At 29.8% G+C, this 72,089-nt stretch overlaps 1 protein-coding gene across 1 annotated transcript; it reads left to right on the top strand.

The window, feature by feature from the left end:
• The first annotated feature begins 20,165 nt into the window (after nucleotides 1-20,165).
• On the top strand, nucleotides 20,166-47,677 carry LOC107455534 (uncharacterized). Its single transcript, XM_016073143.5, has 2 exons — nucleotides 20,166-20,444; nucleotides 47,097-47,677. The coding sequence occupies exons 1-2, from the start codon at nucleotides 20,252-20,254 to the stop codon at nucleotides 47,309-47,311; spliced, it is 408 nt and encodes a 135-aa protein (XP_015928629.1). The 5' UTR covers nucleotides 20,166-20,251; the 3' UTR covers nucleotides 47,312-47,677.
• The last annotated feature ends 24,412 nt before the right edge of the window (nucleotides 47,678-72,089 follow it).

Below are 72,089 nucleotides of genomic sequence, written 5' to 3'. Positions count from 1 at the left end.
ATAAATTGGTGCTGCTACCTGTTGATCAATATATTTGCTAAATTATTTATAATTATAAGAATTGTAGCTAAAAGAATTTTTGTTGTGACAAAACAATTTGTTTATGAAAAAAATTGTTTATTCGGTGTGAACATCAGAATATATTATTTTAAAAAAAAAAAATCTTAAGAAGTTTAAAGTTTAAGTAAATTTAGAAATAAGGATTACATTTTAAAAAATCACATTTAAAAATTACCTAAAAGTTAGATATTATTTTTAAAGCAACATTTAATAAAAAAATTGGAGGAGGTGGATTTTTTTTCATATAAAAACTGAATTCTTTTAAAAATTGAATTAATTTTTAAAAAGCAAAATAAATATTAATAATAGTTTGTATGTTTTTTTTTTAAATAAAAGAAATTAAACTGGAGTTGTGGCAGTTGGCGAATTAGTCCAAGCAAGGCGAAGATAATTCCAATTCACGAAAAATTTATATCAAATGAATTATACTCAACATACAACAACATAACAACAAATTTCTGAATCTTTTGTATTTTCAAATAATTCAACAAGTAGCTGAGTGACGAATTTAATAATAGCATATAAATTTAAATGAAAATTATAAGTATTATATAAAACTATAATTAATAAATAAAATACTACTCGCTAATGGGATAACATGATTTGGATAACATGAAACATGATTTGGGTATTTTACTTATTACTATTACTTATTAAACATAAAAGATGATAATTACAATAATGTTCAGAGACATATTACTTTAGTATATCATAATTAAAAAACGATAAAAATAATACCTAAACATAGTGCTTTAGAAAAAGCATGATTTAACAAATAACGAATAATATAGCAGAGAGCTAAATTGAATATTAGTAAATATAATAAAATAGTTATCAGAGTCAATGCAATCATGTAGTCTTTGCACTTAAAGTCAAAAACTGCTTCTTTATCTTTGAAATAATTAGCAAGGAAGTTGTAAGAATCTTTAAGAAAGTGACACAAAAGTAAGAAATGGTGGCAAAATTTTCTGATTAAAATTATTATCTATATTAAAATTCTTATTTCATTATATATTATCCAAAATATAGTTTCTTGTCAATGGCAAAAAGAAATGTCCCACAGGAAAGTTCATAATAATTTTTTTTCATCAAATTAAAAAAAAATTAAAAAATGATACGATAGGCTCCATACTTGAACCTGGGACCTTTATCACCACAATCATTACTTACAATCGTTCTGGTTAGGAATGAAAATAGAAATCTTTATCAAACTTATTTTTTTCGAAAATTTAAAAAAAAAAGCGTCAAATACCTTTTGGTAAGTGACAAAATGTTAAACGTCCTCCTGATTAGTCATTGATAATTTCAAACCTTAGTTTGGTATATCCTGATTAGTCATCTATTATTTGAAACCTTAGTCAGGTATATCCTGATTAGTCACCGATAATTTCAAACCATAGTTTGGTATATTTTGATTAGTCATCTGTAATTTGAAACGTTAGTCTGGTATATCCTGATTAATCACCAATAATTTCAAACCTTAGTTTGATAAATCTTGATTAGTCATCAATAATTTTAAACCTTAGTTTGGTGTATCTTGAAGTGAATACTATAACAAAATTAAAAAATTTAAAATATACATTTAGGATCAATACACGATAAAAGTATGAAAATGTGTAAATAAATAATCTGAAAATATGAAAATAAACTTTTTTCAAAATTGTTTTCCTGAAAAAATATTTGTTAAAAAATACAACTTTTAGAATCACAAGTCGGGTATATGTCCAATTAATTACGGTCACTTATTTATTTAAGATATTTTTTTCTCTACTTTAAGTAAAATGAATAATTGACTTAGATTAAAATTTTCTATTCTAAAATAATAAAGTTGTTTGGTAAGAAACAAAAATAAATCTCAAAAAGTTTTGTTTTATCTCGAATTGTAAGCGAGAGTGTAGGTTTCTTATCTGAATGGTTACATTTGTATTTAGCATCCATAATTTGATATTTTTCATTAATGTCTTCTCAAAAAAGATATTAGGGCATGTATTCCATAGACTAACATGCCCGGCTTGGCATGTTAAAATTTTAAGCTATTTCAAGTTCAACCATCAAATTGTTCAACAGAAGAAAAGAACATTAATATTTAGTAACATTCATAGGAAATATAATAAAAAAAATAAAAACAAAAAGAAAAACATTTTTGGTTCAAAATTCTCGAAGAGGTTGTTCACAAATGAAGTGCCATTTGGAGGGAAGGGTGGAGTTTCATATCAGTTTATGACAAGACTGTGGGAGGGGGTGACAAGAAATGTGGTACCGCACGTTTTGGTTAAAATAAAAACATTTAAAAATAGCAGATTAAATATTTTCATGTTACTTTTTTTTATATTTCTTCCTCTTTTTCATCAAAGAGGTGCACAAAATCAAAATAAGTGCACAAGTAAACATTCTTATTGTTATTCTCAAGAATTTGTTACTAAAAAATAAAATTTGATCTCTAACATGCATGTTTGTTTCTGAACTGCTAGTATATCTTTATAAAATGTAAAGATAAGTATTTAGGAATCAATTACCAACTGATTCTGGTACAACTGAACTATCAATTATAAAAACTTGACACTTTAAATATCATACACATTTATCAATCTTAATTAAGATCTTAAATACCAGTGACGATGAATCATTATTAAGAAGAAAATTTTATTACTTTTAGAATTTACATGCTTATCAGGAATTTTCGCTTAAAGTGCTGACAAAAAAAATCTTTTGTTGTAACTTAAAGCGAAAGTTGATTTAAATTGAATACAAAATTACAATTCTTTTTTCTTTTTTTTTTAAATAACATATAACGGGCTATGTCCACAATCTTAAACACGCATTTTGAGCTATGTCCATATTCTTAAACACGTATTTCGATCTATGTCCACATTCTTAAGCACACATTTTGAGTTGTGTCAAGAATAAAGAACTTACCAACGATATTCTACACCTAAATATGAATTCCATTTTTATAATTTATAGTATATTTATATAATTTATATAAATATACAGACTACAGGTTCAACTAATGAGTCAGTTTTACAATTACATTCAAACAGTCTTCCTATTTGAGCACTACTTCCAGTAAGCAAAGAGTGACAGTTCACTTTAATACCTTGGCCGTCTCCTGTGGTCTATAATTACAAAACTTGATACGGTATGTATTGCGACTATGCCAAATCTTTCGAAAAACCAAACCATTGTATTTTTATTTTATAACTGGCGTTGAATGGCAGACCCAATTTTGAATTTACGGCTATCAATGTTCCACTTCATAGTCTTGTAATTTTGTACTCAACCCATAAGATGAGGGAACTCCTGGATTAAGCACTGGGCCTAGCCTCCGTGGTTGAATTTTTGATGGAAATAACCAGCATATGTGGTTCATAAAGCGGAAAACCGCGAAAACTTCCCATGATTATCTCGAAGGCAAAGGGGTTCAAACCCATGATCTACCTACTGCCTAGGATATTTTACGCTAGCACTGTGATTGGTGCGAGCCAGGAGCAGAATTCATATCAACCAGCCAACGTTGGGATTCGAACCTCGTGCACCTCCTTGGTGAGGCAAACTCTCTCCCTCCACTGATCAACCACGGCTCAAATCAAAAAATTACTTTATTTTTATATTATTTATCATTTTTAAAAAATATACACACAGCTATCATAAAGGTGGGGAAAACGGCGCATTTGTCTAAGACCCCTTATTTTTAGGACACTTGAGGGTGGCTAGTTATATTCAAAACAATTTTAATAATTGTAAAAACTTTGATTATTCCTTAAATTTATTTTTAATTATTTTTAGTATTAAAAAATTCTAAATATATATTTAATTTTTTAAGAATTAATAGACAATAACTTAAGCATGGGTCATAAATGCAGTGGTCATTATATTTATAGGGGCCCTACACCACGAAAAACTATTCCTTTTACAGAAATAATACTAAAGAATTAGAAAATATTTAAAATTTGTTTTTATTGTAAGTTTAAACATTTTATTTGATTATTTAAGCGGGATCCTTAAACACAAAATCTTTTATAGATCCCACACCTAATAAATCATTAATAAAACAATAGTATAAATTTGAAAATAAAATAAAATTAAATAACAAAAAAAAATTTAACACGTTTTTTCTTAATGAAATTAATAAAATCTTAAATAAATAAATCACAAAACCTATTTCAATAATTTTGGCGAAATCATGACAGTAAATGATTGGCCCCTCATGAAGGAAAGACTCTAAGACACTGAAAATTGTTTAGCCCAGAGGTCCGTTTAGTCTAACGTCGGCTATATATCCACAATTATTTATTTTTGTTCATATTGTATTTTTATGTGCTTAAAATAAATTTTTTATTGATGTCTTTACATTAAAAATTATACTACTGTAAATCAGATCTCTGTATGGGGAGATGTAATTTTTAGGAGTTTACACGGAGAAAAATATCTGGTAAAACCGTACAGTGGCAATTCTATTAAAAGAACTCCATATCGCTGGCATAAAAAATCAAAATATAGGTATTCATGTGATAATTTTTCCTCCCATGTGGTATTGTTTTAGCGGAAATTCTGGTTTTCAAAATTATAGTTTTTATTATAGCACATTTAGTAAAAAATTTATAACTGAAAAGTAAATTTAACCAAAAAAATTGTTTTTAAGTAAGGTATCATGATAAATTTACCAAATGTTTGATACATGTAACAAACTTATCACAGATTTTAAAAACATATTTTATTGCTAATTGTATCAAAATCATTACTAAAACACTTTGATAAAAATTACCAAGCTATTCGGTGTTTCATAGAATCAGAAACACGATAAATGTTACCATATTTTGGTAGTTTTGACCATACTTTTTCTGAGTGTGATAAGCATTTATACGCTGTATAAAAAAATATTTAAAGTTGAGAAAAAATTATAATATAATTAAGAAAAAAATGTTTTACTATGTATATTGAATAAAATTCTAAAGTTTTCAGTTACATGTTTTGCTTGGAGAAGTCCATAGTTCTAAATTTTAAGATTGTTACTCAATTTACATCGCTGACATTTATTTCAGATGATTAGAAATAAAGTTTCTTAAGTGTGTGGAGATACATATTTTAAGAAAATTTTAATCGAATAGCGTTTTGAAATGCATAACTTCTGCTCATAATACCTTACTCTCTTAAAATGAAAGAGTTATTTCCCCTACTCAAAAAAGAGTTACATTTTTTTAACTCAACTTGAGTGAAATACATTCTTATTTGAGCGAAATTCTTGCTTTGCGTTTACTCAAACTTGAGTGGTATTTATTAAGCAATATTTGAGTGCTTTTAGATCAAACTTGAGTGATTTATTCATTATTCAATTGTGTGCGAGCTATAAGCTGGAATTTCTATCGTTTTATTTCAAAAAGCAAACGATAATAAATCTAATAAAATTTTTATGTTCTGTGATCTAAATAGATTATGTCTTCGTTTTTATTTTACGTTTAATTTTTTTTCTGGAGAATATGTCATTTAATATTTTGAATTAAGAAGAATTAAAACAATTTTAGTTCACAACGGTATTTCTGAAGAAGACGCTGTTTTACTTTTTAGTAAGTAGATATACCTTGTTGCTTTTATTTTGAAAATAATTTTATTTTGAATGTGTTATATACACATTCCATTTAAATTAGCTGTTTTTCAGCGTTTCTCAATAAAATATTATTCATTTAAATTATTTGTCAAAAATATTTATTAAAATTGAAAGTGTTAATTGTGGATGATTATGGAATATTAAAAAATCTGATTCCATGCTAGAATCTTTGTCAAAGCATGTGGGAATATATTATATCTGATAAGAGTTTTAGAATTTTTTCAGACTTCATATTAAAGTTTTAATATTTTATTTTAATATAATAAATTTATATCCCTGTTTTAGTTTTTTGATGTATAATTTTGGTACAAAACATTTCTGGATAATTAGTTTCATATCATTCCATACTTCTTTTATAAAAGATATTTACGAAATTATTGTTAATACAGTCTATAATTGCTGTTATTTAAACTGCTTTCTATTAATAAAGTTGACTGTCTTTAATTTATGAAAGTTCACCTTTCCAATATCCATTCATTCAAATCAGAATCTTCTGATGTTCAATGCATTTTATTATAAATATATCATTCAAATAAAAAGTGTAAAATATTATATTTAAAAAAATAATGCAGTATTTTGAATTTTTCTGCTTTTATCCTGCTTTTAGAGTTTATTTAATTGGAATTCAGAATTAATATTATCTTCGTATTTCATAAAGTATTTATCACATTATACAAACTATTTTTCCTTTGTTGCTAGCATAAAAGTTCTTACCCCTTTTCTTCAAGTTCAATTTTCGAGGCAAAATTGAAAATGCAGAATTAATATTTAATTAAAAATACAATGCTAATTAAAGTATTTGAAAATGCAAATAAATTAAAATTTTTCAATAGTTATAGATTAATAGTAAAAAAATAGGAGCAGAATTAGAAATAATATTATTATGAAATATAGTTCAATTTGAATTTATATACCTACATCCCAGATGAAAATAAACTGTAGTTTTTCTACAGAACTGAAGTAATTTCGTAGTTTTTCTAGAGTTAACTGCAAATTTTCTGTAGTGCAATCTTAACTGTAAAAACACTGCAGTTATTTTGCAGCTAATGAGAAGTAATTTCTCAGTAATTTATTTCGAAAAAACTTTTAGCTATTGTCTACAAAATTACTGTAGTTTAAGTGAGGTCACTTTAAAATCATAAATTTAGAAAAAACTGAAACTTTAAATCCGTGGTCATTCTGCAGTAAATTTGAAATAATTATGCAGTCATTGTTTCAGAAGTATACTTTCTGATGAATCTGCAGAAAAACTGCAGTTACTTGGCATTGTTGTAAAATTGAAGGAGTTTGATGTCTTCAATCTTGTTTTCCTGGCTGGTATATTAAATTTTTATAAAGTTTTTTCTTTTTGATTATATATTAATTTCTTACAATTAGGTAAAAATTCTAAACATATATATTGATGACGGAAATAACGTACACTATCTATATTCACAATAGTTAAAATTCATAAAATACATGCTTGATTTATTTGATGTAATTATTTATAATTCAGAAGCGATACAATTTAATTAGTTTAAAATATACCTAAAATTAGGTATTTAAATATTTCCGTATTTTAATAATTTTATTAAAAATGTCATTTTTATAAATTTTTGTTATTTATTTCTTTTTGACTTAAGAAAACTATGTTTGAGCAAAGTTTATGGTAAAAACAATATTAAAGTATAGTCAAGTAGTTAATGTTAAATAGTTATTTCTTTTATTCGAATTCATACTAAGCTAGGATTATTGCAGAACAAAAATTATACTTATTTTTTTCTAATCGAAACAAATATATAGTTTGGATTTTAAACAAATTTATATCAAAAGAGTTTGCAAAATTGAGTTTGAAAAAGGGTGTTTAATCCAGATTTTTTAGCTTCAAACGTCTTCCTCAAAAATTAATTAATTTCACTTAGTTTCAGAAATTTGTCTTAAAAAAATTTAGGCAATTTGAAACAATATTCCCAGGGGCCCCCATCAGGGGGGAAGGTGGGCGCACGATGCGCTCACTTAAAGCTTGGGGGGGAATTTTTACACTAAATAAAACGAATAGTTTGGGGGGGAATTTAGACGAGAGAATTTTTTTTTAAGTACATAAATAAAAGAAGCAACATAGCACTATTTCCAACAAGTTAACATGGAAGGGGAAAGTTAGCAAAAAAAATTTTTTTTGTGGGGGGGGGATGAATGCCCCCAAGTGCTTGGGGGGGCACTGAATATACCTTTTTTATTGCTTGAAAATAAAGCTTTATAAATTAAACGAATAAATTTGTTCGAAAAAAAATAACTCATAGTATTTTCAATTGAACCTAAATGAGCATAGTATTTATAAAACTGCTTACTTTAAAAATTCGTTTAGGGCTCCTTACTTTTAAAAATTAAACTTAAAAGAAAAATGACGAAACTTAAGGGAAGGAAAAAAAACTCAAATCTTCAGTGATAAGGAATGTTTCATAAAAAAAAAACTCGTAAGTAATAATGTATTTAATTGTTGTTTTACCGTACGCAATCAAAACAATTGGATAACCATAAAATGCTGCTATTCAAACTGTCAACTCTGAAAAAAAATTTTTAACTGTGTTTTCACCTCATTTGATTTAACAAATGAAAACTTTATCCTCGCCAACGAGACCCAGCTTATGAAAGTAATTAGTTCTTTGTAGCCGTCTTGACACAGGACTGTAGCCGAGAGGGTTAATCGGTCAATCTCACGACAGATGGGAAGCGAGTTCGAATCCTCAGTTTACACAGAGTCGATGCTCACAGCGAAAACTTTCAAAAGTACGATACTATCTAATTCGATATTCAAGTTCAACAATCGTTAAGATGAAAAGAAAATTCCTATATAAGGCTTTCATTCAAAAGGAATTTTTTTAAACAAAAACTATAGTATTTTCCATCGCTTACGATAGATGGCACTAAATACAAACATTTTGTATATTAACAATAAAAATTTTGACTGCAATTTACTGAAAATCGCTCAAATACGAGTTAAAATCACTTAAGTTTGAGTGAAAACGATCCACTCAGGTAATACTGAAAGTCACTCAAACTCGAGTGAAAATAACTCAAGTTTGAGGGAAATTTTTTTCACTCAAATTGAGCTATTTCCATATAACTCTATCACTTGAGTGATTTTAACTCAAGATGAGAAGGCCGGTTTTTTCTAGATGAAAGAATTAAATAGCACTCAAGTTGAGTTATTTTCACTCGTTCTTTTTAAGAGAGTACGCAAGATTACATTTCACAAAGCAATTGATGTGAAATAGGTGAAATCGTGAGAAATTAATTTTCCCCGGCAAAGAAAAGCAAAATCAGAAAAATAAATGATTCAGTCACTCTTTGAAAAATCATGAATCTTTGATTTATTTGAAAATCAAGGAAAGAAATTTCATCATTATTATTAGAGTTCATGAAGTACGATAACACGATATTCAACTCAAATCACTATATTATTCAACACCGTGAAAAAATGATTTTAATAGGAATCACCACCAAAACATTTTACATAATTCGACTGTATTCAACAGCATTGTTTTAAAAAGGATATTCTCCTGAGACCAAGTAATGGGAGAAAATGCTATGTTTCTTAGAAATATGTAACTAAGAAAAAATGTTTGCTTAAAAATGTGTTAAAAATATTTTTTAAATAAATTTGAATTAATCTTTTGCCAACGGAGCGTAATAGCTATTCTGCGCCATCAGTTGTGCAATGCGTAAGCAAAGGATTACTTATACTTAATTTGTATTTTCTATAATCATTGCATAAACAATTGATAAATTTTAGTTTTTCATATTTTTTCATATTGTAGGATACATTTATAGTGTATTTCCTTACCTTTTGATCATAAAGCAAAATTCATTCGATTCAAATGATGAAACATTCATTGAAAAAACTAACATGTTTTTGTCTCTATAGGATACCAAAGCGCTTGGGTAATGATTTTGCTTAAGTTAACAATAAAATATGGTTTTATAATATGAGATCAAAATCTGGTACATGTGATAAAATTTGGCAATTTTATCATGATACTTTAGAGCATGGCATAAAAACCATTTATTCGGTTAAATTTACTTTTTTTTTTGTATTTTTTCTAAATGTATGGTAATAAGCACTATAATTTAGAAAACCAGAATTTCCGGTAAACCGTTACCATTTGAATGGAAAAATTACCAAATGAATGATTTAAATACCGTATATTTTGGTTTTATTAACCAGAATCATGGTTTTTTACTACAAATGTTATTAATATAAAGCATGGTAATTTTACGAGAATTTTTTTCGGAGCATGAAAGTGTCGAAATTATTGTTTGAATCAAATTTATAGTTTTCTTTTTTCCTTGCAATTAAAAAGTCCGACAAACGAGAGTAAAAAATTCTACTTTTACGTATAAAATTCAATTTGTTAAGGCATACAAACAGAAAATGTAAATTATAAAATCATGCGATGTATAGGATGCGGGTTTTAAGAGGTTAAATATGTGTGGATTACATGAAAATTTCACGAAGATCTTGCATGGCACTTTAATAAGTGATACAGCTGATTTGATTAAAATCTTAACATTGTACATAGAGTGTTTTGTAATAACCTTCCATGTATTTTTAGAAAGTTTGACGGAAATGAAATGAAAAACGTACACTAGCACAGTGGGCCAGCATCCAAGGTTTCGTGGCCAAAATTAGCATTTCGATAAAATTTGTTTCAAAATTTGGGGGGTTTTATTTAGGGTTTTCATGTGCAGGTAAATTGGATTTATAGTTGAAAATTTGAAATACACTAAAAATACAAAAAAATAACAAGATGGCGGCTGAAATATGGCGAGCAACAAAATATATATATATATATATATATATACATAATTTTCGTAATTTTATATTAAAAATGAAAAGCAAATTATATTTCCGAAGTAATATTGCAAAATAGCGTGAATTAATAACAAAATAACGCGAAAACATGAAAAAAAACATAATTTTTGCTTTTCGGTATATTTATTCCACCTTTGCAATATGGGCAAAATGGGGCAGGTTTTTTCGAAAGAAGAAGCATCAAAGAAGACAACAAAAAAAAAACCTTTAGCTAATTACCTCGTGGAACTTTTTGGAGATAAGTTTCGAAAGTGATTCAAACATTGTAAAATGTCAAATGATAAGATATAAACTATAAGTTTGTCAAGAGTATTAACTAATCCAACAAATTGAAAAATTGTACTATAATTTCAGACTAATTACTCTTATAAAATTGTAACGGAAAGGTGAAATTCCTATATATATTTCTGAAATATAAATTTAAAAGTTACATTTAAAAAAAATTTTTAACATATTTTTCACTACATTGTACTCTCGTCAGTCCAAAAAGTAAATTAGAATGTTTGGAATGATTATGAATACTTACTTTGGGCGATATTAAAGCTGCCTAAACATATTTTAGTTGAAATTTAATTTTTGACTTTTGGCCAAAGATCATGCCCACAGTGATGAAGCGCTTTCGGCCCACTGTGACTAATCAGAAAAAAAAAACTGTTGATTTGACGTATAATAAATAAATAATCAAATTTGTCTTTTATTTCTGAAAGTAAATATAATGCAATTTATAGTTTTGTAGGCATAAAGTGGATGTACGGTAATGACGGTATGAATTTTTAGAAACCATACCGACACGTAATCTGCATTTGGGGTCACAGATTAGTTTTTAAGCCAGGAAAAAAAAAATCGCTATCAAAATATCACAGTTGAGTGCCTGTTTGAGGAAACAGAAAGACGTTTAAAGACGATAGCCCTTCACAAACAAACGGCTATTCCTTATTTGCAAATTGTCATGATTCAATAGTATTATTGTTGGTTTCCTCGCAACTCCCATTGGGTATACATTATTATTTTCACTTTTGCTAGATTTTTTTTTACAAATATACATAAAGGGCAAACTTTGAGAAACACCTTGAATACTACTAATGAAATTTCCATGCACGTAGGTTTCTTTTATTTATTGTGTGTATAAGTTTTTATGAATAAAATGATGAACTCAAACTTTTAAAGAATTTCCTCAGAATTTTTACGAGATAATGGTAACAAATTGACACAAATTATGATATCAAACAGTAACGTAGTGGATTGATCGTTAACATGCGGTTCCCAGCACTCCCCAGCATACGGTCCCCACTGAAGTCAAGCATCACAGGCTGTCGTCAGTGTGCGGATGGGTGAAAACTTGGTTCAGTCTACGAAGGGTCCGAGGTTGTGCGGTATTGGTCCTCGTTAAACTGTTCTACCTTAAAGTGCTCGACTTTTCACTCAAATTGTCGTGCTACAGAAGTGGGGTGCCAGTGGGAGGATCCTCCCTGTAGACTATCAAAATTGTGATGATAGGTCTTCGGATCATCCTCAGGGATGTTTCCCAGACCGTCGCCATAAGCCTACAGTGCAGCTCTAGTGTGACGTAAATGAACTACAACAATATCAAACAAAAAACATGTTATGCATTTTGAAGCACTAATTTCGAATGTGTAATATTATTATTACATCTAAAAATTATTATATCTTATTATTATTATATTATTATTATATTATTATTATATTTATATTATTATTACATCTATATTGTTATTATATCTTATTTATATCTAAAAAAATATATTTGCTGCAAAATAGAAAAATACGAGTAGAATTATTCATCTGAAACTATACTTTAGAACTAAGTGGTTCGAGTAAATGGTATCGAATTGCAAATAAGATTACAATACAAATTAAACCACAGAACCATGCGACTTAAAACACTAATTCTACAGCTGATTCGAATTGAAGTCAAAATTTTTGCTTGTATTATTCGTGCGAATCACAGATTTAGTTCAAATTCTAATACGGAGACTATTAAACAGATCATGTGAGTTAGAATCGATATATTGGAACATTTCTGATTAACTCTCGAAGGAGAGACGTGGTAATTCAGGGGATAGAGCGCTCGCCTCCAAATGAGGAGCCCAGGTTTGAATCCCAGCAGTGGCTCGGTGATATAATTTCTGCTCCCACTTGCACCACCCGCAGTGCTGACTTAACGTATCCTCAGTGGCAGACAGATCATGGGTTAAAATCTCCGTTCCGTCGATCTGACCATTGGACGTTTTCGAGGATTTTCTCTCCATGTAACACAAAAGAGGGTTGGTTCTATTAAAAAGCCTTCCACAAAGAAAAATTTCGCCCATTATTTGATCCAGGAGTTCCCTTGTCTTCTGGATTGTGCTCAAAATTACAAGGCTATGAAGTTTAACATTAGTCGTCGTAAACTCAAAATTGGGTAGGGTGTTCAACGACAGTAATAAAATTATAAAAAATAATAAAAAGGAATTTTTAAGGCCCGTGGTGGCTCAGGGGATAGAGCACTCCTCATCTAATGAGGTGAAGTGGATGCAAATCCCATCGATGGTTGGTCAATATGGAGTCTACACCCGACTCGCACTGACCACAGTGCTGACATAAAAATATCCTCCGTGGTAGAGGGATCATGGCTTAAAATCCCCTTACCAGCGGGCTAACCGTGAAAGACTTTCGTGGTTTTCCAGTCCATGTAATGCTAATGTGTATTAGTTCCACCAGAAAGTCCTCCACGAAAGTAAATTTCTCCCGATCCCAGATTTTATTTATCTTCTGGATTAGATTGAAAATTACAAGGCTACGGATTTGAACTTTAGTAGTCGCAAATTCAAAATTGGGTCAGCTGTTCAACGACGGTCATAAAAAATACTGTCCTGGGCACTTTTAATTTGAGCTTCTGTCGCTTTCGTTTCTTTCTTTAAATCTATAAATTCTGGATTGATCTGTTTTTGATTTTACCTATGTCAAGTGTTACTCTCACTATGCAATAAATAGTTTGTCTTGTCAAACTTCAGGAAACTGATAGGATAATACTGTCAATTCAGGATAAATACTGTCAATTACTCTATAACATAAGAAAAGAATTTAAGCCATAGCTTTTTCACAAATCTTTCCTGATTGTGTAAAATCTGTGCATACATTTAATTGAATAAATCTAGCATGTAATAAATACACAAAGCTAGACGTTTCCCTCAACAACAAAAAATTATTTTTTGAGGGACATGTTTTTTCATTTCAACTTAACTATTTAATAAATTTTTTTTTTAAAAATAGCCAATTTTTTCATAATTAATAAAAATGTACGAGTTAATTTTAGGGAAACAAAACATCGCAATTTTGCAAGGTATGAGCAAGGGAGAGCTTTATTGGTGAAGGCAATTTAGTGGTTATGCTCTCATCGCGAAGGATCGAAGTTCTGGCCTTGAAAGGCTTCAAGCCCAACCTGCTTAAGATTGTTAGATACCAGCTAACTGGGAGGTAATAGCGATCTGTGCAAAATGTAGACCGCATTGTCACCTGTATGCCGCGTGTTTCAAAACTGTAGAACCTTAATCATCATGAACACCTCGGCTAACAAACTAGCTGTCGAGGGAGTGCATTAATCTTTTTATGAACAAGATATTTATATTGCGCTTACCGCACACGACTCGAACAAACCACAGTGCTGACGCAAAATATCCTCAGTGGTAGACGGATCACGGGCTAGAGTCCTTATGCAGTCAGTTTAATCATGTGAGGTTTTCGTGGTTTTCCTCTCGATGTAACGCAAATACGGGTTAGTTGCATCAAAAAGTCCTCCACGCAGGCAAATTTCTCCCAATACTCGATTCAAGAGTTTCCTTGTCTTGTGGATTGAGTTCAAAATTAGAAGGCTACGGAGTTGAACAATTTTAGACCCAAAATTGGATCTGCTGTTCAACCACGGTTATAAAATAAAATAAAATAAATCTTCAAAGGGCCTGGAATAGCTTGGTAGCTAGGGTGTTGGACTCGTGTTTGTGAAAACGGGAGCTCGAATCCAGCCTGCCAAAGAACCCTCATGTATTAAATGGTGACTGGTGCATGTTATATCTGTTGGGGTCACAAAGTCCTAGTAGCTCAAGGGATAGAGCGATCGGCTTTTAATTAGGTGAACCCGGTTTGAATCCCAGCTAAGGCTGGTCGAAACTACACTCATGTCCATAAATTAAGGATAATTCAGAATCACACAGAAATCAAACTCTAAAATTAAAATTTCACCTGTAGAATTATCACACACATCCTGAAGAAGAATATGCAAATTACAGGAAACCACTAGATGACGCTGGTAGTACGTCACAATGACGAGAGTGTAAGAGAGGGGTATATAAGGAATGGTGGCAACGAAGTAAAATTGTTCACAAGCGCTTTAAAAGTCTTTCAGTGCAATAACCGCATAGTTATGGCACAAAGGAAGCATTTGGATGATTTTTTACGTTGCAGAATCATCGGACGACTTGAATGTGGACGTACAAAGCTGGAAGTATCCGAGGAACTTGGAATCACCCAGAGTGTCATCTCCAGGCTTTGGCAACGATTCCAAGATGATGGTAATGTGAGTAGACGTTACAGCACAGGTCGCCCCCGAGTTACAACGCCGAATGAAGACCGGTATTTGGCAGTTACTGCCAAAAGAAACTGACGGAACACAGCATCAGACCTGTCTCGTCAGCTCTCCTCAGCTACCAGTACGACAGTTTCAAGGCAGACCGTGTACAGACGCTTAGGGCACTTTGGTCTATATGCTCGTAGGCCTGTCAGATGTGTTCCACTTACCGCAACTCACTGTCACCTGCGATTAGCTTGGAGTAGAGAGCATGCATTGTGGACACCGCAACAGTGGTCTTGTGTGATGTTTTTCGACGAGTTCAGGTTTAGTTTGCAGTCTGATTCTCGCCGGACTTTCATATGGAGAGCGCAAGGTACCCGTTACCACCAAGACAACACCATTGATCGACACCGTTACGGTGGTGCAGGATGGCTCGTTTGGGGAGGAATTATTCTTGGTTCCAGAATTGACCTGCATGTTCAGAGTGTAACAATGACAGGCCACATCTATAGGGATGTCATTCTGGAACAACATGTACGTTTGTTTCGGGGCGCCATGGGTGCTGAATTTCTGTTTATGGACGACAACGCCCGTCCTCACCGTGCAAACATTGTAGACGAATGCCTTCAATCGGAGGATATCACCCGTATGGATTGGTCAGCATACTCACCGAACTTGAATCCAATAGAGCATGTGTGGGATATGCTTGGCGGATGAATTGCAGCCCGTCAACCCCCTCCCACTTGTCTACCGGACTTTTGGAGGGCATTGCTTGATGAGTGGTGTAATATTCCCCAAGATCAGATTGATAATTTGATACTCAGCATGCCTAGACGTTGTACGGCCTGTATTGCATCGTCCGGGAGACATACTCCGTATTAACCATCATACTAACCATGTTATACTGTTTTTTGTAAATAGGTTCTTTTTCGAAATTTGCTCCAGGGAGTAAAAATCGCAATTTTTATTAATTGCGTCAAACATATAGCATCTTTTTTGCTCTTTACCTTTTGTTTAATACATAGACTTTACAAATAAGTCAAATTTGTTTGGCTTCTGTCTCTTTCTGTGCCTGAACTTCATTATCCTTAATTTATGGACATGAGTGTAATTCAGAACCCTGCTTGCACCGACCAAAATGCTGACGTGAAAACATCTTCAGTTGTAGACGGATCATTGGTCCCCTTGCTCTCAAGCTTACCGTGGTATAATTTCGTGGTTTTCCTCCTTGTTTAACGCCAATGCGAGTTAGCTCCATTAAAAAGTCCTCCATGAAGGCACATTTCACCCCAAAATTGATCCAGGAGTCTTTGCTTTGGAATGGGTTCAAAATCGCATTAGTAGCTGTAAACTCAAAATTTGTGTCGGCCGTTCATGGACGGTTATAAAAAAAAACAAAATGAATTTTTAAACAATAATAAATCTATATCAAACAACGCCATCATAAAATAAGATACACTAAAAATTAAATGAGATAAATATGTAAAGGGTGCATGCACAAATGGTTTAGGACAGGAAATATCTCATGAATTCTTATAAGTTATTTGATTTTCCCTCAATGTATTTAAAATACTTCTATAATTTTTTGAAAACTCTTCTAAGTCCTATCACTTTCTATCGTTATCATATCAGATGAATCAGCGAGACAAAATCCAACACCAAGTGTATCAAAGTGCCTCTGTTAATTACGTTGCTTTAAAGTAATGAAAGCAAAATTATAAAACCACTGTTGCTTTAAATACCAACAATGCATCAATGCTTAACTTATGCTCTGATTCCCGAGAAACGGAACCAGTTATTCACTTACTTTCTTAATTTATTTATTCATTTTTAGTTTCATTTTGACTTTACCGTATGTACTTTTGTTAAAAATAGCTTATATATATATATATATATATATATATATATATATATATATATATATATATATATATATATATATATATATATATATATATATATATATATATATATATATATATATATATATATATATATAATAAATAAATACAAGAAAACACGAAGAAAGTTAAGATTATTTAATTATTTTAAGATAAGTTAGGATTATTTAAAATTATTTACTAAAAATTCCTTTACTAAATAATTTCCTTTGTTAATCTATACAATTTTTTCATGTGCGAATCCATTTCGGGCAAATCCGTGGGTAAAATTGTTTGCTAAAAATTTCTTTATTAATTTATACAATTTTTCCATGTGCAAATCCATTTCGGGAAAATCCGTGGCTAAAATTATCTACTAAAATTTCTTTCTTTGTTAATTTTTCCATGTGCAAATCCATTTCGGGCAAATCCGTGTTAAAATTATCTATTAAAATTTTTTTCTTTGATAATTTATATAATTTTTTCATGTGCTAAACCATTCCGTGCAAATCCGTGGCTAAAATTATTTGCAAAACAGGCAATTTATGTTTCTCTTTTCTATTTTATATTTTTTCTTAAATAAACATCTATTTTCTAAAAATATGTATGGTCAATCAATTTTTAAAATTATCCAGTATAATATTACCTTGCGCACATCCATTTCGGGCCCATCCTTGGTAACTAACAAATCAATGCATAGAATAACAAATCACTTCACCAGTGCAGTAAGAACGGCACTTTAAAACCCTCTTGTTACACTCAATTTGCCCTTTTGTTTTCATATTTTGTAATCTGGCAATCTTTCTGCGAAAACATTTTGAATCATTCTTGAAAAATTTCCCGACCTTGTAAGTTGATCTGATTTCGCTACTCGCTATATAGTCCATTTTTATACTGTTTTTTCTTTTTCTTTTATTTTATTTTCTGTTTTTACATGTTATTTTTACTTTTTGTGTTCTATTTTATTTGTTGTAATTTTTATAAAAAAAATTTTTTTGAGTGCTCCTCACACTATTGTATTAATATATTTTGCTTTGGCTTTATTGATACAATATCAGAAATCACTCTGTTTTGCGAATATAGTCGTGTGGGCTGATGAAAAGATTATATCTTTTTTTCCGGTTTTTTAAATAAAATTTCATCCTTTTCTTTTTTCTTTTTTTTTAAAAAAACTGTTTGTTATTTTTTTACTTATTATTCCCCCCCCCCTTTTTTTTCACTTATCTATGATTTCTCTTTGTTTTATTCTTCATTGAACTTCTTCATTTTGAGCTGATTTAGTATGTTTTTTTCGAAAAAAAAGTTAAAAGCAAAGTCAATAAAGAAATTTAAAATATGGTTATTTTTATGTCCCTAATCTCTGATGGGTCTTGAGATGTCACCATTTTACACAGCTTATATCCCATTTTTATTTTTGTTGGTTACCGTTCATCGGTGAAGCAAAATGCTTAAGCCAATGAGTGGAATTTGGTTAATTTCTTCTGGAGAATCCGAATCTGCAATTAGAAATTGGGGATCATATTTAATATTTCAAAGTTGACCCTCACCTCCAGGGTAGGGTAGTAGGAACCATTGAATAGCTTTAAAAACATAATAAATGTATTACTCGAGGTATTTCACAGTTTCCGTACATTGCGAAATATTTTAAATCATTTTTGCAATACTTGTAAGTAGGTGGCATTTTTCTCCCTTCTCGCTTTCTTCCTATTTGTGTTTTATTTTGAATTTTTTTCTTCAATTTTTGTGATATTTTTACTTGATAAAATTATGTTTACGGTTTGTTTTCTTCTTTTAATGGGGGGCTGCTTTTGTATTACTATATTGATATATTTTGCATTTGGCTACATAAATACATTATTCAAAGGAGCAATTTTTTCAGATTTAATCGTGTGACCTAATGTCGGTATTATATTTCTTCCTTGTTAGTTTTTCCTAATTTTAATTATATATAATTTTAAAAATTATTTATAATTATATTATAAGCAAATTATATATATTATAAGCATTATTTATATTATAAGCAAAAATTATTTATAATTTTAATTATAAATAATTTTTGCTTTTCTTTTTTTTTTACTTAAAACCATTTTTTTTTTTTTTTCATTTTTCTGTTTCTTTTCTTGTTTTCTTTCTGTTTTTATCTTAATAAATCTCTGAATTTTTACTATAATAATCTCTGCTTGACTGCTTTAAGGCCAAGGACAAACTTGGGTTTATAAAAAGAGTGCTGCTGATTCATTCCTTAAATTCTACTACCGAATATATATATATATATATATATATATATATATATATATATATATATATATATATATATATATATATATATATATATATATATATATATATATATATATATATATATATATATATATATATATATATATATATATATATATATATATATATATATAATTTTTTCTCATTGAAAAATTTTGGAAATAACTTCTTAAAACTCTAGAGAGAAGAAAAAGAAAATTTTGTTTAGAAATAAATTGCTAGAATTATTCATTCCTAAAGAAGTAGACGTGTGTATATACAAGATGTGCGTATATACAAGAACATTCTGCCCATAAAATAGGAAAGAAATTGCCAATTCAATGAATTCAGAAGAAAATAATACTTATTAGGAAGTAATCAACTATGTGACAAAAAATTTTCAGTAAGAGATGATTAGTATGAATCAGAAATGTTAAAAAGGACAACTGGAGCTGGATCCGAAAAAGTAGGATGGCGAAGCAGAAAAACTTTAGATAAAGTTTAGAAACTTTTGATATTGTTTGAAGTAAATAAATTTTATACAACTTTTAAAATGTGTGTACAGTTACTAGATTCTATTGAGCTTGTTTCTGTCAGTTCTGTCAATTATTCTTTAACGATGACAAATTTAAACTAAGAACACCATGAAACCAGCAAAAAGTTAGTTTTTATTTACAATGCCAATTTTAAAAATTTGAATGCTTTAAGAACTTCCAGTTATTGTAAATTGATAAAATGTACCTTATCAAATAATTGAGAGAATATCATCCCTTTACAATAATCTCATGAATGTCATTAAAGGTGAATACACTCGTTTTAATGTAAAATAAACACCTTTATAAAACATAACTGTGCGTAACATCAATGGAAGGACAAATAAGAAAGGTACGGGTGAACAGGTATGAAGGACGAAATATTAATGGACAAGTAAAGTAGGTTGCTCGGGCGAGAAAAGTATTTAAGTTAAGCTTTCACCTTTACGCAGGTTTTTGCACTAATCTCCGCATTTCAATTATAGTAATCCAGCAATGAAGATCATCTTCATCCTCTGCTTCCTTGTTGGGCAAGCAATAGCACAGAGTAAACCTTTCCCCTTTGGTCCCCGAAAACGAGTATTACCGGGTCAAAGGTCATCCGGTTGTTCCGATTGTGCTTCTGAATTGAAGCAGTGTGTGTTATCCTGTGTTGAAAAATTTGATTGCTCCGAGATGAATGTAAAAGGTAAGTTTTCTTTTAATGAAAAAGGAAGTGAATAATCTATTGTATACGTGCGTAACTAAAACAATATTCGCAAGATACTTTTAATTACTTTGAGTACTTTCTACCAATAAGTGGAATTAAAAATAAATTAAATTAAAAAATAAATTAAATTATAAAACAAATAATTAAAAATTATAAACAACTTTTAAACGTCTTCTTTTATTATTTTATTTTTAATCAGAATTATTTCATGTTGTTTACAAATATTAGAAAAATATCGATGTTTTAAATGTACCAAGAAAAAGAGCAATGAAAAGTGAAAACAAGTAAAAGTGACAAAGCAATGGATTTTTTTAAACCATGTTTAACTTAAAGAACCTATGCAAGATACTACGAATTACTCTAAATATTATCTAATAGGTGCACCTAAAAGTTAAATTAATTACGAAGGCAAAAATTAAATAATAAACAACTTTTAAACATCTTATTTTATACTTTTAATTTTAATCAAAATTATTTCATGCTGCTAGCAAATTTGAAAAATATTGATGCTTTAAGATACTTCTTTAATACGCCTTCTTTAATATGCTGAAAAAGCACAATAAAAAGTGAAAGCAAGTATTATAATCTCTCTGAAAGCGGTAAAACAATTCTCAATACATTTTCATTTTATATCATGTTAATTGCAAACATAAGAAAAATATTGATGCTTTAAATATACATTGAAAAAAGCGCAATAAAAAGTGAAAGCAAGCGTTGTGATTGAATTTCGGCTGAACAATTCTCGACGCATTTTCTTAATTTACACAACGTGTGCAAGATACTTTGAATCAATCAAATATTTTCAAATGGACTTAATTAATAAATTAATCATGGTGACAAGTAATTAAAAAATAAACAATTTTTAAACATCTTATTTCATAATTTTATTTTTTACCAAATTCATATCACATTACTTGCAAATAATAGAAACATATTGAGGCTTTAAATATACATTGAAAAAGCGCAATGAAACGTTAAAGCAGGTATTGTGAATGAATTGTGACTGAAAGCGGTAAAACAATTCTCAATGCATTTTCATAAACCATATGCTTAACTTGCGCAACGTACGCAAGATACTTTTAATTACTCTAAATATTTTCAAGTAAGTGTTCTTAAAAAATAAAATAATGATGAGGGCAAGTAAGTTAAAAATGAACAAGTTTTATAACAAAATTATTTCAAGTTACCAGCAAAAAGTAGAAAACTTTTGATGCTTTAAATGAACATTAAAAAAGCGTAATGTATCTAGAAAGCAAATATCGTTTTAACTTAACTCTAACAATGAAGGAAAGATACTTGTTACTTTAATTACCTAATTTAATTATTATTAAGGAAGACCTAGGAAATCAATTAATTATGGAGTCAAATAATAAAAAAATAAACCACTTTAAAAACTTTTTTTCAATTCTTTCTACTTAAAAACTCTGTTTAAATACGTTTATTTGTAATCAAAATTTTTTCATATTGCTTACAAATATTCAGAAAATATTGATGCTTTCACTGCACGTAAAAAAGTTCTATGTAAATTATGCTTTGCCAAATTGTTACTTGAAACAGTTCTAGAGTTTTTCAACTAAACAATTTTTTATGTTATATGGTTATTTATCTTCATTATATTTTTTTTTTTGCTGGCTTTATATTTTTATTAGTCAACTGTAAAGAACTATAATAAACATGAAATATTTTTGATTCCTATTTATTAGAAAGATTAACATTATTTTCTAACAAAGTGTGTTTGAAATGAACAAAAAAATATACAAAAATAGTTCAACAATCCACTTGAACATGTGCGTACTGCGTTTTGCTTCAAACTCTGTCATATATTTTTATTTTAAAAAAAAAGTAGCGTACTGACAAAAGCTTTTATGTGCGTAAAATTTACTTTTGTTTTTAAAGTATTTCTAGTTATGCTTCGGTTATTTCATAAATACTTACGTTTTGAGGAGTTTTCAAAAGAAGGGAACAATAATGCTAACTATTGCTAATTTTGAATTCTGTAGCTATGTTATATACATTAAATACTTTCTACTTACACGAAATACCTTTTGAATTAAAAAAATTAACACTATGCTAGCTTTTTTTGCTGAATTTTAGGAAATCATGTTGCATAAAACAATAAACGTAACGAAAAATCACGCGATTTGAACTGTTCACTATTACACATGGAAAAAATTCTGGTGAAATTACCGCAAGGTATGGTAATGAATTTCTGTTTTAAGAAAAAAAGCACAATTCTGGTTAAAAAAGAAACAAAAATATACGGTATTAAAACTATTTTTTTTTCAATGGCAGGCACTGAATTCGAATCTTTGCCTATACTATGCCAGAATTGTTGCTCATTTCGCGTTACCCAATGGGCACCTGTGAACCAAAGTCACGGAGGCGAGCAACATTGCCCACGCCACACTTCCACGAACCCGTTTTATAGGGTGGGCCACATTCACACATCATACACACAACGGAGGACAGCACAAAGAGAGAGAGAAACATCCATGCCCAGAGCGGGATTCGAACCCGCAGCCTATGACTTCGCAGTCAGGCACGCTCACCGCTCGGCCACCTGGCCGGCGGTATTAAAACTATTCATTTGGTTATTTTTCCGTTCATATGGAAACGGTTTAGCAAAAACTCAGGTTCTCACAATTATTATTCTTATTATCACACATTCAGTTAAAAATACAAAATTGAAGAGTATATTAAACCGTGAAAAGGACTTTTATATCATGCACATGTAGCATGTTAAAATTACCAAATTTAACTCATTTACCAGATTTTATAATGTAATAAAACAATATTTTGTTATTAATCTTACCAAAAGCAATACCAAAGCTCTTCGGTAAAAATTACCGATCTTTTTGGTGTTCCCATAGAACCAAAAACACGAGGAATTTTATCATATTCTGGAAGTTTTGACCATATTTTATTCTCAGAGTAGAAAATAGCATTTTTTTAGAAAAATATTTTATAAAAACAAAAGAAAATACTTTTTAATATTTGAAAAATTATTTTAATAATAGTTAAAGTACTTTATAAAACCTTCTTTACTTTATTTTCTGTTAAAATAATAGCGTTGTTTCGATTGCCGCATTTGAACATGCATCAGAACACTAAATTAATTTTTCAGAAAATATTTCACACAGGACAGTAAATAATCTAGTGTTGTCTTGTCGTTTATAAGGAATATAATCAAATAGTCTCTCTTATTGAACTTTTTTTTCTCTTATTTTTAATTGTAGACGCGTAGAAACTACTATAGAAAATTTGTTGGTATTACATAAGTTCAATTTTTCATACCGATGTCCAAAATTAATCCTTTTAGTGAGAGAAATATTTTTATGGCATTTATAAAAAAAAATTTCAGTTATTTAAGTTATTTCGCATTAAAATACTAAATTAGAAATTTACTCTAACAATGTTAGTGTAAAATAAATTTGAACTAGTCAGAGCTTAGATCTGCGTTATACTCCTACTTTCTAAGAACTGCCCTTTTTTCGAACAGCTGAAATTTGAATCATACTTTTAAGAAACAATGCACAAAAGAAAATTTACTCTAACAATGTTAGTGTAAAATAAATTTGAACTAGTCAGAGCTTAGTTCCGTGTTATACTCTTACTTTCTGAGAACTGCCCTTTTCTCGAACAGCTGAAATTTGAATCATACTTTTAAGAAACAATGCACAAAAGAAAATTTACTCTAACAATGTTAGTGTAAAATAAATTTGAACTAGTCAGAGCTTAGTTCCGCGTTATACTCCTACTTTCTGAGAACAGCCCTCTTTTCGAACAGCTGAAATTTGAATCATACTTTTAAGAAGCAATGCACAAAAGAAAATGAATATCATCGTTGAAAAAAAAATTAAATCAAGAACTATCGGTCGAAAAATCGGATTAAAGAATGGCTGTAATTCAAGGAAAGCATTTATTAGTCAAGTCCGGGATAAGCCTGGTTGGTAGAGCGTTGGGCCCATGCCAATGAGGTCGTGAGTTCGATCCCCACCACCTGAAATGATAACTAGAGCATTCTAAATCTGTCGGAGTCACAAAGTCTTCCAAGTTCCCATAACAAATCAACACCTCTGGAGTTGAGCTGTTATGGCTCAGGAGATAGAGCATTCGCCTTCCAATGAGGTGAACCGGGTTCGAATCTCACCAATGGCTGGTCGATACGAATCCGCATTCGGCTTGCACCGACCATAGTGCAGGACGTGAAATATCCTCAGTGCTAGATGGATCACGGGTTAGAGTCCCTTTGCCGTCAATCTAACCTTGTGAGGTTCTCGTGGTCTTCCCTCTATGTAACGCAAATGCGGGTTAGTTCCATCAAAAAGTTCTCCACAAAGGCAAAATTTCTCCCTATACTTGATCCAAGAGTTCCCTTGTCTTCTGGATTGTGTTCAAAATTACAAGACTCCCGAGTTGAACATTGGAAATCGTAAACCCAAAAATTGGTCGATTGTTCAACGATGGTTATAAAATATAAAATAAAATACCTCTGGGATCACTGGATCGGAGATTGATCGTGCTCTGGTTCAGGTCAAAATTATGATGTGCCAATGGACGGATAGTGTGTGAATGTGTCCTCCATGTAAAAAGGGCTGTGACGTATGTGCGTGGCAGAAGTCGAATTCTTGACCATAAATGAAGTCACTGGAAAACAAGAAAATCTTGAATTCCATCAAATCTTTTAATATTCAATTTCTTTAATGTTCCACAAAATCAGATATCATCAGTTTTTAAATCACATATTATTTCGTTGAAATGAAAACTAAAAAAAAAAAAAACTTTTGCTAATTGATTCCAATCTATATAAGCTGGCATGTTGTACTATATGTGTTCAGAATAAAATTATGTCTTTTCTATTTTGTTCAAAGTTAAGCATGCTTGAATTCTTTCAATATTCAACAAAATAAGATATCATCAGTTTTAAAATCAGATATCATTTTGCTGAAAGGGAAACAAAAAAAAATGTTTTGTTAGATGATTTCAACCTAAATTAATCGGTAAGTTTTTGGATATATATGGAACAGATTTAGTCCTTTTTTTTTAGTTCAAAGTTAAGATTCTTCTGCTCCTTCAATATTCTTAGAAATTTAAAAGATTAAAAAAAAAAAAAAATAGATGCTCTTCTTAAAAAGACAGAATTAACTTCACTCAAGGATATTAGTTTGAATAACAAACCTTGACGTATATTCGTGTCACCACACCCATTCGCCAAAAATTGATTTTGTTAACAAAAACTAAGGTGTGAAGCCAAAGTCGAAGAAAATTTTAGAGTAAATAGAATTTTGGAATCGGAAGAAAAGCTCTATTTCATTTTGGTTTGATATAGTCCTCTGAGTCAAAAGAAGAAAAAGAATTATGATCTAATGAAAATTTATTCGACAAATATTTATAATTATGCGAACAAAAATATTCTGCTATTGAATATTATGACAATTATTTGGATTACTATTTATCTTTATCACACACATAATTTATTACATTTAAACATTTTTGAGCTTATATTTGAAGCCGAAAAAAGACAGAAAATTATTAAAACTATTAAAAGAATTTAATTTAATAAATGAACTAATCAAGGGAACAAATTTTTTTGTGACATTTATACAAATATTTGATATTGCCTAGATCAGATGCAAGGGATTCAAATCTGAAATTTGCTTAGCTCTTAAAGCTACAGATTTTTTTAAATGACATTTTTTGTCGAAATTTACTAGCATAAAAATGTTATATATTAGATGGGGTGACGTAAATGTTATGACAAACTTCTAGGGGAGTTCAAGCACATCATTAGGATTAAAATTGCATAGGAACCCCTTCCCGGAAATGTCATCATGCGCAATTAGAGGTGCATCCCAATTGTGACCTGTTCAGAAGCACACGAGGGAAGCAGTTCCCAAAAGGTAAGCTCTCCTAGATGCGTATGACGACATTTTTGGGCATGAGCTGCTATATACTGTTAGAAATGTCTCAGAAAAAATGGTAAATAACAATTTATTTAATTGTTATTTTACCATATTCAAACAAAACAATCAAATGATCATAAATATTAGATGGTATTCAAACTGTGAGATAAACCGTTCAATAACTGCTTTCACCTGATGCAGTTAAACAACTAGAATTTTATCGTACCAACCGAACAAATCTAATGAAACCACTTAGCTCTTTGCAGATGGGTACATATTATTTGTACATGATCTGCCAATCTCATGGCCAGCAGAATGGGGTTCGAATCCTGGCGTTGACACCACAATATTTCCTTCATACCCTGCGACACATAAAGAGTGTCCTGAACCAATAGACCCCAATCTGTGATCCAGGGCTATTAGAATACCATACTCTCATTCACGCATAGATGGCAGCTAAACTTCTTTTTTACAGTCTTGAAACCAAGCTCGTTTTAAAGGGTTAAAAAAAACGTGTAGTTTCGTATTCATATTTAACCATACCAGTTGTAAAGAGTTTTAAAACCATAAATATTTGAAAAAAATGTTTTTTACTGGAAACTTTACGGTTAATTGGTTGGACAGACTGCTGCTGGTTTTTTTTTTTACAATTTTAAAATGAAAATTCTAACAGTTTTAATCTTGATGGTGCGCCCTAAATACTTTAGAAGTTCGTCGCAACATTTATGCTACTTTTTGTTATACATAAGGTTTTCGAACTTGCATATTTCATCATAAAATAGACTAAAAATGCCATTTAGAGAAACTAACTTGGAGAAAGAAGCTGATTGCAGATTTGAAATCAATGATATGAAAGTATCTAAGATTTGTTTTTAAAAAAAAGTCATGCAACGGAAGAAAAAAAAATTCGCAGTGTTATTAGTAAGTTATATTTCAATTCATGAATTTCGAAAACCAAATTTATTTAGCTAAATTGCATAATTAACTAGAAAAATATGCAAATGAATTTTTTATATTATTTAAAATTAATTTTTTTCAGTTCATGAAAATTTTCTAAAAAAGCTTCTTGGCAGAAAATGTTTGTATATGTGGAAATTTGCGTATGAGATATTGATATCTGGCTCTTTTTCTTTTCTATTACTAATAGTTTTGTGCAATTTAAATGCTTTCTACAACTTTTTTAAATATATTTTTTCAACTGTTAAGTTGTATAAAATATAATTTAAAAAATTGTACCCTTAATTCCAATCGTAGATAAAAAAAAAAGAAATATATAACTTAAAATTTAAATTTATCTCGTAATGATATCAATACTTTTCGCAATATCTCTTACCAATCAATAATATATTGGTATTTGATACTTTTTTAATAACAATTTAGTTCAACTCAAATATTTTCTACAACTTTTTTTAAAATTTATTTCTTCAACTGTTATGCTAAAATATGAAATATAATTTTAAATTATGTATATTTAATTCTAATCATACGTAAAATATGAAATATATAATTTAAAATTAACATTAATTTTGTAATTCTTTTAACACTTTTGGCAATATCTCTAAGCAATCAATGAGATATTGATATTTGGCTCTTTTCTAATAATAGTCTACTACATCTTAAATATTTTCTACAACTTTTTTAAATTTAGTTTTTCAACTGTTATGTTATATAAAATATAACTTTAAAAATGTACCTTTAATTACAATCGTAGAGAAAGAAGAGAAATTATATAATATAAAATTAATATTTATTTTGTAATGATAATAATACTTTTCGCAATACCTCATGAATACCTCATGATCAATACCTCAATACCTCATGATTAATGAAATATTGATATTTAGCCCTTTTTTACGTTTAGTACAAGTTAAATATTTTATGCGATTTTTTTTTAATTTATTTCTTCAACTGTTATGCTACAATATGAATATAAATTTAAACTATGTAGGGGAGAGTCGGGTAGCCCCGCCCGGCGGGTACCACCGCCCACTGTCAATTTTATATGTATAGAATATTTTTTCAAGTCAATGGGCCATCGGACATTAATTGTTATATTAAAAAAAGATTATTTTCAAAGCTTCAAGTATTTATGCAGCTGTTAACATGGTAAACAATAGTTTAGAAAATATGTTGAATACAGTAGTCATGAAATTAAGAAAAATTGGTTGAATGTTTCGATTAAACTTCATTTTAATACTAAAAAAATAATTTTTTCTATACATACAGCATTAAAATATGTAGTCTTAAGTTTAATTTGCTCAAAGAAGGAAGTTTATATGCGAAAAATTTTTCGAGTAATTACAAATTTTAAAAAAATTGGATTTCGGGTAGCCCCGCTTACGTGAATGTCGGGTATCACTGCTCAATTTTATTTCGTCGATAAATGTACGATTGCAAAGATTATTATTTTATTGCTTCAAATTTGAATGTTATATGTATTTTTAGCAACAAATATTGTAGTTATTAAATGATAGAATTCACTAAAAGTATATAAATATGTAATAAATAAAATAATTTTGTGATTAAAATGATAAACGAGGTTTATCTATTGTCAATACATTGGTCATTCTCATTTACACCTGAAAAAACAGTCAAAAAACATAATTTTTGTAACTGGGCCTGGCTACCCGACACATTTTGAAAAGAGCTGAAAAACATGTTTTTTTAAATTTATTTTTTTTAAGTTAAACTATTCTTTTTTTGGTTTATTCTTTTTGCATTATTTAATTAGATGATAAAACAATAGAAACATACAAAAATATTGATTATCACTCAATATTATACAGAAATATAAGCAATACTCCGGGCGGGGCTACCCGACTCTCTCCTACCCTAAATTTCAACCGTCATTAAAAAGGAAATCTATAATTTAAAGTAAAAATTTATTTTGCAATGACATTAATATTTTTTCGCAATTCGGTGAGAATTTAAATAGAGTATTAGTCACAGTCCAACTCTCATCGTAAGTCCTGAAAATGTCAACTACCTTAGCTCTGGGATTAATTTCTCAGCAATAAATCAAAATAAAGCTGATTTTCCTTATACTTGAATCAAATCGTATGATTCGAATAAGAAGGAACAAATTCTGATTAAATATTCTTGAAATTGCGGAGTAAAAAATTTTAACAAGCAATTTCTCGGCAATATCGATGAAAATTATTTTTCATCATATGTGAAACAAATCGTGATAATTAAATTAAAAGGAGAAAACTTCGACCAATTCTTAAAAGTCCCGAACTGAAATTTTCCACTACCGTAGATCTAATAAGGAAGATCTAATAAAGAACCCGTAGATCTAATAAAGAAGACGATAGATACCGTAGGCATATTGACAAAACATACCGTAGATTGTAAAGGGGTTGGCGAAAATTTCTATTGGCGTTAAGGGAGCGGTCTCGCAAATCGCCGAACAGCTGCGTGCTTATGTTTTTGTTTTGTTTTCGGTATCACTTAACATTCAACAAGTTAGCTATGGATGCAGTAATCACCCGCACACAACTCGCTCTTCAACAAACTAAATATATATTAAAATTTTAAGCTTCTTTAGTATTACGCATTGCATTCCGAGATGCACAATTGTAGAATCCGATCAAGCCATTGCAACCACCATATCGACTGGGTAAGACATTTAATGAAAAATTAGATTCATTTTTCAATTCCTTAAAACTTAGAGGCTACCTCAACTCTCGGAAAGCAGTTTTCTTCAGACCAAAATTTTCTGAAGCTGTAGTGATGATGGCGGCTTTCTTTTAATATAAAGAAAATTGCCAATACTAAGCCATTGCAACTACCACATCAACTGGGTACTTATTTAGAGACATTTAATGAAATATTAGATTCATTTTTCAATTCCTTAAAACTTAGAGGCTACCTCAACTCTCGGAAAGCAGTTTTCTTCTGACCAAAATTTTCTGAAGCTGTAGTGACGATGGCGGCTTTCTTTTAATATAAAGAAAATTGCCAATACTAAGCCATTGCAACTACCACATCAACTGGGTACTTATTTAGAGACATTTAATGAAATATTAGATTCATTTTTCAATTCCTTAAAACTTAGAGGCTACCTCAACTCTCGGAAAGCAGTTTTCTTCAGACCAAAATTTTCTGAAGCTGTAGTGACGATGGCGGCTTTCTTTTAATATAAAGAAAATTGCCAATACTAAGCCATTGCAACTACCACATCAACTGGGTACTTATTTAGAGACATTTAATGAAATATTAGATTCATTTTTCAATTCCTTGAAACTTAGAGGCTACCTCAACTCTCGGAAAGCAGTTTTCTTCTGACCAAAATTTTCTGAAGCTGTAGTGACGATGGCGGCTTTCTTTTAATATAAAGAAAATTGCCAATACTAAGCCATTGCAACTACCACATGAACTGGGTACTTATTTAGAGACATTTAATGAAATATTAGATTCATTTTTCAATTCCTTAAAACTTAGAGGCTACCTCAACTCTCGGAAAGCAGTTTTCTTCTGACCAAAATTTTCTGAAGCTGTAGTGACGATGGCGGCTTTCTTTTAATATAAAGAAAATTGCCAATACTAAGCCATTGCAACTACCACATGAACTGGGTACTTATTTAGAGACATTTAATGAAATATTAGATTCATTTTTCAATTCCTTGAAACTTAGAGGCTACCTCAACTCTCGGAAAGCAGTTTTCTTCTGACCAAAATTTTCTGAAGCTGTAGTGACGATGGCGGCTTTCTTTTAATATAAAGAAAATTGCCAATACTAAGCCATTGCAACCACTACATAGACTGGGTACTTATTTAGAGACATTTAATGAAAAATTAGATTCATTTTTCAATTCCTTAAGACTTAGAGGCCACCTCACGCCAAACTCTCGGAAAGCAGTTTTCTTCAGACCAAAATTTTCTGAAGCTGTATTGACGATGGCGGCTTTCTTTTAATATACAGAAAATTGACACGTGTTTAATTGGATACATCAAGAAATCAAAGTTTTATTCATTTATATTGCTTATGAAATTAAAACTTCAATTAGAAATAAAAACTTTTTCTCACGTTACACCCATGGCTAGGATATAAATGGGTTATTCTTAGAAAAGGCAGGAATTTCACTACTCAATTTCTTTTTTTTTCGAAGTAATTAAGTTCACACTTCTCTTTAAGTGACATCTAAATTTACGTAGTGACACTGTTATAATGTTTCCGTATCATATACTCAAATTAGTAAAGTAATTTAAATAGATTAAGGCCACCATTTCTACAGACAGGTCTGTGATTAATAGATATTACAATTTATTGTCCATATAATCATTTATAGATTAAGAAAATATAAATCTAAAGAAATATTTGCATAATTACGCATAGTTTCTCGGAATTAGCTGAGAAAATTATATTTGAAATTATTCAATAAAAAGAAATAGATAATAAAAAGAATGAATAATTTTAAAAATATGTTTTTCAATTGAACTAAAAGCCTGAAAATAACTCGATTTTTCCACATAAAACGAAAAAATTCGGGGGCATCACTTTCGAAGGACGTTGGGGGGATTTCGGTGTTGATAGAAGAATGAAAATGCCCTTTTCGTTTCCGAGGGGACAGAATGGAATTATTTCGTAATTTTTTCATTAATTTGTAAGACTTAGTTTTATAATTCCATTTTATTCAATTACTGCTTCTCCATTTATTAAGTCTGTTTGTTTCTTACATTTGAAAAAAGGGAGGGTGCACAGAACCTCAAAACTTGTTTGGTTGCCGGTTGAAAAACTTAAAGTTTCCTTTTTTTTAAAATTATTTCTTAATTCCTCTCTGTTTCTCCTTTTATAATAATTTAACCTATTCATTTCCCTACCATTTCAGAATTTTGTGTCGGACTTAGCTTGTGTTGGTGTTGTTTTGTGTTGAACTACACTTTTACTCCTTATTTATTACAGAACGGCTGTCAGACGATCGAAAAATTGTTATATACAATACAAAACCGAAACTGTCTATAATACGAAACCGTGCTGACGAAACATCTAAACTAGGATTTTCTTTTTAAAATACTTAAATATTACGCTAAGAAAAATTGAAAAAAATGAGTATGCTATTGTTTAAGCTGAGCAAAAATTTATCACCATAATATATTATATCTCAAAAATGCAATTTACAGTTTTTGCATCTCAATTGAAATCTTCATTGTATGGTACGAAAACTGAAAACCACTATACCGTGTCAAGCTCCAAAAGAACGAAAAATAACACGTTGAATGCTATGGGGGTCACCGGTGACCGGCACTGAGTTTGTTCGTAGCGCCTCGGGGGTCACCGGTAACCGACGAAGCCAAGATTATTAGAAGCATGTAATTGGAATAAATTTTTAAATTTTTTATATTATTATCGTTACTAAAATGGTTTGAAGATTTTAATGCAATGCAGAACACACAAAAATAGTTTTATTTATATACACAGAGATGCCAACTTGCTCCAGACAGCGAATAAATACTTTCAAGTGGTAGTTTATTAATTGTGATTCTTAGTTTAATAAATTCAATTTAGTAGATTTTTATCCACCATTATTTCTAAACAATTCGTAGGCTTATATAATTCATCACTTTTTTCAAATATGTCATGCTAAACCTTTTAAAAAACTAACAAAATCTGTCTAATATTTGCAAATTTAGTTTGTAGTTATTTACCGCTGTGGCCAGACGGGAAAGCCATGTAAAATTAGCGTAGCATTCAACGTGTTAAATGATGCTGTTGTTGTGTCCAATCCTTCAGGATCTAGCAACAGCTAGATCAGATCCACGAGACCATTTACCCTAGCAAAGTCCAGCACCCGAAGTGGACTTGCATGTACATCTTCCTGAGCTAACAATCGAGGGGTGTCCAGGGGAAGCCGGTAACAGATAACACTTCGTGCAAGTCTGGTAGACTTTTTGGCCGGATACAAAAGTCATGCATTTCAGGTGCCCACTTATAAGTCTCGAGACAGCCGTTTGATGTTTTCTGTCTCCCTTGAACTCCAGAACGCCCCCTTGGCATTTCCTACTAATCCTGGGATGGGCGGGAGGGGCCAGCCAGACTTGCTTATCTTTAAATTTTATCAAAGAGAAAATCTCTTGATAGGTAAGAGCATAATCGGTGGTCGCCAACTCAGAGCAGCCTCTTTTAGCTAAGTTATCTGCGACTTCATTTCCAGGGACGTTAACATGGGAGGAGATCCATTGAAAGAGGACATCCCTATATTTTGCTATAATTTTAAGCTTATTGATAATTTGAATACTCACAAGGTCATCCACACGACTCCAATCCTGCAAGTGTTGAATGGAGCTTCGGCTATCAGTAAGGATCCGTATATCGCTAGAGTTTGTACTATGGAGAATGACCTTTAATCTCTCGTCTATAGCAATTAATTCACTTCTGAGGACTGAACAGTTATCTGGGTTGCGTCTTGAAAGCCGGACAGAGAAATTCTCGATAAAGGTACCGCTACCTGTGTGATTCAACTCATCCTTACTCAAATGACAAAATGACAATGATCAAAATGACATCACTCGGAATACCTTTTATGATCTCGAGAGCCAGCTGTCTTAAGTATTCAGAGACATCTGAGTTTTTATTTGTGTGGGACAGAAGTTCAGTGTGGAAGTGAACTCCAGGTAAGCCCTCAATTGGGTAGACACAAAGTCTTAGAGATGAATACTCCACTGATTTGGAAATGATCTTCATTTTGTCAGCCAGACCAAATGGGCTATTCCTTTTTAATCTCTGGTTGTTTCTCCATTTACATAGGTATTCAGAAGTTCGATTCTGATTTTCATAACTTCTTAACTTGTTAAAGTATGTAACCAAGTTCAAGTTTCTAACTAGATCAAGAAGTGGAAGATTTGCCTCGTAAAGTACCCCGTCATTTGGGCGGCTACTTCTCAAGCCTGTTATAATGCGAGCTGCACTTAATTGCACTCTTTCTAATTGAAGGAGGTTAGATGGTGAAGCGCAGAAGTATACTGGACACCCATACTTTAGGATAGGCTGGATCAGTGCAATAAAGGCTGTCCTGAGTGTTTTAGCATCAGCTCCCCATTCTCTGCACAGAGATGAACTTGAGAATATTCAGTCTCTTACGGCTCTTGTTCACCAAATTTAGAATAAGTTAGTTGCTCGTGATTTCCTGGTCCAAGACAAAGCCTAAGTACTTTGGGGGTTTAACATAAGAAAGAGGCTGGTTGTGAAAGAGAACTTGGGGATGATACGAGTACAGATGCTTGTTGGTGGTTAAGAATCCGTCATGTTCACCATGTTGGTTAAGTGATGCTATAAACTAAGTACGTCGCAAAAAAAAGGAAATATAAAAAAACATCTCTATGATCACAAGAATTAAATAAATGTTGAAAAAATAATAAAGAATTATCAGGAAATTTCTTTTAGATATAAGTAACTGTATTCAAAATTTTTCGATTCGCTCAAAAAGTTCTCCATCTATGGCAAAATAAACAAAAAGTAAAATTAGCATTAAGAGGTCCAAACTATCCACCACGCTCCTGATCAAACTATTTCAAGATTGTGGGTAATTTCCCTCCATATTTTGAGGAATCCAACAAAAAAAAAGAGTATGCCGAAAAAATACATTTTTATATCTAATTTTGTTACTTCAAATATGGTCTGCACCAATTAAATAACATATTTGAGGTAAATCCTTCGTGCCATTACGATTGAGTCCTGGTACATGAAATACATGTTTTTAAAAACTTACACTCTTGCTCTGGAGCAGATATGTTAAATTGAAAGATGGTTTAAGTGAATGACCATTGAGTTTAACACACATAATTTGAACCCATTTTATTATATTTAGTATCGACTTCATAATATTAATTGCGAGATTGAGGCGGATAATTTGAGGCAATTTCAACACATAAAATGAGGTTGGGTCAACTTTGTTGTTATAAGCTTGCTTAATCGCATGCATTATCAGCTTGTTTTATTCATGTCACAGAAATAATAACATGTTTTTAAAATGATATTCATTATTAATTCTTTAAGTAATAAGAAAGTAATTTTTCATTAATATATTAATAATGAAATGAAGAGTTTGTGCGTTGCGGGCTGCTATAAAACTTGATTTTGCTCTGAGAAAAAGAATCCAATTTAACCGTGTTTATGGCTCCATGGAAACACCAAAGAGTTCGGTAGGAATAGCTTCGTATAATTTTGGTTAAATTAACTATAACTTTTGGTTTTATAATGTGTGATAGCAAAATTTGGTAGTTTTATCGTAATACCTTGGCATAAAAACCACTTATTTTGTTTAATTTAATTTTGAGTTCTATATTTTGTACTAAGGTAATTCAAACTATAATATTGAAAACCAGAATTTCTGGTTGATCGTTACCATTAAAACGGAAAAAAACATCAAATGAATAGCGAAAATACTAAATATTTTGGTTTTATTATTTTACTTTATTTTATTTTATAACCCTCGATTATTTTATTTTATTCAATATCCGTCGCTGAACAGCCGACCTAATTTTGGGTTTACGACTACTAATGTTCAACTCCGTAGCCTTGTAATTTTGAACCAATCCAGAAGACAAGGAAACTCCTGGATCAGTACCCTCAGAGGTATGATTTGTTATGGGAACATGAAGGACTTTGAGGCTCGGCAGATTTAACATGCATCAGTCAACTTTTACACGGGGAGTCTTCGGCCGGCGGGAATCGAACCCAGAACCTCTTGGGCATGTGCCCAGTGCCATACCAACCAGGCTATCCCAGCCCTTTGGTTTTATTATAAAGAATTATGGGAGGCTACCAGAAATGTCATAACCATACAGAGCCATAATTTCACGAGAATTTTTTTTCATTGTCTGCTCAGCGCCCTATTTTTCAATTTTAGTCTCAAATTCATAATTTTTTCCCCATAAAATTGATATTCTAGTGATATTAATTCTATCGTATTGTATAATGCTCACTAATTCAGCAGCGAGTCCATGAGAGATGCATATTTAAAGATACTTCTGAAAGCCGCAGGATCCATGAGAGTATGAGTTCGTGTCGTAGGTTAAACTAATTACAGAATTAGCATGACAATTATAAGGGACGTCTTATCAGGAATAGATGTAATAAAGTTTTCTGATCTATCAATTCAATTGAGGCAGTATCTTTTCAAACTAAAGTAAAATATTATATCAATAAACGAAAATTGTTTTCTAAATCGATGATTTATCTGAATCCCTATAAGATATAATGAATCTCCATAATATTTATGTAAACATTTAGACGTTTACTTAAGCAGGGCCCTTGAATGTAAAATTCCTCAAATTTATGGGAAACCATATGAAAATTAAATGATAAAAAATTTGAGGAAAAGAATTGAAAAAAAATTAAAGCTGTTCGCTTTTAGGAATAAAACTCGAAAAAGGATCTCCAAAGCAAATTTTTTATTTCATGAATATATACAAAAATCTGAGATCCTAAGTTAATCATTTTCTTAGGGGCATCGCAGAAAAAGAATATTTTATGCAAATTCTTGCAAAATCGCAAAATATTTAGTCCCGTAAAACATAACGATGGTTCAGATTTTGTTAAATAAAAGAAGCCTGGAATTGAAACAATTAATTCTAAATAATTGATCTGAAGCAATTTGTTCTAAGTCCCTGGCCAAATTATTAGACGCATTCGAAGATTTTATTAAAATCTTAATTAACAGGTGACAGCTTTATTATTTTTACGCTCCTGAAACCAGTTTGCACTTGTTTACGTTCGTGTATCAAGTGGTTAACATTGTAATGCATTACGTTAAAAATAAATACAAATAGGAAGTATGTAAAATAAATAAATGTGTTTAAATATAAAAGTGTTGCATATAAACTAGTGCAAAACATGTAATTATTAAAAAACTACAGTGCTTCTAATAATTTGATCTAATTATTACAATATAATACCTGATATAATAAATATTCTAAATTTATATTATCTATCGGTGAATTTATCCAATCGTCGAATTTAACCAATTGATACACGAACATAAATAAGAGCAAACCGGTTTCAGTCTCGCAAAAACAATAAAGCTGTATAGTATTACCTGATAATTAAGATTTTAAATAGAATCTTATAATTTGGAAAGGGACTGTATTCATTTGAATGAATTGATTCTGGTCCATTGATCTTTCTGTTGATTGGATTCAAGTAGAACTTTTATAATGCAATCCAATTGATTTTGATCCATTTTAAATATTAGGAAGACCACAAGTTTTATTCCGGACAATTTTTTTGTACGATTATTGAAAGGGTTCTTTCATAAATAATGTCGTAACTTTTTTTCAATATTTTTCATCCCCTCTACTCTCTGTCGCAAAGTATTATAGATCACCCTTATCACTTGTTATGCTGTATTAAAAAACATATGCAAGCAGTTAAGCAACAAAATGCTAGATCATATTTTATTTTGAAACTTTTATTACGTGATTTAAGGATATTTGTGAGCATAAAAATAATAATAAATTACATGCCTAATACTGGTTGGTTGGTTCTAATGCCACTTGCCACATGGGCAAGCCTGCTTGGTGAAACCGATAAAATTTCAGGCAGAGGGGTGCGATTGTTCTTGTTTTCCAGTGGCGCCATCTATGGCCAAGAATTCGACTTCTGCCACACCATACGTCGCACTCGTTTATAGGGCGAACCCATTCATCCACAGATAGTAATTTTGACCTGAATCAGAGAACGATCCCCAGAGGTTTTGATTTGTTATGGGAACATGGAGGACAGATTTAACGTGCATCAGTCACTTTACTACACGGGAGTCTTCGGTCGGCGGGGCAACTCTCGGACATAGGCCCAGGGCCCTAACGACCAGGCTATCCCGGCCTTTACATGCGTAATACTTACAAGAACTACTGAGCATGTACCTACATTGCTCTAAAAAAAATGGACCACTCTGAATAACTTTTGATATAATGATAAGCACATTTTAGGACTCAATATTAATGATTCGAGGAGTTTCAAATATACTAATTAATTATTGCAAACTATACGCACTTTCTTTGCATAAACATGACCTTTTTTTAACCGATACAGATTTCTGCCTCAAGAACTTTTCAAGCGAATTGAAAAATATTTGCGCACAATTACACAGTGCGTTTACCTAAAGATGTAAAAAAAAAAAAAAAATATTGGTAAATATTTTGTATTTAAAATTAAGCGAAAGAATTTTGAATTGTAAAATATACAATTCTTTACATCATTTTAAAGAATGTAATTTTACATGGAAAATAGAAAATACGAAAATTGAGGGAAATCGGTCAAATAGACCTAAATTATTTAATTTTTTTTTCTAAAAAAAAAACAACTCAATGTTAGTTTTATATTATGTAATTTTGCCAACTCATTTAATTTGTCTCTCCTTTAAGACAATATCAGCAGAAGAACACCATTTTCGTTTCTTAAAAACAAACGTAACATAAAAAGGAATCTAAAATTAAACAATATGATGATTTCAATTGTATTTATTTTAACAAAATTGTGTAAAATCTCACTCCCCCCTACACCTTGTCAGAATTTCATGAACCCTATCATCGCCTCCTAGCCGCACATCATTAATGGATTATGCCCAAGAAGTTCATCTCAAAAAAAAAAAAACTGACACTTTTATTAAATGGAAAACATTGTCCTTGTTGCCAGTTGTTTAGTTATTAAATTATATTAATAAATCAAAAAACATAACAAATTCTTGTCCAAAAAAGTTGCTTTTTCTGATTCCTTAATTTTAGCAATTATAAAATATTTTCGTTTTTCTGTTCTTTATTAATTCAGTTAAAATATTTGTTTCTCATATTATGATATTTGTTTACAAAAACTTAACCCAGATTTCATTTAAATGCTGTTATTACTGTTTATGATTTAATTGTAGTAGTTAGAATAAAGTAAATGTTTTAATTTACTCACTAAGGAAAATAAGTTTTCTTTGATAAGGAAAAAGAACTGAGCTTGAATATCTACGTAAAAATGTTTAATAGTGTATTTTATTTTCTATATTTAAGCTGTGGAAATTTTTAACGTATCTCAATACCGTCTATTAAACGTATAATTAAACGTACATAAAACGTCTAATTTTGATAATATCCTCAAGAACTAATCAAAATATAGATGATTTGCTAGAAAAACAATAAATTCAAAAGACACTTTAGTTAAACACAAATGCCTAAATATTTCCTTAGAATAAATTTTTCAAATTCTTCATTTTATTTCCCACATAACCCAACTGATTTATAATCTAACTATATAATAACTATAATGACTATTATATCATAACCTAACATTTAAAAATATTAATTAACAATCAAACCTAAATTCGTACTTTTGTTTGATTTTTAGAAAATTGATTTAGAAAATTACGTATTACCTACGTAAAAATCCCGTAATTATTCTGTAAATGATATTTGTTGTTTGGTCGTATTTTTTTTTATTTTTTTTCTATTATTTTTAAAAAGGTTGACCACCCTTGCATTAACGTTTGAAAATATTTCCTCATTTGTGGATGATAAGTCACTTTTGAAGTCATTTCCTGAAAAGACAAATTAAAGCCCTATTTTTTAATTACCTACATCAAATGAGGAATAAGCAATTAGTTAAATACTAATGGTTAAATAATTGTTTTAGAATAAATGCTTCAAATTGTTTTTTTAATGCATAACCTAATTAATTAAACATTTAAAAATTTAAATAACAATTAAGCCTAAATTCGTACGATTGTTTGATTTTTAGAAAATTAATTTAGAAAAATACGTGCTGCCTACGTAAATATCCCGTAATTATTCTATAAATGATATTTTTCCACTTTTTACACTTCACTGGTTAAAAAATATTGGCGTTTTTTTTTTGGGGGGGGGGGAAGGAAGTGATACTCTTTCCAAAAAAGGTTGACCACCTTTGCCTTAACGTTTGAAAATACTTCCTTATTTGTAGAGGATATGCCACTTTTAAAGTCATTTCGAGAAAAGACAATTTAATTAGCTACATTAAATCAAGAATAAGCAATTAAAGCAACCAATTTCATTTTCAAAAGTCATTGTCGAGCAGCGGGAGAAAAGGTAGTGAAAAGAATTTCTATTATAATATTTGGTCCTTGATCATTAAGAAAACCTTGAGCCACTTTCGGTAATGAAAAAGACAGTTCCCTCAGGCTAAGAATGTAATTTTACAGTATAATGTTTTTCACTTCCTGAAGGACGTTTTATTATAGTTTATTTTCGAAAAACGTTACAAAATGAAGTGATTTGAAAGAATAAATAAAAACTTGTTTTAACGTTATTCCGCGTGTACAGTGCGCAGAAGAAAAACGAATGATCCTGATTAACTTTTGATCGTATGATCGGATTTTCACCTTTTTTCATGTCTGTGAATCATTAAAGATTCAAACTTAATGGTTCAGTGAGGTGACCTTAAATATGCTAATTAATTTGTACAGAAAATATTTTAAGTAGTGGCATTAGACATAAAAATGTGTTATCTCTGAATAGACATGCATTTTTTTTTACAACGGATTCAGAATCCTTACCCTCAAAATATATGGTCCCAAAAGCTTGGTCAGTAGTAGTCATATATTTAATATTCGATTTCTCAGAAAATATTCGACCGATTTCGCTCAAATCTTGTATTTTGCCAAATAAAATTACATTCTTTAAAATTATGTAAAAATTATATGCCTTACTATTCAAAAAATTTTAACATACATGCACATATTCCTCTGAATTGGAGCCATAACTTTCCATCTCACTCTATTTGTGATCAGATATTTTGCCTCTCTCCATGTCTTTCCTACAGTTTTCAATTCGCTTACAATCGCCACGTATTTCTTCATCTTTTCTATTGTCCTGAAGGTTCCAATCAAAAACTTGTTTTACTTAAAAATTTTCAGATTTACGTTTTTTAATTTATAGATTTATCGGTTTCTGTTTGGCTTTTCTAAGGATTTCTGCATTACGAATTTTATAGAACCAATTCATACTTCTTAAACAGTTGTTAATAAATACTTGAAGTTTTTTAAACTATTTTTAAATAAAAGAGCAACTAAAAAATTAATGGAAATTATTTTCCGCGGAAATATGTTAGGATATATATGTATGAGCTTTATAATTGTGTGCAAATGCTTTTCAATTCGCTTAAAAAGTTCTCGCGATATAACTAAATATGCGAAATGTAAAACTAACATTAAAGGGTGTAAACTTTGTACAGCAACCCCCTCTTGAACCATAGAAATTGACTTTTAGAACGTAAAAAATCAACCAAAATTTATTCAGTGTAATTCACGTTTCTTTTTCTTTGGGTGAGCTGTGCAGTTAGCCAAATAAATTTTGAACTAAATAATATTTGCTCGGATTTACATACACTAAGTGCCAATCATAGTGAAAAATAAATAAGCTGTTTTCTTTATACAAATCTTTAATAACTGTTGAAGTGTTCCTAGAAATTGCTTAAAGCATACTTTGTAACCAATACCTCACTTGCTTGGATAGCAATGTGAGACTCATAAATATGTATAATATAATTTTCTCCGTGTCTATATAAAATTTAGGTAAATTCTGAAATATTGGATATATCGACTTGATTTCATAGATTCAGTATAAAAAATTACTTCGGAGGCATTGCCATGAGAGCAAGTTCAGCCCCTTTTCTTCCCTCCCCTTAATAAATTCTAGCTCACCTCTCGAGAGATTGTGGTAACTTCAGCATATTTGGCCTAAACTACATTTTTTAAGCAACTTCAGTATTTAATAATTCAAAAACAGAATCTCAAGTCATATTACAAAAAGGTTAAATCAGTAACCATAAAATCTGGGAGTCGATATTATTTCTACTATACTTCTTTTTTCAGACTTCTCTAGTTTTGGCGAAGACAGTTAATGATTTTAAAAGTTAGGCAAAATTTCTTTCTACTGTAAGGTCAAGACAAATGTACATTGGCACTGCTCACTAGTAAGTATTAACAGAAATATTCAATTTTGTATTTCAATACTCTCACAAGTACATTATGGTGGTCAATGTCTAAGAAAATAACCTTATTTTGAAGATTTCTGAATGATCTTTGATGCAAAGATTTACTGAAAGTATTTATATCTTAATAGTTAATGTTTAAGTAATAAAATACAAAAAAATGGTCAGTGTCGAGGTTTATTCGTTTCACAAAAAGTATTACCGCTTATAACTGGAGTATTTTTCTCAAAATTCCAGAGGATCTTCGCTTTTGACCCCCCAAACAATTGAGTGAGAAATTTGAAGAACATATCCTGAAAATTTCAACAAAATCAAGATTGCCAAGCATCCACCCTGCCTGATTTGTCCAATTTCTTAAAAAACTACCTCTTAAATTAAAATTAAATTGAAAAAGAAATTAAACTCAAGAAAGTGACATGTTGGTTAACGTAACAAATCACATTGAGTAAAAGTGTATATTTAATCAACAGAATCTGGAGCAATACGTATTAAAATAGAGTTTTAAATTAATAAAATAATCTTAACACAATAAAGTAAATCATGAATCTTTTTAACAACAATAAATAAGTACATGATTAAGTTTATAAACTACTTGCAATCTATCTCACAACAATAGTGCAATCTTCAATGAAAAAAATCCAACATTTTAATTATGTAATTCATATTTTATTGCCATCTAAGGTTATAAAAATCTGCATTGTAACTTACTCCGGCGTGACACTATTATTAAAAAAATATCCGCTTGGAGAAACCCTATTTGCCCTCACAGTCACAAATCAAAAAAAAAAAAAAAAAAAAACAATTATATCACTACTTAACTATTATCAACAATTTGCTCCAATTACGTCAAATCAGACACGCGATACAATGGATTGTCTCGCAGTTAATCGCTGCTTGGCTTACCAGTCCCAAATTCCGGGAATTCTCGAACCGAATGATTTTATTTGTCCAAGAACAAAACATTCTACTCATATCTTATTACAGTGTAAAACGAATATAAAAAGCGTCTCTTACAGTCATAAAGACTCTCATAATATAAAAAGCGCAAAAAGAAAGAAAACGCTCACTCCGTATAACTTTTTTATCTTGCATAGTGAAGATCTTTTTTTTAGCGCAGACAATGAAGGCCAGTTTCCGTGTCACGGACACAAATAAAATGCTCAATATGGTATTAATTGGGGGAATTGTTTTAAAAGTTATATGATAAGTACTATACAATAGGAAGTTTGCTTCTTCTACCTCTAAGTTGAACTTAACCGTTATTTTGAATTTACTGATGGAACTTAACCGTTATTTTGAATTTACTGAGGGAACTTAACCGTTATTCTGAATTTACTGAGGGAACTTAACCGTTATTTTGAATTTAATGAGGGAACTTAACCGTTATTTTGAATTTACTGAGGGAAAGAAAAGCCCAAAAGGGGGAATCTTTAACTTCACTATAAACAGGAAGGGTCCGTGTATTTTTTAAGCACTGTAAAAAATGAATGCGCAAATTTTGCGTAATTGCGTAGTGAAGAGGTGGAGAACAGTTGCCTGTAAAAGAACGGACAGCAAAAATCTTCTAAATAAAGCCAAGGTTCACTCTTGGCTGTCGCGCTTCTAATGATTATGATGTTAATTTGTAATTACACATATTTACCTCTCTGAAATTACGATCTATTCAAATAAGGTATTGTTTCCTATGCAGTGTTTCACGCTGAATAGAATGAAGTTTTTTAAATGCAGGTACTGAACTTTCGTTCTTTACCTCGGAAGATGCCGGAAGTGTTGCTCATTTAACGTTACAAAGTGAACACTTGTGAAACTAAGTCACGGAGGCGAGCAACATTATTCGCGCCACACTACAACAGATACCTTCTCATAAGGTGGGCCATATTCACACACACACACAACAGAGGACAACACACAGAGAGAAACATCCATGCCTTGAGCGGGAATCGAACCAGCAGCCATTGGCTTCACAGTCAGGCGCGCTAACCGCTCTGCCACCTGGTTTGCAAAATCGAATCGAATGAAATCAAACGAAATGGATATGACTAATAGTTGAGAAGTTATTAAAGTTTCAGTGCATAAAAAGTACAGTTTCTTATTTACATTCATCACCACCTCTGATATTGTTATTTAGATGGGTGAAATATAGGATTCTATGTACTTTTTTTTACATTACATCGAATTAAATCAAAACGAAGTCGGTAGGGCTAATATTTTGAAAGAGCTGAAAAGGTTGCATGCAATATTTGTACTTCTATGGTTACTTACATTGTAATCTAGAGATAAGTGAGGCATTGTTTTTTACGCAAATCTTTAGATTAAATTCGATAAATTCAAAAGTATTTCGATAGAAATAATAGTTTCGAAGTTATAAGGGTTTTATACGTAAAACAGTTTAAGTGAAAAATTATATTTTTAATGTCCAAAACTCTCCTAAATTCTAAACTCGACTCTTCCATTTCAGCGTAATAAAACTGCATCGGATCCAATACTCTGTAAGTCATTATTACAGAGGTTTAAATAGGTACAAAACAGTACTTTTAAGCATAAAAACTTCATAACTTTTGAGCTCTTTATTTTGGTTTCATTCAATTCAGTGTACATGGGAAATAATAAACTTGGTAATAATGGTAAATAGGTAAAGCAAAAATTTTACTATTTAATACAAAACCTTTATAACTTCTAAACTATTAATTATTCCAATCGACTTCTTTTCTGCGTCATACGATTCAGGAAACAATGCATCACTATTTGTTTAAATAATGAAATTGAAATTTTCTTTCTTTTTAAACCCTCTTTCCCTCATTATATTCAAGAGGGAGGCTAAAACTCAACTCGAGGGGGGGGGGGGACTACAGGTATCCCTATTTGACTTAAGCTAAAACTCTTAAAGCAATTTCTAGATTTTTACCAAATATTTTTTTATCCAACTACTTAGAAACTGGCCTAATATTTTAAAAAATTAAAACAAGATGCAAAAACGTAATTTCTTTAGATAAACGTAATTTTATTCGTTCTTTTTTTTCTTCATTTATTTTATTTCTCTTTTTTGACGATCGTAGTGTAGGGAGAATCATCCATCTAACTTATTTTGACTTTTTCTTTTTCGAAGAAAAATTTTGAAAGTAATTCATCGTCAAAAAAAAAAAAAAAAAAAAAACAATTTTAAAAGAATTAAAAGCTTTAATGATATCAGCGTATTTTATGTTGTAAACTATTTTCCGACAGAAAATTGTACAAATATTATCGATATTTAATTTCTTGTTTTTCGCTCAACCTAATTTTGCTATTCTAATTTTTGATGATAGAATGATAACATCAAGATTTTCAATCGTTCTATATTCTTATGTAGTGCAACAATAAAAATGTATTACAAATTTGAAAGATACTACACTTATTCATAAGATTAAGTTCCGCTTTTTCAAATGAACCTAAACAATAGCTTGTGATTAATTAAAAAATTAATGAATGTTATTAATGAATGGATTTAAATAATTTCCTCCTCCAATAAATAAATTGAACAATAAATAAAAGATGGGTAAAAAAAAAAATTAGGCTATTTTGTTGCAGATAGTCAAGCGTTTAAGGTATGCATGTTGTCTAAAACTTACTAAAAAAATTAATTAATAATTTTTAAACAAAATATGAAAGAGAAAATGAAGTGAAAGCTACATTTCTAGCATAACCTTTATGAGAAGATATGTTAAAAATAATAAAACCGCAATATTTTTCGGGATTTTTTTAACTCGGTGCTGGGAGTACTCGGGATTTTTTTTTTACAACGAGTTAATTTTTTTAAAACTGATATCGGTTTTCAGGTATATGATATTTTCAGGTATATGCTCTTTATTATTAATAGTTTTCTTATCATAATAACGGCTTTAAAAAAAATTTTTTACATTTTTACACATTTAAAAGTAATGACAGTGCAGCATTCTAAGAAAAATTCTTATTTAATCATAAAATTGGTACGAAATATTCAAATTGAAAAAATTTAGAAATGTAAAATTAATGAGGAAAAATGTAGAAATGTAAAATTAATTTTTTTAAATGAATTTTAAACCATCCAATATAAACCTAGGACTTGAAAACCAAATTATGCTTTAAAGGTTTCAATTAATTGAATTCGGTGCTTTGTTATAATAGAAGCTTCTCACTATGTAGTTATAATTTTTTGATTCTCTGTTTAGTAAATTTGATTAAAAGTTATTTTCCTCACCATTACACGCGAATGATTCAAAAGTCACTTTGCCCCAGCTCTCCAATGGTTAAAATTTTGGCAAATCAACAAAAGTTTATTTTTTGATTGCCTACGATTGGATAAAATGTTTTGCAAAAAGCGTGATAGTTGTCAGGTGTGAAAATAAATTGCGTCGAATCCAGTCGGATACCTTAAGAAAATTATTTTAGTTTTGCTTTCATAATACGAGACTTTTTCTTATAGCGGAACACTGATTTTTTAATATAAATAATAGTAATAAAACTGAAATAATAAAAGTGAGAACATATAAAAAATCTTTTAAAGAATTGCCCGGTGAGAAAAATATCAATAAAAAAAAGTACATAGGGTTAAAACATTTTTGAGTGCATATGGAATTGTTTTGGGGATGTTAAAAATGTTTCTGAAATATAAATTAAAAAAATTATGATTTTTCTGATACGAGAATATTCTTAAAATTTTTGTGTTTCGAAGAAGTTTTGAGAGGTTTTTTGTTTATTTTTATTTATTTTTTGTAGCTTTATATTTATACTCATATATTCTGATACTGTTCTATTTTTTATTCCCAGAGGGCTTTTGTCCCATTGGTGACAAGCGACCAGAAAACTGCTCAATTTCATCTTCTGCTTTTTTAAACGTTTGTAAGATGGATACAGAATGCCCAGGTACTAAAAAGTGTTGCCACAGCGGATGCAGTAAAGTGTGCGCAAGTGCACTTCCAGTACCTCCTCATCAAGTAGTCCGTAGAAATCGTACACCAATAAAGCTTGGTAAACATACTTGAAAGCAGGATTGAAAAAAAGACACTATGTATTTGTTCTCTCTTCTTTTTAACACCAAATGATTAATGGTGCTTATGATATTAGAAAAACAGAAACTTTAAACGAGACTTATGTTGTGCAAATTAATATGCACACATTTAAATGGATGCTTGACTGAATGTAAGCAAGATTCCTAAAACCAGAAGAAATTTAAAACACTTCCGGTGTATCCCTCCGCTCCTGTTATGCTTACGAGACTTAATATTCTAAGAAATTTTATTCATGTGTTTAAATTTGCCTTTAAATTATAAATTCTAACTGATTGTAAACCTAAAACAAATATCAGAAAATTAATATCACAACCTAAATAAAGTGTTTTCATGTTTTAAGTGTTATCCTTTATTTGGCTATATTTGTGCAAAATATCACCGTTAGTAATTTTTTAAGTTGCATCTTGCAGAGCATAACATGCTCGAGGAGTCTACTAAATTCTTATGTTGTTTGTTTCGTTGAAATTTAAACTTAAAAAACGCGTTATATTGTAAACACTACAAGTATAATAATATTTGATGGGGCCCTTTTTCAAGCTTAGGCGTAAAAATCAATCGGAAGTAATAACCCGGAAGTCTTACGACCAATTTTAACCCCTAGAGCCATCTTTGCTTAGCTTTACACGGTCAACCACGCATACGCAAATGAATATTTAAATGAGGAAAAAGTGCTATCAAAAATCCAACGAATTACTATCGAGATCAACCATGTGAAGTTAGGATTAAATAAAATTCAGTTTTATGAAATTGAAGAGAGGTAGGCAGCGGTTATTAGCAATCTTTCCTTCGACAACCATAATGGTTAAGTTGCTTTAAAACCCACTTTTACTGTGATTGAACTCAGAAATGAAGTGACCGAATTTTAAAATATTTTTCTTTAATTTTATTTTATAATTTCTATTATGTGTATTTTTTAAATCTCTATTGATTTAGATTTTTGGAATTCGGGACGATGTTTCTAAAAATATATATTAAGTTTGGTTATTACGAATTACAAAGGGTGTAACGGAATTTATGTTCAAAACTACAGTGATGACAAAAAAACTCCATTCGTAGAATGTGGGGTCAAAAGGCAAATAAATGACAAGCCGTTAGAGAACACCAGTTTGGGGAGAACAAAATAAAGAATAATAATAAAGGACAAACTCAAGAATAATATTAATAAAGGACAAAGAATATTTCTTGCTAAAAAAAAACTTTACAATTGCTCACATGTGCGATCACCAACTGTAGCCCAACTTTCAAAATCCTTAATAAACGCAGACATTGGAATGTTCCAAACATTTCATTAACGTCTGCAAATACGATACTAGTATGGGCGACTGTTTTTTCTTGTCCTAATGATTGGATCGACGTCTAATAGACGTGCTTTAGATATCCCTATAGAAAAAAATTTATTCTACTTATGAAAAATCAAGAGGTCTGGGAAGCCAAAAAAAGGCCAATTCGGAAAAACAATGCACTGGCTGTTTCACCAAGTAAGCACCTTTTCACAGCTTTTGTGATTTCACATGGTATGGTTAAAGTTTTCTATCACCTTTTACGCCATTAGTTCTGTTACACCCTGCAAATTTGTAGTTTTTCTCACATCTAATGTTATCATCTAACTAAACAGGATGATAACAAATAAAAGAATTATTTTACGAAAATTATCATTAATCTAAAATTAAAGCATTAAATCGTAAAGAAAAAGTAAAAAAGAATATTCCAAATATTTAAAATGAGACTAAAAAAATTTACTAAACCCAGCTAAAATTTAGCCATATAACAAGTACTAAAAGATTAGTCAATGTGTAGTGTTATTTCACGCAAAGGGAAAAACTCAATTAACAATTAATCATCTGTAAACTAATTCTAAACGAACCCCACTCAAGTTATTACCCGTTTACACCTCCCTTACTAATATTTGGGTTGCCAACAAATGCAATTATTTTAATCAATTAATTCAGTAATAATTGACTTATAATAATTTTGGGCCTCCCCGGGATCTCGCTGTTCCACCATAACTGGCAGTAGTGTTCAGGTAGCGGGCTCGAATCCCACCTCAATCCTGGATGTATCAACGTAATATTCCTCACAAACTAGTGCTTAAGCTTATGCGTCCACCAATAAGCACATAAAGCGTAACAATAAATAAAATAATCTTATTTTTAAAATAAGTTTTGGAAAAATTAAATCCTTATGAACTTTAGTGTTCAATTTAGAAAATATTAAAAATCTAATAAAATTAATTATACACAAAAAACAAATAAATAATAAATAAAATCAGACTAATTTACACATTCTAAGGATTCCAAACTTTGACAAAAGATTAATGAGTTAAGATTTAGTGCTGACATCTGTCGAGATGAAACAAAATCATAAATAGTTGTACATAAATTTTAAGTTGGAAAGTTTCAATAATCAGCAGCAAAAAAAAAAAAAAAAAAAAAAAATTCTATTTTGAATAATTAAAAGCTAATAATTTTACTGAAATTGAATTAGCAGATTATGTAAGTATGACATTAAATGTGAAATTAATTAAATAATTCATCATTTTACATGTAATAACTTTTCATTCTTTAGTATTTTCTGGATTTTTATACACTTAACATTACACACTAGTATTGTTTTGTTATTGTTAACATACACAATTGTATCATAACTATGTTGTTAATAAGGATTTCTAAAATAAAAGAGTAATTTTCTCTTAATGTTTAAATATTTATAGCAAATTTTATTCTTATGCATTTTTACTTTGATTAATCAATAAAGAATTACTAACCTGAAGAAAATACGTATATCAAATCAAAATTATTTGATTTAAAATATATGATATTGTCTATGAATACACTTATATGATAACAGTTTCCAATATACAACTTTAGTAACTGTTGTAAATTTCTAACAGTTATTCATGAAAGTTAGGTTAAGTTTTACCTATATTTAGACCATTTACGGTAATTGTCCTCTAAGTTCATTATAGAATTGGTGCAAATTGTTAAAGTAAAAAAAAAGTCACAATTTTGCGAAAAGCAAAAGAGTTCAGGATTTGATTTTTTGAATATAAAAAAGTTGACTCAACGAAGCATTGTTTGAGACTCTAAGAAATATGAAAAAACACAGAATTATTAATCGATCGATTTGAAATATTTTTTTTTAAATAATTAATTCGGCTGTTTTAAAGTTCACGTAATTATTCCTGAAACATAGTATACATAGTTTAAAATTAAAGCTTTTGCTTCTATTTTAGAACACTCAAACTGTGGCTTTTTTCAATTTTCTGATGTAAGAGTTTCAAAGAACATTTGCCTGCATACATATTTGTTAAAAATATGACAAATCTTTACAAAATAACTTAATTAGATAACCAGAAAATACTTTTTCATGAAGGTTTATGGAATATATATATATATATATATATATATATATATATATATATATATATATATATATATATAACAATTAATGACATTTTTAATAAATTTTTCTGTAAATAAACTGTATAAAATACAACATGGTAAAGAAAAGTTTTTAAAATGTATGCCTAAGTAATAGTTTTGTGAATATCTTTTATTATGTATTTGTATTATATAAAATATATTATGGAAGAACAGTGTCGATTTTTTAAATATCGACTTGGCTTTATTTCACAAAAAGCTTAAAGGATAGCTAATAGAGAAAATCGGAAGATGCATTTTTTTACATATGCACATTTCTTTTTACTTGTAAGCTGCTTGTGAAACGAACAAAGTGGGGCTGGAGAACAAATTATTTAGAACACGTTTTACCCTAGTGCTTAAATCTACAGATAAATTTCGATGTACCAGCCCCAGTTCACCTCTCAAAATATCGGGCCTTGACCTGGGGATATGATAGCCCAAAAGATCTGGGCATGGAGATTTTTACCGACGGCTCTAGGATGGAGACTGAAAAAGAGAATACTTACAGAACTGCGTATGCTTTTATTGTTAACATTAACGGTGTAAATACTCACCAAGTCTCCACTAGAGTCGAAGATAACACCAATATTTTTATTGCCGAACTGATGGCTATAAGATCAGCACTACAATGGCTGCAAAACAATAATATTACAGAAGCATCTATATTTTCTGACTCACTCTCGTTTCTCCAAGCCCTGCTCAGAAATCACTGAAACCACTAAAAACTATTGGAACCCAAATATAAAAATGTATTGGGTAAAAGCACACGTGGACATCCAGGAAAACGAGGACGCTGATGCTGCAGCCAAAAAAGCCATCGGTTTGGAAACGGTAGATCTCCAACCCCGAGACAGGCTAAGATCGAAATTAGAAAACACATTCTTGCTAAGTGGGCAGAGGAGTGGAGAGATAGTGAAAAAGGCAGACAGACATACAAGTTCATTAAAACACCCTCAACAAAAAGATTGCAAACAAATTTCTATTTCAACCAATTTTTAACGGGACACGGAGTGTTCGGAAAGTATCAAAAGAAGTTTTTTAATAAAAATGATAATTGTCCATATTGTGCAGAGACTCAAACAATAAGTCACTTGTTATATAATTGCACGCGTTTTCGCACACTCCGGAAAGATCTTTTCATTAATAAATCCGAACACCAAATTTTCTCCAGCAAGGAATGCGAAACCATAATTAAAGTAATCATTAAAACTACTCTGGAAGACCAGCTGGCAACATATAATCACTAAATACACACTATCTCCACTCCAACCTGCCACACAATTTAATGGTAGTTTTATTAAGAAGACCATCGACCAATCTCTGGGTTTTACTTTATTCAGAATTTTTAACTATTTTTGATTCTATGCGCCTATTTTAGCTAGCTGACATTTTAACTTTTTGACTTTTTAACTCTTCCCTTTTATGGCCATGTTTTGTCCCTTGATGGTTTCAAATGTCAAATGAATCCCTTTTGATTCAGTGGTTTTAAACATCCCTTATGAAAATTTAAGGTATATTTAAGGTTGATTTGAGGTATTTTTGAGGTATTAAGGTTGTTTTGAGGTATATTTGAGGTATATTTAAGGTTGCAGAGAAAACAGCAATAAAAATTATACCTCGTGAAGGTTGTAATTAAGGTGTACGAGGTTGATTTATATATACTTCAGCTTGTTTTGAGGTTGTTTAAAATTCACTTCAAATCAACCAGACTGATAAGGAGATTTTTAAGGTATACCAGGTTTATTTTCTTACACTTGTAACAAAAGAGGTATTTTTGAGGTATAAAAATTTTTACCTTATTTCAACTAACGATAAAAAGGTATTTATTGAGGTATATGAAGTCATTTTATTTATACCTAAGCTTATTTTGAGGTTGTTTTAAATTCACTTCAAATCATCCAGACTGATAAGATGATTTTTAAGATATACGAGGTTGTTTCTCTTACACTTGTAACAAAAGAGGTATTTATGAGGTATAAAAAAATCAACCTTATTTCAACTAACGAGAGTGAGGTAATTACGAGGTATAAAAAATATACCTTTTTTCTACTAACGATATTGAGGTATTTATGAGGTATAAAAAAATATACCTTATTTCAACTAAAGAGAGTGAGGTATTTATTGAGGTGTTGAAGTCATTTTATTTATACCTAAGCTTGTTTTAAGGTTGCTTAAAGTACACTTCATATTAACTAACTCACTTCCCAGAGTTCCATGCGAGCCGGCAAATGGCGTGTGTGTTGACAATCGAAAGTCTATTCGAAATTCGGTAAGTGTGCTTGACATTTATTAATTTAGTTTTATCACTTTTAATCAAATATGCTTCGATTTTGAAACTTAAATTTTATTATTTTTGTTTTAACGACGCGTCCTGATCTTAAATAATTTAAGTTGGAGGATATTCTTAGAGGCTATCGTTGTAGGCTTAGCAATAAGAGAGAATAACCGAAATATTTCTCGTCACTGTTTTGGGTAACATTACTGGTGAATCGTTACAGCAGGATATGCACAGTATATTTTATTGTTTGAAGTTCAGTCAAATAGAACTATTCTTTTTATTTTGCTTAAATGTATATGTTTTAACGTAGCAGTATGCACGCTGATTAATTGAGAAAAATGTTCACAATTTCTCTTATAAATAAATCATTGAAAATTGAAAGATCTTTAAAATAGCAATTTTGCTTTGAAATTCTACTATAGCTGTATGCTTATCGTTTGGATATTTGTTGCAAAGTTTATATATATATATATATATATATATATATATATATATATATATATATATATATATATATATATATATATATATATATATATATATATATATATATATATATATATATATATATATATATATATATATTTACAGAGCTTATCCACAGTTCCCTGATATTACTGAGATGGCCTAGGCTGTAATTAGCACATGCGCGGCGGCGCAGAAGAAGAGACAAGCAAGCTACTGCTCAGCCTTCCCCTAGGTCTAGGTCTTGAAAACTAGTAACTGTACTAGCTCACTTCTTCATGTTTGATCACAAAACTGCTATTTTCACTACATGCTATTTTCTCACATTTTACCCTCGTTAATTATTTACTAAGCAGATTGTTATTACTTATTAGAATATTGGGCAGAATGAAATTAAATCCGATTTCAAGTTTATATGACAATTTGTTTCAAGGTTAGGAACTTTTTCATGCAGCTGTTTATGGTTCACTACTTCAAAAATGTGCGAATTTCGGAAATCTTAAATATTTTAGAAATAAGTCAGTATAGTATGAAATTTTAATCCTGAATTGAATAAAATCAATTGCAAATAAAAACATTTATTGTTGAAAGTAATATGCATTATTTTGAGTTTCATCCTATGGGATGTGTATTTATATTTAAACAAGTGTTTGTAACAACTAACTATTAGTTTTATTCTGCTCGGTATTATAAGTTATATAGGAGATATTATACTCAACTTATTTTAAAAGTATTATTTCAAATCATTCTCTCTTAGACATTTTCCTCACATAAAATTACTCACAACTTTAAAATAAATGCTCCTTATCAGCTTGTAATTTGTTCTATTCGATTGAGTGTAAAAAAAGAATAAAAATTGGTACATAACTTTAAAATTTTAATTTATTAAACGATTGTAGATTCTTGATTACATTGATTAAAAATTATTAAAATAACTATTTTTTAAGAAACTCTGATGTGATTGACAATAACATAAGTCCTTTTCAGAATCAGCGTCAAAAATTTTAAAAAAAGCTGCTAGTTTCATGAAGTCTGACGAAAAGTTGAAAAATATAGACTAGGTTTATTGAGTTTAAAGATTTTTAAAAAAGAAAGGGAAGGAAATCTAATTATTAAACTTACAAGTACCATAATGTTACAGATGTATAGAAAAATAAAAAGTGTTAAAGTTGCATAATAAGATTGGAATTATACAGGGTGTTTATAAAGTCCCGGACCCATTTTGATGTTTAATAACTCATAAAATAATAAAGATAGATTAAAATTAATATCATAAATGGTTAGATAGACTCAAAAAGTTTTATGACCCTTGTCAATGAACTTCCACGTGAGCCCCCTTCGCCGCACGGAGAATATCAAGTCGATAGTCAATTTCACGAGAGGTAGCTTTCTTTTTTACAGAAAAGACAATCTCATCTGTTGTATACTTAGACATGTTGGAAAACTTCGTATTTCCACAACTAGAAGAGCTTCAGCCACATGTCTTTTTGCAACAAGATGGTGCACCACCTCATTGGGGTATCATCGTTCGTAGTTCTTTGAATGACCATTTTACAGGAAGATGGATTGGGCGAGGAGGTCCGATTCCTTGGCCACCCAGATCACCTGATATAACGCCGCTGGACTTTTTTCTTTGGGGATTTATAAAGGACAATGTTTACAGGAGGATCGTGTCGAACATTGATGGCCTAAAAGCCAGAATTACAACCACAATAGCCTCTGTGGATGCCGACATGCTTGCCGCTACCTGGCGTGAAATTGACTATCGACTTGATATTCTCCGTGCGACGAAGGGGGCACACGTGGAAATTCATTGACAAGGTTCATGAAAGTTTTTGAGTCTATCTAACCATTTATGTTATTAATTTTAATCTATCTTTATTATTTTATTAGTTATTAAACATCAAAATGGGTCCGAGACTTTATAAACACCCTGTATATTTGAATTTCTGTAAATGTTGTTAATGGTAATACTGTCTTCAGTGTATTTTATTTTGTGGCTGTGATACATGTCATGCTTTTTAGCTACGAGGATTGAATAGAAATGGCAGAAGATATTTATCTGAAAAGGAAAATTAATTTCATCCAGTTAATTTAAATGATAAAAAAAAATACTTTCTAATATTTTAAGACCTGCCACTATTATTGTAAATATGACTTTCTTACTAATTTATATTTTTTTTCCTTTTAGGTTCCAGTAATTGCAAGTTTCAACATGTAGACGGAAACAGTATTTAAAATAATTTTGTTGGTTTGCAAAAAAAGTTAAATTTTAGTTTTAAATAAAAGTACTTTGAATTTCAGCTGACTAATTATTTAAATTTGTAATTTTATAGCTTTAAAAATTCAAGCACCTTAGACAACTATCTTCTAAAAATACGAGTATGAGTTACCATTAATAAATTTTACTAACTGTAGAATTTGGATAAGTGTTCTTTTAAGATGATTCAAATCAATCTATTAAAATTATAGAAGAATTATGCATTTGAAACTTTCTTTTATAGCTTAACAAAAGAAGCAATTACTGCCGAAGGTTTAATATTAAAAATTTCAGGTTGATAAATGATCTCTACTAGTGAAAAAAAAGGTAATGTACATTATTCTTCAGATAATATCTTTATATATATATTATATTTTTTATATAGTGAGTCTAAAAATTAATAAACTAGGTGGCCCGTATAACACCTCACCTTCGTAAGTGCTAAAAAAAAACGTCTTTGGTTGATAAATTAATACTTCTAAAAATACAAAAATATATACTTGAGGTTACGAAATAATAACTTAAGGTAGAACATGGAACACATGGCGCTAATTAAAAATAACCTTTCCAATTGTTGAAAATACACTTCAGGTTGATTTATAACAACCAGAAGTGTAAAATGGCCCACCTTAGGTTGAAAAATATATACCTCTACAAGAATAAAATTATATACCTGAGGTTGAAGAATAATTACCTGAGGTAGAACAAAATACATTTGAGGTTGATTTATAACAACCAGAAGTGTAAAACGACACACCACAGGTTGATAAATATATACCTCTACAAGCATAAAATTATATACCTGAGGTTGAAAAACAATTACCTGATGTCGAACAAAATACACCTGAGGTAGATTTATAATAAGCTGAAGTGTAAAATGACACACCATAGGTTGAAAAATATCTACCTCTACAAGCATAAAATTAGATACCTGAGGTTGAAAAATAATTACCTGAAGTTGAACAAAATACACCTGAGGTTGATTTATAATAACCTGAAGTGTAAAATGACACACCTTAGGTTGTTGAATAAATACTTCCACAAGTGTAAAAAAATATACTTCAGGCTGAAACATATATACCTCTGGAGGTATATTTGAGGTTGATTTTGAGGTATTCATTTGCACTCTTTTCAACGTTTACGACGTATTTAAACAACAACCTCCTTTATACCTTTAAAATATACCTCGTTTATACCTCGATTTTTTCATAAGGGATTATACTGTTTTTATACTACTATTTTACACCGTTTTATGTTCCCCTTTTGAACTGATTGTCTTACGTTTTTTACCCTATTTATAATATTTTATACTGTTTTTATACTACTATTTACACCGTTTTATGCTCCCCTTTTGAACTGATTGTCTTACGTTTTATCACCTTATTTTATGCTATTCGGTTTTTACACTTGACCAGTTGTAATTTAATGCTTTACTGGGCTCAATAATGTAAACCAGTCCTGGCTCAATAATCAAGGGTGATCTAGTGCATAAAATTTTTTTCATTTGTTTCAGTTTGCTTACTTTTTGCCTCTATGTGATTCGATCTTTTCAGCAAACCCTGAAATTGTGCAACCTCTGTGGGTTTTAACCAAACTTTGAACTGTGTAAATGGTATAGGTGAGTTGTGCAATTTGAGCTGTTGATTGTAAGTTGTGGGATAGTTGTACACTCATGGAAGGGCGGGGGATGGTCAGCATAAGGGTCTGCAGACCTGGATTATAAGGATCCGTTGATCCGACCATTTGCCCGAGCAACTATACCAGGGATGGCGAACCAATGGCACGCGTGCCATTTATAGCACGAGACACAATATTTTGGGCACGCCACAGATCACAATTGTTATTACACAAATGTTATTACACTATGAAGCATATGTAACAGCTAAATTAAAATTTAAAAAAATAAACAAAATAATAAACAATTATTAATAAAAAAATTAACTATTAATGCTAAAAAAACAATTAATAACCATAAAAAACAAGCTAACAATAAATAACTAGCAAAAAAAAATAACAGTCCTGCTTAAACTAACACCTTACAACCTAATGTAAGTTATTTGTTATCTAATCTGCAACAACAGAAGTCACACTGATGTTACTTTATGTTGTTTTAAGACATGGCAAAATGCATTTTTTTTCAATGTAAATAAAGAGTTTTGAGTTGATAGTATTTATTATTATTATTTTCCCAATAATCACGAAGTCAAAATTATTTGACGGCACGTCTATGACCTCATTAAACAATTTTTTAGAAGCATTGGCACGTTGGTGTATAAAGGTTCGCCACCCCTGAACTATACCTTAATTTAAATTTTATGTTCTTCTCCCATTTGGGATTTTTCCTGTAACGATGGCCTGTTGCCATCCTCTCTTTGTATGTATTTTATGATTTAAACAATAAATGCCACGGGGGGGGGGCTTCGCCGGGTCCCTCGGCCGGCACTTGTGTCGGTGGTTACTCGTTACTCTCTCAGTGGGGACTGTCGCGGCGACGAGTCTAGAAAATAATCACCGCATACCCACAACTGGGGGGGGGGGCAGCATCTTCCTTTACTTGTAAGCTAAGGTCAATTTGTTGAGTGTTAGGACAGAGATTCCCAACATTTCTCCGACCAAAATTCCTTTAAAATTCAAAAGCCATGCATTATCGGAAGTAACAGATAATAAAACAATAAAATGAGGTAAAGCATTTGTTTTCCATGTTGCATACGTGCGTTTGGAAAAATGAAAAACTTTGATGGGATTTTTGTAGCGGAGTGGAGATTCAGAATTTGGCTGAATGTAAGTTTCCAGTGTAGATACGATACCTAATCTTCCAAGTAATTTCTCAAGCAACAAAAATGTCAAAAGGTTTTTTATTTTTGACATTATTTTATAAAACTGTGTCAGAAATTAAATGAAGAGTGATCTTTAATTGTAGTTATTTGGATTGGATTGCAGAATAAATCATTGAGTTATTATTTTTTAGTAAAGTTAGATCTGCAAACTTCGATCTCTTTGAAAAGGATTAAATATAGGGGCAGTTCTCAAACTGTGGGAACTTTAGCAAATTTTAAAAATTAAGTATCTTTTTTTTTCTATTTGCTACCCAGTAAATACACCTAAAATATATAACAAAACATTAATTCCAACATTGCTAAACATTATTTAAAAATAACTAATCAATTATTTAAAATTCATATCAATAAATTACAAATTCTGGGTGAGATATTGTTAAACTGAAAAAAAATTTGAATTTAGTTGTCTGGAAAATTTCACATTTTGTCTAATTGTTACACAAATTTCTGAGTTTCAACATAATCACTGTTGATTAATATAAAAATATTTTGAAATTAATCATTGTCAATTGAAATTTTCGCTTTCCAATTTTGAGAGTACTTGCGATTTTTGTTAAATTACTTTCTTTAAGTGGACTAATATGAGAGAAAAAAAACTCCCATATAATTTTTAGCTTAAACAAAAGTAGAATTCTTTTCTGTTTTAGTCCTCTTAAAAGAAGGAGTTTTTAAAAATTTTGTTTGTCATCTAGTAGTGATGCAAAAATCAGCCAGTTTATGAAAGACAGGAAAAAAATCCTGGAGTTTTGATGATTAAACCTAGAATTTTGCGAAATTTTGTAGGCAAATAAAGCTATTTCTTATATAAATTAGGATATTAATTTGTGCTATATAACAACTGCAATAATAAAAAAATGTAGCATTAGCATTTGAGTGGCTTCTTATAGATTTCAGTTTAAATGTATCGGTAGTCAATGTATTTTTTTTTAACACTTAACTAAAAAATATTTCTCGCAGTTCATTTAAGTCAATTTTTAATTTAATAATTTTAAATTAAAAAAAAAATTGCTGAATATAATTACTTTGAAATAAACATTCTTCAAAAAATGTCACCTAAAAATATTTATTACGAGTATTAAAAAAATTTGTTTATTTAAAGTAAAAAAATTGACACAAAACAGAATATTATTTCTTAAAATATATTATAAAAGATTGAGCAAAAAGTCAATCAACTTACTAGCCATAATGCTTCAGGAGAAATGAGTACTTTCGCGGAAAAATGCGAACGTACTAATTTGATTATAAATTTAAAATCCTGGGAATAAAAAACAGCAAATTTCAAAATTTCCTTCCCAAAAAACTCTAATTCCGAGTAGTCTAAAAAAGTTGGCCGGAATGTTAATTAAATTTCCCTTAATTTAATTGGCATTCCCTTAGTATCGCGATAAATCATGCTCGTAGTGATCGGTAAACGATTGAAACTCGCATTGTCATCTGACATAGAATTTCTTTCGAGATTTTGGTGCTCTAGAATGTCAGAAATAGGTCAAAATTTTGACTGAAAAATTCCATCATAATCCACGAAAGTGAGTTAATAAAAACGCAAAATACAAAAAAGCTCATCACACAAAAAATATTTTAGAGTTATTTTTAGGCTTTGCTACATATTCTATACCAAACAGTTTGATGATCAAGTATAAAACGTAGCAACAAGTCACAAATATTAGGGTCGAAAACAAAACTGTGTAACGAACGTAGCCACCATTTTGCTTCGATTGTGCAACACTTCTACTGTTACCTGTGTTGTAAGTATTACTTTTGAAAAATACCTTTAGATTTAAAAAGTTGACTATATAGTGAATTTTTAATCTTATACTTCAATTTTTTGACATCAGATTGTAAACAATAAATTTTTACTGAAAATAAACGCCAATTGGGGAGAAGACAGATTCCATGTCTGGGCCTCCCCCTCCTCCTCTACTCAGATGTATGGGAATGCTTCCCCTTTCAATATTATTTTTCGCTTTCAAATTATCAAAAATATATTTTAAAATTTCCGTGATGCTCAAATGCAGTATTATGTTTCGTGCAGTTTTGAGTTTCATATAGTCCAAGCTTAAGAAAGTTTAATTGGTTTGAAAATCAAGTCAGAATTTAACGTACGTCCTACTCCAATGACTATCCACACGCTATCGGTGAAAGCATGCCTAATGTTGCCATAGGTAAAGAGTTCTCCCTTATGAAAATTTAAGGTATATTTAAGGTTGATTTGAGGTATTTTTGAGGTATTAAGGTTGTTTTGAGGTATATTTGAGGTATATTTAAGGTTGCAGAGAAAACAGAAATAAAAATTATACCTCGTAAAGGTTGTAATTAAGGTGTACGAGGTTGATTTATATATACTTCAGCTTGTTTTGAGGTTGTTTAAAATTCACTTCAAATCATCCAGACTGATAAGGTGATTTTTAAGGTATACCAGGTTTATTTTCTTACATTTGTAACAAAAGAGGTATTTTTGAGGTGTAAAATTTTTTACCTTATTTCAACTAAAAAGAGTGAGATATTTATTGAGGTATATGAAGTCATTTTATTTATACCTAAGCTTATTTTGAGGTTGTTTTAAATTCACTTCAAATCAACCAGACTGATAAGGTGATTTTTAAGGTATATCAAGTTGATTTTCTGATACTTGTAATAAAAGAGGTATTTTTGAGGTATAAAAAAATTGACCTTATTTCAACTAACGAGAGTGAGATATTTATTGAGGTATATGAAGTCCTTTTATTTATACCTAAGCTTATTTTGAGGTTGTTTAAAATTCACTTCGTATCAACCAGAATCATGAGGCAGTTTTTAAGGTTCACCAGGTTGTTTTTTTTACACTTGTAACAAAAGAGGTATTTACGAGGTATAAAAAATATAATTTTTTTCAACTAAAGAGAGTGAGGTCTTTATTGAGATGTATGAAGTCATTTTATTTATACCTAAGGTTGTTTTAAGGTTGTTTAAAGTACACTTCATATCAACTAGCTCACTTCCCAGAGTTCCGTGCTAGCCGGCAAATGGCGTGTGTGTTTACAATCGAAAGTTTCTTTAAAATTCGGTAAGTGTGCTTGACATTTATTAATTTAGCTTTGTCACTTTTAATCAAATATGCCTCAACTTTCAAACTTAAATTTCATTATTTTTGTTTTAAAGACGCGTCCTGATCTTACATTATTTAAGTCTGAGGATATTCTTTGAGGCTATTGTTGTAGGCTTAGCAATAAGACAGATCAATCTAAATATTTCTCGTCGCTGTTTAGGGTAACGTTACTGGTGAATCGTTACAGCAGGTTACGCACAGTATATTTTATTGTTTGTAATTTATTCAAATATAACTATTCTTTTTGTTTTGCTTAAATGTATATGTTTTAACGTAGCAGTATGCAAGCTGATTGAGTAAAAGGTTCATAATTTCTCTTATAAATAAATCACTGAAAATTGAAAGTTAACAGTTTCTATATATTGCAGGTAATAAAACAAATAAACAATACTATTGTAAGGAACGAAATGCATATTTGTTGCCTTCAACAAAAATCTAACATACATATTTAACTAATAAAATAAACATATACAATAAAAATTGCATTTAGGGTAAATACATCACACAAAAATTTTAATATGTCTTCAAAAGTTGCATTTTCATAAAAATATATATTTACAAACATGAAGAAAAAAAACAATCCTGTTTTTCGAAGTAAATATTCATTTTTTTAAATTAATGTTTACTATTAACAGGTGATTCTAAGGTAGGAAACAAGTTTACCATATCAAATCAACAAATTTCATTAAAAAATATATGAGAATTCCTAATAAAATCTGAAATTTTTTTTTAATAAAAATATATGTAATATGAGATAAGATTCAAGCTAATTTTAGTGAACTAATTTTTTAACCCCCCTCACAAATTAATAAAGCAAACTTCATAAATTTTCATAATCTGAAAAATATTTTGTTTTTAAACTCCAGAAATGATGAGAAATTGGAAATTCTAACATTATCGCAGAGAAAGAAAAGAATTTTTTTTATTTTTAAATGTGCAGAGTAAATAAAAATATAACGCTAATAAATAAAGAATTTTGAAAATTAAATTCTAATAACATTAAATTATGTAAGGATCACAGAAAACTATAATATCAATGAAAAAAAATCAGAACCGAATAATTTCGGTAATAATAAGTGATTGATATTAGCAGCGATTACATTATATATGAGCGGGGATTACTGAACTTACATATACATTGCCTCTAGAGAGAAAAAAGTTATTCTAATTCTAGATTGTTCACCACATTAGCAAAATAAATTTTTCCAGTGTCATCGCACTGGATGGAAATACAAACAGAAGATATATTTGTCACAGGAATTAAGTTAAAGTTGCCAGAATTAGTTACTTGTGTAATATGACTTAGTTCAACATTAAAATTAAGATTAAGAGAACGCATCTTTTCACCAGAAATCATTTCTTCAATAACACCATAATAATTCCAGCAACAGCATATTGAATTCTGACAAGTACAAGTTACTAAAATTTTTACGAAGAAATTAATGCAGCCTAGTTTAAGTTTACTTGCCCTTTTATACATAAGCTTGGTTTAGTTGAGTATCTTAAAAGTATTTGTATGTGTATCACCTATTAAATAATATCTGAAGTTAGTTAGCAAAAAGGCAACTATAGGTAAAGGAAAACTGGCATCCACTTAAAAAATTCTCATGCAAAATTCAAACTTTTTGTCCGTTTAGTCCACTAAGGCAACGCCCCGCTCTTCCGTGCCACAGGTCCTGGGTTCGATCCTTGGGCCGGGCAAGGTTGACTCAGCCTTTCATCCCTTCAGTGGGTCGATAAATGAGTACCAAGCATGCTTGGGAACTAAACACTGGGGGTTCCGCGTTCGGCTGACCACCTAACCGGAACATCTGCTCCTGCATCCCAGAGCCCAAGGTCAAGAAAACTGAAATGGGCACAGTAGACCTTGGCCCTCTATGGGCTGTCGCGCCACTGTGTTTAGTTTTATTTTAGTTTTTAGTCCGCTAAGGCAAAATCTTGAATATTATTCTAGATCAACATGATGCAGTTTAATATTTTGGAATGATTTTCAATTTATTTTTAATAAGACTCGTGAAGACTCGTAAAGAGACTAAAAGAACATGAAAACTTTTCGTATAAATAGTGTGCTCTAATAAAATAGTTTTTATCTTTAATCCACAAAGAATATTGTATAAAACAAATTTACTGAGACAGCTATTCCAAAAAAATAATTTTATTATTTCAATTAAATATTAAAATCATTTTGGTGAACCTATACTTAATCTGCTTATATTGTAGTTAAAAAAGTTTAAAAGTATTATTGACTCTGGATTTTTGTTGTCAAGATTAGTAACTTATCAAAGTTATATAAATATATATTTCAATTTCCTTCAATTTCTTAAAAAAAAATCTCATCTGAAAATTTCCAAATGAAACTTGCTATGCAACTTTTATATAACTTGATTTTACTCAACTTGAACATGCAACTTTTACAGAGCTGCTCCGTAAATGGCATCCAGAATTTCAAGGTTTGAATAAGGCTGTCAATAATACGTGCTCTGCAGCTAGGAGGAAGTGGAGACTAGTAACTGGAGAGCCTTCCCCTGGGAGTAACTCTAAATATACACCAAAAAGAAAAAAGACAAGTAAATTATTCTCCTTTGATTCAATGAAATCTTTTCACCTAAAAAATTACTGATAAAGTTTGCATGATCTTTGATTTTTGAAAACATTATTTTATAGCATTATCTTAAATTATTCCCTCAGGCAAGTAAACATATAAACTTAATGTTGCTTTTATTTCGATGGGGCATGAAAAACACAAAACATTGATGTTCTACATTCTTTTATTAAAAGATGACAATTAAAGACATTCTAAAGACAAAAAGATTAAAAGACATTCTTGATCACATTAAATAAAAGGTTGAAAATGACCTTTTGTTTTTAAAAACCTTACGTGATAGACAATTATTTTTGGAATCAGCAGCATTGAGAATTGGTTTTAGTACAATTTCTTTTGCGAAATTGGACTAAAAATTTAAACAAGCAGGCCAGTGTAATTGAATTTATTCAAAATTTGTTGAGAAAAAAATTTAAATATCAACATAACAATCCATAATTAAAAATGGTCGGTTGAATTATTGGAAAATTAAGAATTTCAATAAGCGTGTTATTTCTACAGCAGTTTTTATATGCATCTTATAGAAAAATTAGCTTTTTTAAGTGATATGTTTAAACAGTCAAAATAAAGAATTGAAATATACTGGGAGGAGAGTTTTGCAGGTCATTATTATTGTTCTTATTCATCTGCTGTTACTAAAGAAACCATTTATTTATTCAAAATTGAATAGAAATAATAATAAAAGGTGATTTATGCAACGAAATAAGCTTTAAAATATTATTCTAATCTTTTAAAATTTGTCATTATCAATGTAAATATGACTCTCGCTAATTCAAATTTTTTATTTATAGGTACCAATGCTCCAAATAACGTAAGCACAGCAAACTTGCAGAAGAAGCAGAGTAATTGTCAAGAATTTTGATTTCTTGAACGAAAAATTAATTTTTTTTTGTTAATAAAAGTTTTTATTTGTAAGCTGGCTAAATTATTTAAATTTGCTGTTATTTCGCTTTTACAAAAAATTAGCGCCTTTAACATCTGTTCTATATAAATGAGTTCCCACATTTTTCTGAAACAAATGTATCCTCTTTTCACGATAGTTTAAGTGAAATTATTAAAATTACAGAAACATTTGAAATGTTCTTTTAAGGTTTATGAGTCAGCATACTTAACATTATTCAACTCTACATGTTAATTCAAGATTAATAAATTTTATGAACTATTTAATTGCAAATTAGCACAAGGTTCACAAACTATAAATTAAAGGCGTTAAGTGAAAATTCCTATTCTGAATTGTGTGAGGAAGAATACATTCCAATGGGTTGTATTTCAAAATTAAAGGAAGATATATTCTTTGCATTGCATTTTACTTTTCTTCACACAATACATGGAAATCAGTCGAAAATTCTTTCGAAAGAAAGATTCATCCGTATTCCGCCTATGTGTTTAGAAAATAGTTTCTTAGCATCAGGATTAGCAGTGAAAATTAAGACAGACCGTAAAAAGTTAATAAGTAATTACCACCTAATGTGTAACATTAAAAACTCCATCAGAGTGATAAATACCTCTACAAGTGAAAAGATATATATTTTAGGTTAAAAATTAGCAGTCTAAGGAGAAACATTTTAATTATATTTAATTACCAGCATAAGCATAAAAAAATATAACCTGAAGGGAAAAATGGCATATTTTAGTTTGATTAAAAAAATTTCCTTTACAAGCATAAAAACCTATATTTGAGGTGAAAAATAATACACCTTACGTTAGTAAAAAATCACCTTTCCAACTATCAAAAATTACACCTGAGGTAGATTTGAAATAACCTGAAGAGTAAAATGACATGCCTCAGGTTGAAAAATATATACCTCTACAAGCATAAAATTAGATACCTGAGGTTGAAAAATAATTACCTGAAGTGGAACAAAATACACCTGAGGTTGATTTATAATAACCTGAAGTGTAAAATGACACACTTTAGGTTGTTGAATAAATACTTCCACAAGTGTAAATAAATATACTTCAAGCTGATAAGTAATAACCTAAGGTTGAAAATGAAACACTTTAAAGTAGTAAATATCTACCTCTCCCCAGATGTAAAATTAAACACCTCAAGTTGAAACATATATACCTCTGGAGGTATATATTAAGGTATATTTGAGGTTGGTTTTGAGGTATTCATTTGCACCCTTTTCAACCTCAACGACGTCTTTAAATAACAACCTCCTTTATACCTTTAAAATATACCTTGTTTATACCTCATTTATACCTCGATTTTTTCATAAGGGCTGCTATGCACACATGCAGTCCATTTCGATCACCAATTTCATGTATAAAACAATGACGTTATGTTGCATTTTAAATATTTCATAATCATAAGAACTTATGAAAATACGTTGAAATATCTGAGAAATGTTTGTAATGATAGATAAATAAGTTAAAAAGACAAACGGCTGACTGACGGTTTTCAAAAATGTATAACTAGAAAACAGTTAGAATTAAAATCAAACGATTTTTACAGTAATTTCATGCGACAAGCCATAAATTTTTCTCCCAGAAATCCTGGTTTTAGTTCATAAATTTTACGACAGATGGCACTGAGAATATCTTTGACCGTTCTTTGTGTTGCGGTTTGATGCTTGAGCTGGGTTGTTTTTATATAACACGAATGTTAATGGCAGAGAGTTCATTATTTGTGTATCACTATGTTCTTGTTCGCTATTTGGCTTACAGTCACTCGAAAAAATATTTTTTCGAGTGACTGTACATTCATGGAGTGTTGTTTTGCTACGGACAATTAGAAAATTTTATAATTTAATTTCCATCAATTAAAAGCAAGCTCGACCAGCGTCTCGGAGAACTAAAAAAATTGGTAATAAACTTTCTAAATGTTTATTTGGAAACGCAGAGCTATAAGCGATAAGCAGAGAGCTCGCCGCACTTAACTATACTCAATGTTTATTTGAAAACGCATTGCATTACCCTCCTAATTTATAAATTTGAGAACAGAAATCCTTCACAGATATTTTTGGACAGAATTTTTTTTTTTTCAATTGGAAATTTAAAGAAGTGAGATTTCGAATGTTCTTTTAAAAATGTTGCCATCATTGATTTAGTTTTCTGAGAACACTTGTCAGCTTAATTGAAAGATTACAAAACGTTCAAGTATTTTTCTTTCAGACGTAAACTTTCTGCAGGGCCATCTGTTGAAAACATTTTGAAGTAAAATTAGGAATTCAAGGGGGAGGGGATTATGCCCGAATACATAATTGATAACATATTAACATGTTTTTCAACAGTTAATAAAATACATAGTTTTAGTACAGTTAATTAAAAGTTTTTGATAATTAGCAATTAATCCTTTTTTTTTTTTTTTTTTTTGTTCAAAATAAATTTTGCCTAGGACAAGAGAGCAAGACTTCAGGTGTCCATTTTGAGCACAAACCACAACTTTTAAAATAATTTCCAAATTTCCTCTAATTATTTATATATTCTAATACTAAGTAACTAACTTAAAAGTTAATCAAGAATAAAACTTTTCATTGTAGTCTTAAAGTAAACAAACCATTAATTTAGGACGCACAATCATTAAGGTATCACAACAGTTTGGGCATAAAAGCAGGGTTGACATTTTGTCCGGAAGGAAGAGGATACTGGAAGGAAGTGGGAAAAACCGGAAGAAACTAGACGAAAAGAAAGAAAGTAAAAATGACCAAATATAATTGTTTAACGATAACTATTTAATGAATAGTTCAAATTTAAGACAAATAAAATTTAATAAAGTAAAAACTTTTCACATTTCAATTTTTAAAAAATAATGATTTCCAGATTTATTTTTGATACAAATCTATATAATAATAATATATTTTGAATTGGGAGTTATATCATTCCTACTTGCCTAAACTTACATCTAGATAAATTATGTATACTTACTTATATTTCATTGAATATTCTGTTTAAGAATCAATTATCAGAAAAATAAATTAATATTACTCAATTAATTTAACGTAAACAAAGTATCAAATTTAAAAATTATTACTTTGTTAAATTTTTTCCATTTTTTAAATGCTAATGTATTTTTTTTTTTTAAATTTTAGAAAGTAATTCTGTTTTTAATGCATTTCCTTTTTCTTAAAATAAACATTTAATAATAAAATATGAAGAACTACACTACTTTTTTATTCAAAAATTAGAACATTTTAGAGGCAGACATTTAAACATTATTACATTAGCTATTTATTTAATATCACATAAAATAATGAATAACTAGCAGAAACAATTGTTGATAGAATATTGCAATTAGAATGTTTTTTATAATTGAATTTAATGAAAATTGTTGATTTTTATATTGTTACTTTGTTTTAAACAAAACAGAAAAAAAAAATCTCAACTTAAATTTAACCCCCCCCCCCAATTCTCTATTTTCTGATATATGGGCTTTAAGTACAACCAAGATTTCTCCTAAGAGAAAGTATATTAGAGTAAAAGAATGTTACATTATTTTGTAAACTTTGTGTTTCAGTATTGAAAACAACTGCCCTATAAAGAGTTAACAAGAAAAATACCTACAATTAGATAGGTTTTATTAACAATTATACTCAATTTGTTTTTAAATACTAAAATGTTATACATAAACAATAAAAATATTTGCACTTACACTAGTATAAGATATTGGAATTGGAGTTATATTTTAAGTCACTGTTAAGATTCATTTCAGAATGCAACAGAAAGTTAGTTTAATAACAGAAAGTTGGATTAATAAATTTTTTTTTATCTTATTATGTTTATATAGGGTACCACAGTTTCTAAATAAACACTGTATATACAGAATTATAAATTGCTAGTCAACTGAAAAAAAAGTAAGTAAATAATTCTTTCTTATAGGATAAAGAGGGGCAAGAATGAGAGCTATGATTCAAAGGCCTGTTGGAGCTAACTGTTTAACCTAGATACTGTCATATTTAATCAATACATTCGTTGTTTAATTGTGTATAATACATCATTGTACAATCATCATAGTTGCACTACTTTTTTAAAAAAATTTTTTTTTCAAGAAAAAGCCAAATCATACAACCATGATAACTTTGAGAAATTCAGAAATACTAGAAATAGCAGACATTACCAGTAATAACAGACAAAACCGGGTAGTTCCCGGTTTTACTCCAAAAGCGGAGGTTATCGATACCTAACAGAAAAATGCTATTATTGAAGGAAATCCTTAATGCTTGCTACTGTATAAATCTTTAATAAGCGTTTAATAAGCTAGACTAAAAATAATTTTTGTAACTGTATTGACCTATAAATTAGGCTAGTTAAAAAACAAAAGAACATTAGAGGGTTGACATAGTAAAACAAACTTACCTGCACAGAGGCCGTGAATTTATAAACAAAAACAAGCAAATATGGTAGGTCCTTCTTCTTGATTAAGTAAAGTGTAATTCAAAGTAAAATGTAATTCAAGTATAATTCAAAGTTTCTCCACCAGAAAACAGAACTAATTTTGACACAATGGAGGTACCAAGTCTGACGCCACTACCCAACCTAACCCCACCCACCACTATATACTTTTTTAAAATATTTAGCAAATACATATTTAAATTTTTCTAACTTTTAAACGATATGTATAAAATTAATCATGAATAAAACTTTTCACTGTAATCTTATTGATAACTAATCATTTAATTAAAACTCACAATCATTGATGTCAACTTTTGTCATAGAAAAGCAATGAAAAATAATTTTTTCTCAAATAAAATCTGAACAAATTATTCACATTTGTAATCAAGTGTTATTTATATAAGGTTTATTTTAAAAAACTAATTTAAAGACTTTTTTAACAAAAATTTAATGATTTGTTAAAACAAAAATCTCAACAGCTTTGAAATGAGTTAGTAAAGCAGCCAATAAGTTATGTCTGCAACAAATAAGAAAATTAGTATAATTCTATTGAGAATAAAGCCTTTCAAATTTACTTTTCAGTTCTTTAGTTATATTTTTATTTAATAAACTTGTATTCATACTGCAACACACTTTAGAAAATAAAACTTTTAGATTCCTCAGCATTAAACTAACAAACACGATAAAAAATAGAATTTTCAATCTGTTTCAAAGCTTATTTAAAAATGTGCATGTACAAGAGAAAAAAAATCATTAAGCAATATATTAAGATATAAAATTTTTCTTCGCCTTTTAAAATAAATACTTAAAATCTTCAACAGCATAAAATTAATTTTAAGTATATGTATACATTTGTGCAAATACATATTAAGTGTTTAAAAAAATTGACACAGATTTACAACGAATAGATGCTCAAATGTTTTGCTAAATGCTTGAGGCTTTACAACAAAGCTTGTCAAATATGCAAAGTACATATGACTCCAACACATCCAGCTGCCTCTAGTAAAAATTTCAAGCATCTCCAATGAATGTGTGGAAAACAGTATAAATAAAATGATATAGTAAGATCTTTGCATATTGTCTTCGTACGTTATGTATAATTTCTAACATCCGCTAGCAGTTTCTAATGGCCCCCCATATTTCTGAGTGATTTTTGATTCCTTCTTCATACCTGCTATATTTTAGATTTTCAATTTCATGATTTTCCATGACTAATTCCAAGAATTTCTCATGATTTAACGAAGTTACTATTTTCTCTGACAAAAACGCAACAATAAATTTAAAAAAGCATTATAATAACATTCATTGAAATGATGGGTATAACGAAAACTGTTATAGTCTGCATCTTCATATTTATAGATTTCAAATTTAAAAAACAAAGTAAAGAATGAGTTGAAACAATAAAATAGCTGAAAAAAATAAAAAGGAAAAAAAAAAATTTTTTTTTCCTTTTTTTCTGTAGAATTATATTCTAAAGATTATCTATAAAAAAAAAAAATAGTAAAAATCACAGAAGTTTAAAAGATAATTCGCTCTAGAAATGTTTTCTCTCTCATTTTATGAAAGAGCACCATAATTTTTAAAAAAACATGATAAAATTATTTTATATTCTAATAAAATATGACTGAGTGGTGATTTTGTTAGGAATTCAGATATTTGGAACAGGATGAAAATGGGGGAGGGGAGTCCATTTTAAAAATAAGATTTTTCAGAGACCTAAATACATGGCTTTTCATAATTTTTTTAAAAAAATAGTAAAAATCATGACATTTCATGACAAATCTTGTTCAATACTGAAATTCATGACTTTCCATGATTTTTCATGACTTTCCAGGTATGCGGATACCCTGTTCATACTACTTTTGACATATTTTATTTACTTTTCGACTTTTGCAATGCTTTATTGAAACACGCTATACCAATGAAAGCTTAGATTCCTAGAAGAATATCACTTTGGACTAATTCAAACAATCACTGCAATAAAAGGAAGCAAGTTCTAAACACATTATTTTATTTAAAAAAAATTATGTTTCAATTTATAAAATACTCTAAACAATAAATATAACATTTGAAAGTTATAGACAGAATTTAAAAAATACAAAACAAGAGTTTTTATTTAAAACATGTATATTTAGTTGAAAATATATGTATTATTTCATGCTTAAAAATACAAAAAAAATTACATTTCAATCATACTTACAAAAAATAATTATTTTTATTTTGATAAAACAATGTGTCTATGGCGAAAAAATAAGCTCAATTTAAATTACAATACAAAACATATATAAAAATAAAAAGAACTATTCTTACTTCATTATCATTGCAAGAGCATAACAAAAATGTAGAAAATAGAAAAATTATCAAAATAATAAAAATGATTTTTACTGTAATATACATGGTACAAAACACATTAGTTCAGATTCAACTCAGCATTTCCCACTAGAAAACCTCCAAGAAGCAGGTGCACT

This window comes from Parasteatoda tepidariorum, chromosome 11 (assembly GCF_982258835.1).
Source record: "Parasteatoda tepidariorum strain Cologne lab strain chromosome 11, Ptep-v5.0, whole genome shotgun sequence".
Taxonomy (NCBI): domain Eukaryota; kingdom Metazoa; phylum Arthropoda; class Arachnida; order Araneae; family Theridiidae; genus Parasteatoda; species Parasteatoda tepidariorum.
This window is presented reverse-complemented; position numbering and strand designations above follow the sequence as displayed.

What these genes read in the sequence shown, in the direction of transcription:
- LOC107455534 (XM_016073143.5), top strand. Translation starts at nt 20,252, where the DNA reads ATGAAGATCATCTTCATCCTCTGCTTCCTTGTTGGGCAAGCAATAGCA. An exon ending in CTCCGAGATGAATGTAAAAG is followed by an intron (nt 20,445 to 47,096) that starts GTAAGTTTTCTT and finishes TTTTATTCCCAG; the next exon opens with AGGGCTTTTGTCCCATTGGT.